At 31.5% G+C, this 72,089-nt stretch overlaps 3 protein-coding genes across 4 annotated transcripts; 2 read left to right on the forward strand and 1 right to left on the reverse strand.

The window, feature by feature from the left end:
- Positions 1 to 22,239: 22,239 nt before the first annotated feature.
- LOC107909730 (very-long-chain 3-oxoacyl-CoA reductase 1) lies at positions 22,240 to 27,710 on the forward strand. The gene is made up of 3 exons (XM_016837360.2): positions 22,240 to 22,942; positions 26,956 to 27,025; positions 27,173 to 27,710. The coding sequence occupies exons 1-3, from the start codon at positions 22,311 to 22,313 to the stop codon at positions 27,266 to 27,268; spliced, it is 798 nt and encodes a 265-aa protein (XP_016692849.1). The 5' UTR covers positions 22,240 to 22,310; the 3' UTR covers positions 27,269 to 27,710.
- Positions 27,711 to 36,380: 8,670 nt separating this feature from the next.
- Positions 36,381 to 42,589, forward strand: LOC107909731 (uncharacterized). 2 transcript variants are annotated; one of them, XM_041088890.1, is made up of 6 exons: positions 36,381 to 36,699; positions 37,258 to 37,325; positions 37,424 to 39,554; positions 39,704 to 41,299; positions 41,609 to 41,663; positions 42,168 to 42,589. In XM_041088890.1, exons 1-6 carry the CDS (start codon positions 36,570 to 36,572, stop codon positions 42,301 to 42,303), a joined length of 4,116 nt encoding a protein of 1,371 aa, XP_040944824.1. In that variant the 5' UTR covers positions 36,381 to 36,569; the 3' UTR covers positions 42,304 to 42,589. The 2 variants fall into 2 exon arrangements, with proteins under 2 accessions (XP_040944824.1, XP_040944825.1); XM_041088891.1 differs by having other exon boundaries at positions 39,707 to 41,299.
- Positions 42,590 to 48,194: 5,605 nt separating this feature from the next.
- On the reverse strand, positions 48,195 to 49,598 carry LOC107909732 (uncharacterized). Its single transcript, XM_016837362.2, has one exon. It carries the CDS (start codon positions 49,300 to 49,302, stop codon positions 48,526 to 48,528), a length of 777 nt encoding a protein of 258 aa, XP_016692851.1. The 5' UTR covers positions 49,303 to 49,598; the 3' UTR covers positions 48,195 to 48,525.
- Between the last annotated feature and the right edge of the window lie 22,491 nt (positions 49,599 to 72,089).

Consider the following 72,089-nt stretch of genomic DNA (forward strand, 5'->3'; position numbering starts at 1 on the left):
TGCTATCTTCAGTCTGCTCCATTGTCAGTACAGGAAGGCAAGGCTGGTTTCTTCGATCTGCTTCGCCGTCAGTACAGGAAGGCATGATCTGCTATCTTCATTGATCTGTTCTCTAATTAATATGACCTGTATGTTCTATTTTATGAACCTAATTGTGCCTAATGATTAGGATGACATGATCAGAATGAATCAAATGCTCCTAACTAGATGTGTATGAATGACATTTGAATGAATGAAAAATGTCATGAAAATGATTCCTTAATGCTTAGGTTATTATCACACAAAAGCTTATTAAGGTTTTATCAATGACGTGCTACAACACCTTCTTGCTCGGCTGGCATATCCAAAGAAACACTTAATCTGATTGTCCCCTACTGTGAACGTCAAAGTTCAATCCACTAGGACATAAAATTTATACCATCAATCTCCCACTGTAACCCAAGGGTAGAAAGATATGGCTTTTCTTAATCTTCTCCTATCGCAATTCAAGGATACAGAATGTGAAGCTCTTTGGTCCTTTCCCCATTCCCAAGGTGTCATACCAAATGCTCGTGCACAATTGCAAAATTTTTTTCTCCGACAAAACCTTTTCTTATCACTTGGTGATCATTGCTTGTTTGTTCATTAAAGCTTTGTCACCAACACGACATCTTGTCATTTTGTTCAATCAATGTTTTGACGACAAAATCCAAAAGGATGGTCTTAATTTAAACTTTTCCTTCTTAGATATTTCAACCTTTAAACCTGGTGTGTTCTAAACAATAATCATGTTTCAGGTTCCTATATTATTTAGAAACTTCTAGAGTAATATGCAAAACTTCCATTGTGAAAGTATTATTAGTCCATTAATCATTATTCAAATGCAACATGCTTGAAAAAGATCATAACAATGGATGGACATAGAATTAATTTGGGAGCATAGCTCGAAATGAATAAATTATTAAGAATAAAAGAGGAATTGATTAGAACATGTATCTTGAAAAAGAATGAAGTATTCCAAGAACAACAAATTCAATATATAAATAGTATGAATGTCAGGTGCCCCAGATATCGCAGCTTGAACTTCTCTGTACAAACTTTCTGAAGACCTTTCTGAGTTTGACATGTGTTTAGGAGATCTACAGGACTTTGTCGATGCCCCAAGATGTTGCCTACCATTTCCTGTTGATTCAGGTATAGTAAGATCACCACATGCCCCAATTTGATCAAAATTTGAGCTGTTCTGATTACCTCATACCCCATTTTGTTCTAAAATTTAAGTCGCCCTTTTCGGGTTTTCAACTCAAGTCCCTTTTGGTTTCAAGGCACCCTTTGCGGGTTTTCACCTTGGCCTCTCTTTTTTTTCTTCTTTTTCTTTCTTCTTTTTCTTCTTTTTCTTTTTTTTGTATTTTTTTTATTGAATCTGAACTCATAGGATTAGGCATGTTCTTGTTATCCCTTCCGATCAATATTGACGCTTTTCCAGATCAAGCCTTCCCCACAAGGTTCTTCCCAATTTAGTATGAAGTTCTTTTTGTATGGAAAGGATCTTCTTCAATACCAAGTCTTTCTCATGGAATTCTCTAGGACGAACCTTTTTTGTGAGCTCACATCATTTGCTTTTGGCACATTTGACCATGATAGATAACTTTGAACATTCTTCTTCAATCGGGATTGGATCTAAAACTCAAAGAGAAAGAATCTCGTCTTCAATAAGAAAAACCGTGATAGGCCCAAGAGAACGGCCTTGCCCCGGTAGAGTGTTTTTTTTTGCATCTACTACACTATTCACTTTTCGGTGACATGGTGTTAATCTTGAACAGACTGCAAACTTTTGACTGTTGTTTAAATTTGATGCATTGTCAGATATGATCCTTTTTGACATTCCATACTGACATGTGATTTTTCAAGGATTTGCTGGCTATCAACTTCGTGACACTGACATATAAAGCGGCTTCTTCATACGAAGATCAATCGACGTCTGCCAGAATCTTTTGCTGAGATCGACCCAACGACCTTCATGCCTCACATCATGGATTCCATTGATTCTTTGTAGGGTAGGATCTGTTTTCCATCTTGTTCTACCATCCTTAATAAGTCCGGAAGTAAGCTACAATCTATGTCATCTTCGAAGTCATAATATCCCTCTAAACATATGCCTCGCTCGAAAGGAGATTCTGAGTCTGTAACAGTGTCACTCATGTTGTTGATATTCAGGGATCTGTTGTAGGTACAAGAGAATATACAAAAAATGTATGAATTTATGAATAATCATCTGTACAGTATGATTATGAATGAAAGATTGATTTGGAAGAAAATCCAGAAGAATGAAAGAATAATTATTCATAAAGAATGAAATAATATTGGCTTAAAAATGATCGCAAAGATGCATTTCATTAAAATAATGACGTTCAGACATGAGCCTATTTCACAAAAGAGTTATTATTGCCTCTAGGCTAAAAGCAACAAGTGTATTCTGAATATTACTCTAAGTAAGCTCTAAATACTACAGGATTTTCTTTTACAGTCTAATTATTCAGAACACTCCCAAGTTTATAAGGGCGAACATCTAACAAGATCCCTTCTTCAGTAGTTTTTTCACAAATAACATTGATGTGAACATTTCCCAACTTCTTCATGCATTGTATTCACTCCATTATCAGTCATGATTAGGTAGCGGATTCCCTGCTACGTTTGGTCCCGATGGGTCACCAAATTTTACGATCCCCATCTTAATAAATATTTCAACCAACTTCTTGAACGTATTACAATTTTCAATCGAGTGCCCCGTAATTCCCGCATGATACTCGCATTAGGCATTCGTGTTGTACCATTTAGGATATGGAGGTTGCATGGGTTTTAGACAGGAGGGAGATACCACATGTGCGTCATATAAGTTCTAGTACAGCTTTCTATACGTCGTTGGGATGGGTGTGAATTAGGGTCTTTCATCATTTGGCCTTGGATTGGTTTCCTACCTTGAAGAACCTTGATGGTTGGTGGTTACTACTCTTGCTTGTCCCACCGTGATTGGTTTAGAATAGCCCTTGTTAAACACATTTGCATTGTTTATCTCGTGCTCTTTCTTCCTTAGAGCCGACCTCTGGGCCCTTTCTCCCGCTTCTATCTTGCTGCATCTTATGGCGTTCTCTATCATTTCTCCGGACATCACTATGTTTGAGAAGCTTATGGTAGCATTTCCTGAAATGTGGTTGAGAAATGGAGCTTTCAAAGTATTGATAAAAAGCATGGTCATCTCTTTCTCTAAAAGTGGTGGTTGAACTTGCGTTGCCACTTCCCTCCATCTGTGGGCATACTGTTTAAAGCTCTCATTAGGTTTCTTTTCCATGTTTTGCAATACAATTCGATCGGGTGCTATATCCATCACATGTCCGTACTGTTTCATAAAGGCCTGCGCCAAATCCTTCCATGAGTGGATATCGGCCTGACTCAGTTGGTTGTACCATCGGCATTTTAAATTTGGGAGGGAGGACCAAATCAGGTACCAAGCTCAAATCTTTAGCGTCCATTCCTCGATGGTAATCAGTATTTTCCATGGCTTTAAACTTCTCCTCTAGCCATTTACATTGGTCTTCTAATTGTTTTGGCAGATCCACTTTTGCTTTCTCTATTTCTGCTACGTCATCGAGATCAGGAACTATGGGATTGGTAAGATTCTCTCCGGGGTTAGAACCTATTCCGATTTTAAAGTCCATTGGCATCTGAAACTGCCGGGGTCTGATTGTAACATAAAATTTGTGTGGGTACATCTCAGCTTGAGTATGCACATACGGAGGGGTAAAGCCTAGAGGGTAAAGGGGTTCATCATTATTTCCCTCTTCAACATTAACTACAGGGTCCTTTCCCTTGTCGTTTCCTCCTCTCAACATTTGCGTTAACGTGCCATCATGTCATTCTGAGACTCCCGCTTCTTTTCTGTCATATCTTGCTGAATTCTTTCCAACCGCTCTTTTATCTGATCTTGCATCTCTTTTTGGAGCTATTCAAGCTTTTCTAATCTTTGATCCATGTTCTTTGATTTCGCTCGAGTTCCGTAGGGGTGTCGGTTTTCCAGGTTAACCGAAATAATTTTACCTAATTAGAGTCACTTTGTGAAAATCTAATGCATATGATGCAATGTAATGCAAATGCATGAAATGAATGCAAAAAGATACGTTGATTCTTGGTTCAATTCTATTAGAACAACTTTACTAGAAAACAAATCTCTTTACATAAAGCGGATATATATATGGCTTTGCCCTTATATTTCAATACAACGATCCTTTTCTTCATTCATACGTTAAGATGAATCTCACGAACTCTTCAAAAGGACGTCTCTTCTATCTCCATTTTGCTTGATCCGGGCCACGACTCGTTGCTCACTTATCCTCGTGATGCTCATGGCTTCTCTTTAAGAAAGTTCAGCGGCTCTCAAATAATCTTTGTCATCTTGAATCCTAGGGCAACGGAGCAATGGTCGTGTAGTTCTCCATTAAACTATCATCCTTCACTTATCACATTTTCTTGGACCATATTCGAACAACCGTATTATTATCCACTTTATCAAGAAACTCATTTCCTTATGACAAGCTCTCTATTTAACAACCGAACGTGAATCAACACCTCTTTTTTATGATGAAAATGCAATGTAATCATAACCAAAACAAAATAAAACAGATTAGTACAAAACAAAAGCAAGCAAGAATAAATAGAACACCTATTCGGGTGACCACTAGGGGTTTGAAGTGGTCCTACCTAGGGTGGGCTCCTAAGGTCTTCTACATGTGGTTTGGTTCTAAAGTAAGGGTACCTGAACCAGCAGATTCCTCAATCCTCACCCATTATACGCTCATATGGACTGAGTTCAGTTCAGGGGAATACATTTCCCTATGGCCATGCGGAGATGAAAATCTCACGAATACATAGGTACGGATGTATCCTGGAAGCGATTCACTATCCCATGCGGAGGTGAAAACCTCACGAAGGCGTAGTTTTTCACTCCCACTTAAAAGGGTGTGACCAACGGTCATGCAATGTAATACGCAGAAATATATTCGAACTTAAACTAACATAGCGATTATAAATCACAATGATGAAGATCATAATAAAGATGAATAAAAATGCAAAGAAAGGATTGTATATTTAAACTAAGTTTTTGATTTTTGACAAAAAGACAAAAAGTAATCAACTCGTGGCTTGACTCTCGTGTTTCTCCCCAGTGGAGTCGTCAAGCTGTTGACACCATTTTTTTGATGAAAACGGGGTCGACTTGGATTTTGAAAATGAAAACGAAAACGGGAGTCGCCACCGATCCTTTTTTATGGGGTGTGATCGGATCACCTCGTAAAAATGGTTGTTTTTAATAAACAATTTAATTTTATTAAAACAACGAGTTTGGTCCACGAAATTCAGAAAACAAGTTCGGGAGTCGATTACGTACGAGGAAGGATTAGCACCCTCGTAACGCCTAAAAATTGGTACCTAGTTCATTAGTTAATGTCTTAATGTCAAAAATTGAAAACTTTGAAGAATTTTAAAAATACGATCCTTGTATTAAAATGTTGAAAATTTTGGGAAAGGGGGCATATTTCACGTTAATCGAGGAAGAGAATCATATCTAGTAAGTTAGGACACAATGTCTCGAATTCCCGATGCGCGAATGAATGCCGGAAATTTAAAAGGTATTTAGCTATCTCGGATTTAAAAAAGGGATCACGACCAGTAAGTTAGGACACGATCTTTTCTTAATTCTCGAGATTATTTAGGCTAAAACTTTGAAAAAGATTCGTGTATTTAGATTCATCGTGAAAATCGAAACCTAGTAAGTTAGGGTACGATCTTCTCAGATTTAAACACACGAAATGTCGTTTATTTAAACGAATTTTGATATATTGAGTAAAATAAAACATGATGTCGTAATGAAAAGAATGCGAAAATAAATTATATCGTTGATATACATAGCAAACCTAATAAACACGATAGTATAAAGATAATACAAGCAACAATGGCGTTAGTAAGATAAAAAAAAATCCATAATGTACAAGACAAATATGCAAACAAACAATATTAGAACATTTTAAAAGAATAAAATAAAAAATCTAATAATAAAAAAATAATAATAATAACAGTAAAACGTAAATAAATAAAATGAGTTAAGAAAAAAAATAAAATGATAAAGATGTTAAAAAGGAAATCTAAATCTGTATATATATGAGTTTTAAAATTTATATGCTTATATATACATTGTAAAAAAAATGTGTGCGCATATATATATAATAAAAAATTGAAATTAACAAAAACTAAACAATAATAATAGCAAAAATAGTATTAATGATAATAATAATAATAATAATAATAATAATAATAATAATAACAATAATACTAATAATAATAATAAGGTAATAATTAATTAAACAATAAAATTGCTAAAAAGGGACTATATCGAAATAAAAACAAAAAATACAAGGCGAATTCAAAATAAAAGAACGAAAATGACTAAAGTGCAACACGCGCCGAAAGAGAGGGGACCAAAATCGTAAATAAACCAAGCATTCAAAAAGCTGCGCTGCTATGGACTAAAATGAAACAGAAATAAAATTTGTGGCCAAATTAGAATAAAAGAAAATAATGAAAAATGGACAAATTGCAACGCGCTGCAAAGTTAGAGGGACTACGCGCGCAAATATCCAATTTAAAGAAAACACGTGGATCCTTCCCCTAGGTTGCGGGTCGGGCCAATGTCGGGTTCCAGGCAAAATGACGTCGTCTTGGCTATCACCACTAAAGCCCAAAACGGCGCCGTATGGATACCCATATAAATAGCCAAATTAAAACAAAAAAAACACCAGCCCCCCATTTCTAAAAAAAAAAACTGAGGATCCCTCAAACCCTCTCAAAACATTCGGCCTTTCGTCTCCGGCGAGCTTCCGCCGTAGCGCCCCCACGTGCGGCGGCCGATATAGCAAAATCGGGCCTTTTCCGTCCCTTTTTGTAGCCGAATGTCTCTAGGACATGGATCCAGGGGTAAATTTCAAGGAAAAGGAGTCCAATGCCCGAAAAACGAGGGAAAACCATAGGTCTTCTCCTCCTCCGGCACGGCGCAGGTAACCCCCTTTTTCTTATTTTTAATTTTTTATATTTAAAAACGAAAATAAGATTAAAAGAAACAAAAAAAAGATCTAAAAAGGGCAGTAGTCACGTTTGAGATTTTCAAAAAAAACTTTTATTTCTTGATATTCATAGAACAAGAGCCAAACCTTTTACATGTCTTTTGTTTCGGCATTTATAGCCAATTACAACAATTTTTTACTATTTCTACTGCTATTGTACTTGTTATTGCGTGTTTGCAGGTGGAGCAGGTGAGGACGGATGTGACCGTGGCGGTGCAAGTGGGCGGCATCGGCAGAGGCTAGGCGCGGCGGTAGAAGGCCCTAGGTGAGGCGCCTAGGGTTTGAAAATTTTTTGTTTTCTTTCTGTTTTGGGTTTGGGATTTTGGGCTAGGGTTAGGTTAGTGGGCCATTCGGGTTTGGGTAGGTTTAGTTTGGGATTTACTTGTTTGAGGTTTTGGGCCCGGGCTAAAATTGGGCTTTGTACAAATTTTACTCGATTGTGGTTTAAAACTGGATTTGAACGTAATGGTGATAAGTGAAAATGAGAAATGACTTAAAATGCAATTGAACCAAAAATAAGGAAATGGGAAAAAATGGCAGTAAACTTGAATAGCTACTAATGCATGAAAGAGAAAAAAATTGTTTTTAATTCTATTTCAGTGTGTTTTTCCCAAACCACCATTATAAGGTATTTACAAACTTTTCATATGCCAAATTTAGCATGATTACTCATAAGATTATGCCTAACAACTAACTAAAATCAGATTTTTTTTCTATTCATGGAGTTTAAAAAATTCACAATCTGATTTTTAATCAGCCACTAATTAATCAACCTTTCAATTTGGCTCCTTTTATTTCTTCCCGTTCTAATTTAGCCCAATTCGCTTGGCTAAATGGGGTTTAGTTGAGCATGAAATTAGTCATACTCAATAGGGGTTTAAAAGTGGATTTGAACGTAATGAAGGTGAAAAGGAGAAAGGACTTGAAAAGCAATTGAACCAAAAATAAGGAAGTGGGAAAAAATGGCAGTAAACTTGAAAAGCTTCTTATGCGTGAAAGAGAAAAGAATTGTTTTTAATTCTATTACAATGTGTTTTTTCTAAGCCACCATTAATAGATGGTTATATTCTTTTTATATGCCAAATTTAGCATGATTCCTTATGAGATTATGCCTAACAACCAACTAAAATAAGATTTTTTTTCTATTCATATAGTTTGACAAAATCATAATCTGATTTTTTTATCAGCCACTAATTCAGCCACTTTTCAATTTGTCCCCTTTTATTGCTTCAAATTTCAATTTAGCCCAATTTTCTTGACTAAATGGGTTTTAGTTGAGCATGAAATTAATCATACTCTATTGAGGTTTAAAATTGGATTTGGTTGTAATGGTGATAAGTGAAAAGGTGAATAAACTTAAAAAGCAATTGAACCAAAAATAAGGAAATGGAAAAAAATTGGTAGTAAACTTGAATAGCTACTGATGCGTGAAAGAGAAAATAATTGTTTTTAATTATATTCCAGCGTGTTTTTTCCAAGTCACTATTACAAGGTATTTATACACTTTTCATCTGTCAAATTTAGCATTATTTCTCCTAAGATTATGCTTAACAACCAACTAAAATTAGATTTTTTTTTCTATTCATGGAGTTTGAGAAATTCACAATATAATTTTTAATCAGCCACTTATTCTGTAACTTTTCAATTTGGCCCTTTTTATTGCTTCCCGTTCCAATTTAGCCAAATTTGCTTGGCTAAATGGGGTTTAGTTGAGCATGAAATTAATCATACACGATTGGGGTTTAAAAGTGGATTTGAACGTAATGGTGATAAGTGAAAAGGGTAAAGGACTTAAAAAGTAATTTAACCAAAAATAAGGAAATGGAAAAAATGAAAGTAGACTTGAATAGCTACTGATGTGTGAAAGAGATAAGAATTGTTTTTAATTCTATTCCAGTGTGTTTTTTCGAAGCCAGCATTACAAAGTATTTATACACTTTTCATATGTCAAATTTAGCATGATTCCTCCTAAGATTATGCCTAACAACCAATTAAAATTAGATTTTTTTCTATTTATAGAGTTTAAAAAACTCACAATCAGATTTTTAATCAGCCACTAATTTTGTAACTTTTCAATTTGGCCCATTTTATTGCTTCCCATTCCAATTTAGCCAAATTTGCTTGGCTAAATGTGGTTTAGTTGAGAATGAAATTAATCATACTCGATTGGGGTTTAAAAGTGGATTTGGAAGTAAAGGTAATAAGTGAAAAGGAGAAAAGACTTAAAAAGAAATTGAACCAAAAGTAAGGAAATGGTAAAAAAATGACAATAAGCTTGAATAGCTATTGATGCGTGAAAGAGAAAAGAATTGTTTTTAATTCTATTCCAGTGTGTGTTTTTGAAGCCTCCATTACAAGGTATTAATAGACTTTTCATATGCCATATTGAGCATGATTCCTCCTAAGATTATGCCTAATAATCAACTAAAATCAGATTTTTTTTCTATTCATAGAGTTTGACAAATTCACAATCTGATTTTTAATCAACCACTAATTATGAAAATTTTAATTTGGTCCCTTCTATTGCTTTCTGTTCCAATTTAGCCCAAATTTGCTTGGCTAAATGCGATTTAGTTGAACATGAAATTAATCATACTCGATTGGGATTTAAAAGTAAATTTGAATGTAATGGTGATAGGTGAAAAGGAGAGAGGACTTCAAAGAAATTGAACCAAAAATAAGGAAATGGAAAAAAAATGGCAGTAAACTTGAATAGCTATAGATGCGTGAAAGAGAAAAGAATTGTTTTTAATTCTATTTTAGTGTGTTTTTTCTAGGCCACCATTACAAGTTATTCATACACTTTTCATATGCCAAATTTAGCATGATTCCTCCTAAGATTATGCCTAACAACCAACTAAAATCATATTTGTTTGTTATTTATAGAGTTTGACAAATTCATAATCTGATTTTTAATCAGCCCCTATTTCTACAACTTTTCAATTTGACCCCTTTTATTTCTTCCTGTTCCAATTTAGCCTAATTTGTTTGGCTAAATGTGGTTTAGTTGAGCATGAAATTAATCATACTTTATTTGGGTTTAAAAGTGGATTTAAACATAATGGCGATAGGTGAAAAGGAGAAAGGACTTAAAAGGCAATCGAACCAAAAATAAGGAACTGGCAAAAATTTGGCAGTAAACTTGAATATCTACTGATGTGTGAAAGAGAAAAAAAATGCTTTTAATTCTATTTCTATGTATTTTTTCCAAGTCAACATTACAAGGTATTTATACCATTTTCATATACCAAATTTAGCATGATTCCTCCTAAGATTATTCCTAACAACCAACTAAAATCACATTTGTTTTCTATTCATAGAGTTTGACAAATTCAAAATCTAATTTTCAGTCAGCCCCTAATTCTGTAACTTTTCAATTTGGCCCCTTTTATTGCGTCTCATTCTAATTAGCCTAATTTGCTTGGCTAAATGGGGTTTAGTTGAGCATGAAATTAATCATACTCAAATGGGGTTTAAAAGTGGATTTGAACATAATGATGATAAGTGAAAAGGAGAAAGGACTTGAAAGACAATTGAACCAAAAATAAGGAACTAGAAAAAAGTCGACAGTAAACTTGAATAACTACTGATGCGTGATAGAGAAAAGAATTGCTTTTAATTCTATTTTAATGTGTTTTTTCCAAGCCACCATTGCAAGGTATTTATACACTTTTCATATATAAAATTTAGCATGATTCTTCATAAGATGATGCCTAATGATTAACTAAAATCAGATTTTTTTTCTATTCATAGAGTTTGATAAGTTCACAATTTGATTTTTAATCAGCCACTAATACTGCAACTTTTCAATTTGACCCATTTTATTGCTTCTTGTTCCAGTTTTGCCCAATTTGCTTGTTTATTTAAACTTTGGTATTCCAATTGCGTCTTGACAAAATTAAAATAAAAAATTAGAAGCTTAGTAACATTCTATTCAAATTTTGACCATAAATAAATACATTAAACACACAAAATTAGCTTGTTATCAGATGTTGAAGATGTTTACTCCCTTCTTTTGAAAACTTGAGTCGTGACATTATTTTACGGAATGATCTTATGACTCACATGTTGAGTGTCGATCCAGATGCAACGCGTGTACCCGAGTTCCTTAAGTACACCAAGATATTCTTTGCTTAAAGATTGGTGTCAAATTCTCAGTTGGAAGAATTGTTTGTTGGGCAACGGTTCGAGAACAAGGCGGACTGTGTTTGTGTCATCAATTAGTACAACATGAAGGTGTCGATTGATTACAAGGTTGCAAAACCTACACCGACATTATATGTTGGGGAATTTTGGAAGGTTAATGAAAGGTGCGGCTGGCGGGTTCGTGCTGTATTTATATAAAGGACTCAGTAGTGGCAAATAGGAAAATTAGAAGGGCGTCATACATGCACCGTCACACGTATAACACAAGACCACTGAAAATTAGATGTCAAAAGTATCTACAACTACACGAGCCATTGGTGAAAAATCTACCAACCATTCATGTATAAGTCCTAATTGCAAACATGCAAACCCGATTCCAATACAGAGTGTTGTATAGGAAAGCATGGTGGGCGAAACAAATGGCCATAGAGCAGTTGTACGACGAATGAGATGAGTCATACAATGACCTTCAGTGGTGGATTTCAGTGATGCTAGAGTACATGCCAGGTACTATCATGGACTTGTAGATGTTGCCTTACAAAGGCTTGAATGGGGAACTTAAATCGGGGAGAAGAGTTTTTCCTCGTTTGTTCTGGATATTCAATTCATGTGTTAGGGTTTTCTCCCACTACAAACCATTGGTGCAAGTTGATGGAACGTGGCTTTACAAAAAATACATGTAGATACTACTGATTGCAGTTACACAAGGCAATATATTATCGACAGCCTTTGCCATTGTGGAGTCGAAGAACTTCGAATCGTAGGAATTTTTCCTTAGGAACTTGTGAAGTCATGTTGTCAGGAAAGACAACATTTGCATTGTCTCTAACATATCCAATGGTTTTCTTGTTGTGATTTGGTGTTCTGAAGTTCCCTAGAGGTTCATCTACTGCATTCGCCATATCATTGTCAACTTCAACAATGAGTACAAGAACAAAGACTGGTACAAACAAATCGTGAACATGGGTAAAAATATCATATTTAAATTTGTATTTGTACACATTTTGAGTCTATTTACTAAAAGGAACGGTAACGTGTTTTATCGGAATACATACACAGGGTACTAGTTGGAACCACACTGATTCAGGCATAGGCTGGCGGGGTTGGAGACTGATATGATGGGGGCCGGTCCTTCTCTCAGACAGTGGATAGGTAGCATGGAGCCGTGGCAATGGGCTCAATGTTTTGATAATGGGTACCAATATGGTCATATAACGACTAACCTCGTTAAGGCGGTTAACTCTGTCTTGAAGCGTACGCATCACTTGCCAATTTCATCAGTTTTCTCAGCTACGTTTATAGGCTGGCAACATTGTTTCCAAAAATGGGGTTGAGACAAGAAAAACTAATGGAGGTCGGACACGTGTATGTCAAAGATGTCATGAATGCCATAGAAGTCAATGCTTAGAGGGCGAGGTCGATGAATGCATAACTATATTCCCGGAACTTGGAAACTTTCTAGGTGACAGAATGCATCAGACGTCGCACGAGGATCCCGCCAAGGTCCTACGAAGTTGATCTCCGAAACAGGCGGTGCGAGTGTAGAAGATTCCAAACACTTCGGTACCCGTGTGCACATATGGTTGCAGCGTGCGCAGCATTCAATGTGAATGTCGAACAATATATCGACGATGTGTACACGCTTCAATGCACATCCACTAGTCCCCAAATCGTACCAAGTGTAAGTAAGGCATGGTCTGCTCGTCTACACGATACTTGGGCAAATGTATTTACGATCTCAATACCTGGTATTCATCCTGTATGGTAAATTTTTTATAAAATAATAATAAATCAAATATCTAAAAAATTAAAAATTATGGTAAAATAAAAAATTAATATCTCAGTATAACTTAATATATATTTTAATTGAAATATGCATTTTTAACTTATACAAATTTTAAGTATTTTTTTTCGTTTTTTAAAATTTACAATTTCTAAATATTTTTTTGTTTTTCAAATTTTAAATATTAATGCAATTTTGATTATATAATAAATTTTAATGAAAAATATATTAAAATTTGAATATTAAAATTCCGTACCAAAATTTTAACAAATAAATATAATATATTTAAATTATAGATAAATATTTTTCTAAAAAACAGGTTGAATTGAAAAAAAATGAATTTTCAATATAAAAGCTAAGAAACTAATTTTAACATATATATATATATAATACAGTATTATATTTAAATTATTAGGCATAACAAATTACATAATATAAAACACTTAATCAAAATTCTTAAATGCTGAATCCAAGCCTAATGAAGTAGGTAGTAAGATAATGAATCCAAAATTCAATCCAAAATTGTAAGAATAATGATAATATCATCAATTAATATCAATCATCAATTTAATACGAAATAGATAGTAAGATAATGATAATAAATTGGGTAATGAAGTGTTAAAACATATCACACTTTATAAATAAATATCATATATAACATACGAATAAATAATTTATGATTTAACAATTTTACTGTTTCGTTGACCCTCGGTGCAGTGTGATCCATGTTTATTGGAGAAGACATTTTGATATCTGCTTGATAAATTAAACAATTTAATATTACATTACAATATCTACTTTTAATATAATACATGTACATCAACATATTTAATTTACATACCTTATTATTAACTTTGAATTTCAAATAACACCAACTAAAACAAATATAACAAACTTAGATTAGAACTAATAAAAAAAATTTTAACTTCCCTCTTCTCTTCTCTTATTTTTGAAATTTTAGTTCTAAAATATAGTGGCAAACCAAAGCCCCATCCCCTTCTATATAAAAGAAGGAGCTGTGAGAGGGAGGTAACCTCAACTTAGGTAAGTGGTTCTTTTTCAAAACATTAAAAGCCAAGTCGACCTCTAGACCTGTCACGCCACTGACGTGGTTGACGTGATGTGACCAGTCAATCAACTTTCTCTATACTTATTTTTTGATCATCTTTTTTTATTTTGTAAAAAATTTTCCTATATTTTTTATTTTTGTGTAAATACCATTTTTTATTCTTTTTTCAGCCAACTCCCTTTCCCACTTTCTTCTTTTTTCTTTCTCATTTTTTTTCGAAACTTTCTTTTTTTCTTTATTCTTTTTAGTTCCGCCCCTTATATTTTTATTTTTTCAGTAACGCTCCTTATCAAACGGTTAATTCACATTGTAGAAATAATTTAAATGAAAATTATTTTATATTGTCAACATTTCAAATAACTATTAATTTACATAATTCAAAAATTATATTTTACAAAATATAATTTTACGTTGGCAACATTCAAAAGTAATTTCACATAACTTACTTTAGTACGTGATTTACATTTTCCAACATTTAAAAAAAATTCTGAAATTTGAAACATAAAAGTTATGAAGGAACATAAACGACTAATTTTAACGACAACACGAGCAACTTTCTCAATACTAATAAAACATAATTAAACGATGATTTTGATGTTGTTCAAGACTGACAACATTGTGTCTTACAAATTGAAAAATACCATGTTTAACTGGAACACGAGCAAGTTGACTGAGCAAGTTTTTCAGTGCTAATATTTTCCAGCTCGAACGCTGCTAATATTGATAATCTCACTCGTGTTGTTCAATTTGGGATTCCAATGGACCTTTAAACATCCCGATGACCCAGAGAATCCCAAATAATCCACTTATTGGCTACATAACCAATTTGAACCCGTTATCGTCCTACCACAACTAACAGAAAGACTTACATAACCAATTTGAACTCGTTACTGAATAAATCACTGGCAACTGAGTCCTCTATTTTTACTTGAAATTGTCACCACATATGAAATTAAGGAATGAAATCTACACTTCCGAAAAGGACCATTAAATTTTTCGGTGTCGAAGCTCCACCAGATTATCGTTAAAATAATACATATCTTCAAATCATAAAATTTTCTAAATAAACAAAAACATAAAAATCAGTCGTGATCTCCCTCCCCTTCATCTTCTCCCTCCCCTTCATCTTCTAGCTTAATAATTTTTTTTTAAAAAAAATCTTCACCTTAGGTTGAACTACCATTAGGGTATATATAGCCATTTGATCACGCAAAAGAGAATGACTCCACCAAAATAAAAAAAATAATTTTTATTAAAAATAATTTTAAAAAATTAAAAATAAAAGACAGCATAGTGGTTACTCCATTCTCTATAGCTTCACCAAATAAAATAATAATTATAGTTTGAAAATGAAAATAAAAAATCACTTTAAAAAAAATTCTAACATAATAAAGGTGGTGGCACCAATCTATTTGGCTCCACCACTGTTATTTATTTTTTGTCCCCTGAAATATTCAGAAATATTGGTACTGAAGTGGTATTTATATAGGTCACGCCAAATAGATTGGCTCTAGCCCTGCCTATGGCCTGGCCCGACCCGAAGGTTCGTTCGAAAAGTAGGAGGGTTTAGGTAAAAATATAGGCCTAAAAAATAGACTTGGGCAAAAAAATAAGGCCCGTTTAGAAAATGGGTCGGGCCTTGAGTAAGGCTTTTTTGGCCCAAGCCTGGCTCGGCTCGAATATGAAAAAAAACTTTTACTTTTTTTATTATTTTCTTTTTTTGTCACTATTTTGTTACTATTTTACAATTATGTTGCTACTATTTTGTTGTTATCATTTGGATATTGTATAACTCTTGTTTTATTGTTAATTTTGTTACTATTTTTCACATTTGCTTGTTAAGTTACATTTATCTTGGTGTTATTTAAGTATACATATTTTTTTAATTTATTTTCAATTTGTTGAGAAATATTTATTTTAATATTTTTAGTATTTTTTATGTATTATAATTTTTAAAAATTTTATATAAAAAGTTAATATAAAAAAATTAATACGGGCAAGCCGGGTAGAACTTGGGTAAAATTTTAGGCCAATTTTTTCAGGCAGAGTCTGGGCCTAGCAAACAAGCCTAAATTTTTTGTTAGGCCTAGCCCGGCCCATGGACACCTCTAATTGGCTTCACCCAAAACATTGATTTTTTATTTCTAGCAGCCAATGATTGACTGACTTGGCAAGTGAGTGACACCAATCTCTTTGGCTCCACTAGCTTTTACTATTCATTCCAGGTCATTTTCGTACATAATAAAAAAAAAGTGAGTCATTGTTATAATTAATAAAAAAAATTCAAGTTATTTTTATAAAAAAGTCAAAAATTTAAAATATAACAAACAAGCCCATTAACTTTCTTAACTGATATGGGCCTTGTAACCAAGCATTGAGCTTGAAATTCACCGCTCCATTAAACAAGCCCAAACAAATTAATATTTAAAATTATTTTTTCTTTTAATTATATGAACATGTTATTATATTTATAAAATTATATTTTGTTTTGAATAGAAATCATTTAGTAATGTTTAATATTATTTAAAAATTTATAATAGTTATTATTAAATCTAATTTTTGCATTTATATTGTTGTTTTAAATATATGTGTACATATTGAGATATGGCAGTTTACAGAAATTGAATATGGATCGGGTCAGGTCGAGTTGACTCGACTTAGGGTTGAATACAATATAAAATAACATTTCCTTTAACTACGATAATAATATAAAAACTACAATAGTTTCAAATATTATTGAACATTTTGAAGCTTTTGGTAAATTTAATTTTAGTGTTTTATTGTATGTCAATATTAAGTACTCTTTAATTAGTAATATGATATCATTAATCACTTGAAATATAGTGAATTTTATTGTACGAATATTTTTATTATATTTTTATAAGAAATTAAGATAAAATAATAGATTGTTTTTACTAATATACTCACTAGAATTAAAATAATCTAATAGTTTCATCATAAAATTTAAATATAAATCTTTAGATACTACTTAGCTCACGCACAATTTTATTTATTTTATGATTCATATTTTGCAACATGATTTATATATTATACAATGGTACAACATGAATTATGTTTATTGGCCTCAATAATTTTATGACAAACATATATCTTGTTTTAAACATAGGTGTCGTTTTACTTAATTTTTTTATGATAAAATTTGTTTTTATTAAACAACAAACGGGTTCTCCTTTGTCGTAAGAGTTTGTCTCTTCTACCTCACTGGAATGATCAAGGTCTCCGATCCCTGAAGGCTTCGAGAGGACCACAAAGAAAGCCTATAATAAATCCCTTGATGGTCCTGAACTAGAGGATGTGGTGGAAGATGGCTTCCCAAATGTTTCATGGCAAGATAAACTTGTAGGGAATGTGGAGGAAAGGGGGTTAGAGGACGAAATAGTTGTGGAGTCAAAACTTGATATTGGGGAGGATGACTACACCATTAGTACTGAAGACAACTATCCTAAGATTACTTTTTCCAAGCGGATTCATGAATGGATTGATAGGAGCATGGCTAAGACAGTTGTAGTGTGTCTTTTTGGAAAAAAAAAATTGGCTGCAAAGCATTGGTAGGTCGTCTACAGTCTTTATAGGATTTAACTGGGAGATTCTAGGTGGTTAACCTTGATAACAATTTTTTCCTGGTTAAACTTGGTAATCAAAAAGACTATGATAATGCTCTGATGGGACGGCCATGGATGATTTATGGACATTTTCTTGTGGTACAACCATGGAGTCGAGATTTCATAACAAGTGAGAGTTATCCTTTGAAGATGGTGGTCTGGGTAAGGTTTCTTCGACTCCCATATCGACACTATACTAAAGTTTTGTTGAGAGTCATCTCCAAAGTGTTGGGAAAGATTATAAAAGTTGATTATAACACAATAAAAACGAAGAGGTGTCACTTTGCTCACCTGGAGGTGGTGGTTAATCTGAAAAAACCTTTAATATCTTGTGTTGGTATTGATGGTCAAGTTCAATATATAGAGTACGAGGGCTTGCCTGTCATCTGTTACGAGTGTGAATGCTATGGGCACACTAAAGGGAGCTGTCTGAAACAATAAGGGAATGGGAAATAGGTCGACTCGACAGATCTAACGATAATGTTGACTATTGATACTGTGACGCTACAACTACAGGTGCTGCGAAGGATTCGATTTCTCTATACAAACCTTGGATGCTGGTTCCGACCCATAGAAGAAAAACCAAATATTTTGGGAAATTCTACTATAAAAGGAAAACAAGATCAACCGTTAGTTGAGGGAGTGAACAAATCACGCTTTCAAATCTTAAAATGTAACACCCTTAACCCGATCCGTTATGTCAGATCATGATCTTGGGTATTACCAAACGAATACATACAAAAACTTAATCTACTTAAACAGGTTACAATTAATTACACCTTCTTAGTTACAAATTTCAAACTAAATTACCTAAGTATATCCAATAATAAAATACAACTACCACACATGGTAATTAAATTACAACGATATCTAAATTGAAATCCTAATCTATTGTAGATACTCCAAAGTATGAATTTTTATGTAACAATTCAGACTTCGAACTCGCCGCCAGACTCGTTTTGTATGCATAATAATCCGGTACGCCACTTCTTGGCGTAGTCTTCGGTGTAATACCCTCCACCCGACCTAATTGACCAAATTCGAGAATTGGGTGTTACGCCTAAGGACAAACGTACTTATACTCTTTCTATACTTTCCTATGTAATTCTTCAACTAATAAAATTTCTAAGTCTTTTACTTTGAATTAACTCGTTTATTTCTTATTACAACTCTTTGTACAATGTATTCATGTTTACATAATAAAATTCATTTGGAAGTTGAGAGTCCTTCCAAAAATTCGTGTTTTTACATGGCGGATTGGGCATGAATTGCTCCCCACAAATGTTAAGATCTCGACCACAAAACATAATGCTGTTTGGGAATGCCCGAGGTGTAGGAGTGGTGATGAAATGGTGATTCACGCCTTAAGAAATTACCCTAAAGCTCGGGGTGTCCTTGTTGCGGGTGGTTTCGATAATAGATTGTTGACTAAGGAGTATGAGTTTTGCATTTGCGTCGACTAGCTTGAAGACTCTATATGGCTATTGGACAGAAAAGCATTTGAGGATTTCACTACTACCTTATGGAATATTTGGAACGACAGAAATAATGCCATTTTTGGGGGTAAGGAGGAGGATGTTCTCGTGATATGGGAAAGAGCCCACAAGTTTAACGACGACTTCCAGATTCATAATTTCTCCATTCGGTTGATTTTACCTCGGGTCCCTAGAGATTGAAAATGGGAAAAACCCTCGGAAGGTGTTGCTAAAGTGAACGTTGATGCCTTTGTGAAAGAGAATAGAACGGGCTTGGGTATTATCCTTAGAGACTCAGACGACTTTGTTCTTTGTGGTAGACCGATCTTCATTGACAAGGCCGCTAACTCCGAGTGGGCGGAATTGGATGCTCTCCTTGAAGGCATTCGGCTTGCTTAGTCACTTAATTTCGACAAGGTTATCTTTGAAATGGATTGTGCTTGTATCGTTAACTACCTTTGTAAGTACAAAGATGGTATCACTATTTTTGGATACCGCATCAAGGAGGTTCATGAGATGCTTTGATTCCTTCTCTAAGGCCGAAGCTAAATGGGTGAATAGGGGCGATAATAAAGTGGCTGACTTTTTCTGTAAATGGTCTTTGTCTAATTGTTGTAACTTGACATTTGAGATGGATTATCCTAGTGATATCCACAACCTTGTAATTTTTGATGTAATTTAATTGAGGTAGTAGTCTTCGGGTCCATTCATTGTCAAAAAAAAAAAAAGAGCACGAGTTTGGAAAAACTTTTGAACCGACAATAATACCTTTATTTTCTATCATATTATTAAATTCACATATTTAAAAATAATTATAATATTTAATTTAGAATTATTAGTTAAAAAAGTTTAAATAAAACCAAAGTTGTGATAATTATACATTTAAAAATAATTAGAATTTAAATTACTATTATTAGTTAAACATTGTGATAATTTAAAAATAAAACTATTACTAGAATAGAAATCTAATGATAAACTATAAGAAAATTTTGAAATAATATATAATTATAAATATATTTTACAACTATTAGTTTTAAAATTTTGATGTAAAGAAAAGTTGTTCTAAATTTTTATTGTAAACTAAAATTATTAATTAATATTAGAGTTAGTTATGTTGCTTAGCTATTAATTTGAATATTGTGACTTTCTATTAATTACATAAAGTAAAATTATATTATATGTTGAATATGTTAAAAATATTTTAATTATTAATTATAATATGTGAAATAATAAATTGATATATTTAATTTTAATCAAAAATTTAAATAAAAAATAATATTTTAAAAAGTAGTTGAATAATAAACTCGTAAATGCATGTGAAGTTAAATATAAATATAAAAAAGCTGACTGAAGTGATACCTCCTGTCTTTTATGATTTGGCTGTGGAAGAGAAGGAAATAAAACAACGGTTTTTTGGCAATGTTCTGTAGTTTGATTTTAGAAAAGAAAAACAAAGAGAATATTTTAAAAGTAGTATGTCAAAAATATTTATAAAGTGATTTTTTAATTGAGTTAGTAACATTGCTCTATAGATAATTATAATGTTTGTATTTTTTTGTTATATATTTTTAAAGATTATTATTTGATATATTGTTAATAGAAAATTATATTAACCTTACTTTTGTAGGAGGGGCGAGGGTAAAAATTTTGTTAGGGGTTCGAGGTCAAATTAAAAACTGTAGGGACCAAAGCTAAAAGCATTTTGTTTTGATAGAAGTTTTTCTAGAAAAAATGGGGATAATGATAAGTACAAAAGATCTATCTTCTCTAGCTATGCTTTACTTATAGTGAGACTTAAATAAAAAAAACTCTTAGGATTCCACACGTTATTATAGAAGGTGAGATTCAAACATGAGACTTCAACATTACATTGCCTCAACCTGTTTTAACCAAAGCTTTATTGGCAAGTACATTGTTTGATAATGGTAAATCACTATTTTTGAAAATTTACTCATTTCATTATTTTAAACTTATTAGTATAGATTTTTTTGAATATTTTATTTTTAATTAAAATATAATTTTAAAAATTAAAAATTAAATTAATTTTTTCAACATTAAGAGATAAGTAAGTATATGCTTAGTTATCTTGTTCAACTTTTTCTTTTCTTAATAAGATGAAAATTTTCAATAATTTATCAAACACACAAAATTTACTATTATATTAACAAATTTCTCATCTTCACTCATTTGCAATTTTCATACCAAACATAGCTTTAATATAAAGTCCTTTGTTGACCTTTTTTTTATATAATTAAGGGAGAAAATTCAAAACTATACATGGACTTTACTCCATTATGTAATGTTATATATAAATTTTGATTTTGTGCAATTTCATATATTAAATGTTGATTTGAATGAATTCTCACAAACCACTAACATCAGTATCAATATAACATCATTTTATGTTAGCATATTAATACACAAACAATTATATTTATCTAATATAAAAATAAATGATCTATATGTTTCTTTAAATGTGTACATTTTAATTAATTTTATGTAATCATTTGAACCACGATAAAATTTTCAAATATATAATTACGTAAAATCAAAGTTCATATAGCAAATTGTATATTGAACTGAAATTTACATATAATTTTTATATTTATCTGTACGAATAATGTATTATATCAAAAATGTTATTTCCCAAAATAAATTTTTTTTTCTGGTGCGAGATTAGTGCAATGTTATATGCCCTCAAAATCTATGCCTTTGCTGTCAAGAAAAAGGTAATATTAAAATACAATCTAGGGATCTCAAAAATATAAGTTTTTACACATCACTCCACTAATAATTGAATGGACACTATTTTTGCTTTTTATTTATTTCATTTTTTAGCAAGGATAGGAAATTTTACCAAAAATGTTAGGACATGCCCTGCGCACATCATACTCCAATTGGTTGGAGGGCGGTGAAACCGAGATTAGTGTTTAGATGTTGTTTACTTATGTATCCACTTATTTAAATACCAGGACCACATTAGCTTCATATATAAAAAGGAGAGAAAACCACGACTACATGAGTGTTTAAATTAAACTGATAATCACTGGATCCGCCAAGCTTCAAATGGCAACCCAGTTGCCTGATTTCATGCTGATATTCGTCATCAGTTGCCTAGGTTTCATCTCCCTTTGTAAACCAATCCTCGGTTTCATCAAGTGGGTGTGGGTCATGTTCCTCAGGCCACCAAAGAATCTCAAGCACCACTACGGTTCATGGGCCATAGTCACCGGCTGCACCGATGGGATCGGGACAGCCCTGGCGTTCCAACTGGCATCCAAGGGTCTTAACTTGGTCTTGGTGGGGCGAAACCCTTTGAAACTTGCAGCAACCGCCGATGCCATACGTGAAAAATTCGGCGCACAAGTTGAGACCAGAAACGTCGTCATTGACTTGGCGAAAACCAGCGGAGAAGAGATATCAAAGACGGTGGAGGATGCTATTGAAGGGCTAGACATTGGCGTACTGGTGAACAACGCCGGCTTGGCCTACGAGGGAGCGAGGTTCTTACACGAGGTGGATTCGGAGGTGGCGGAGAGCATTATAAAGGTGAATATAGTGGCGGCGACTTGGATTACTAAAGCAGTGGTTCCGATTATGGCGAAGAAGAAGAAGGGGGCCATTTTTAACGTTGGGTCTGGTTCTTATGGCGGCTTCTGTTCTTACCCTTTATACACCATTTATGCTGCTACGAAAGCGTAAGTTTCTCCTCCCTTGTAAAGGTCTACATGTTTCGTGCTGCTTAGGATTGTGGCTCAGTTACAAAATATTTTTCAACCCTACGTTTGTTTTTGAATCGGATAGCCAGCAAAACCTATTTTATTATTAAAATATTAAAAATATATTCTGCTATTTTATAATTAAATTTTAATTTAATTATATCTTTTTTATTCTTTAAATTGATTTCGAGCCATCCAAATACAAAACTTTTGTTCAAGCTTGGTTCAAATTGAGTTAGGTTTATCAAGCCAAACGAGTTACCCGTCTTTAGATAAATCTACTCTCTTATATTATATATTAAGGATTAATTAGTATAACACTTCATTAGTAAAAATTATTTCTGTAATTCAAACTTACTTATTCTTAAACAAGGGAACAACTAATTAACAACCTACAATTTAATTTTTTTAATCTTTTATTTATTAGTAAAAAGCCAAAGAATAAAAATGTATTAAATTATATAATTCAATTAATTAAAATATCTAAATTAACGGTAGCTAGAGTTTAATTAAAATTTTAACTTTTATTGAATTATATAAGAAAAAAATTATTCATTCAAAAAATTTCGCAAAATAAGTGTATTTAAAATTTTAATTAATATTAATCTCAAATTTAATCTATTTCTACCTTAATAAATATATATTTTTAAAGTTAAGACTTTCAGTCAATCGGCTAACATTTTTCGATTGAAATGGTATCAAAGAAGTTACCCATGTGGTGGAATATTCACTTAACTCGGCCTTTAAAAAATATTCGATTTTTTATTTTGATATTTATTTATTTTTCTCAATTTGATATTTAAAACATGTATTTATTATAATTTTTTAATATATATTTTTTAACAAATGTTAAAAAAATTATAACCAATCACAAAGTACTGCGTGGTGTCTTTATATAAAAAAAACAATATTTTGTTTTATTAAATGCATATATACATTAAAAATATAAAAAAATAAAAATATATAACATCTAGAAAAAAACATATAAATTATAAAAAATTCAAAAATATGATAATTAAAAATAAATTAGTTGAAATTAATAATATTATTACAAGAAATGTAAAAAAATTGTAAAAATTATAAAAATTGTTAAAGAAATTTTAGAAAAAGTTTAAAAATATTTTTTTATAAAATTATAAAATATATAATTCTAAAATGTATTTAAATTTGAAGGGTTTTTTTTGCAATTACTTGAAACTTAAATGCGTATTTTAATTTTTATAACATTTTTCAATTTCAATTTATATATTATTTTAAATTTTTAAAATTTATAATTATATATTTTAAAATTTTATTAATATTATATAAGACTTTTTTTATATTTTTAATTAGTATAATATATATAAATGACATGTGACATGTTCTAATAACAATATTATCATCAATGATCAATTAATGTCGATCAAATTCAAAAATATTTTTTAATATTTAAATATTTAATATTATAATTTTTTATTTTTAAAATTTTAAAATTTTATTTTAAATAAATCTAATTGCCACATAATATTTTTTTTAATTCGCCGAAACATGCGTTATAGCGCTTTTTAGTCTTTAAAATATATAAGTAAATATCAGTAACAATTTACAAATGAAAAAAGTTAAATATGAAATATGATTATAAAAAGAAAAAAAAAACCAAAGTGTGTGAGGGTACGATGGAATTAAAGGAAGCAATAGATTTGAGCTTTTTTTTATTAGTCAAATAAATCTGCTTTCATCCTCGAGTCAATTGTATTTACAATTAAAATATAAATATAAAAAAACCAATAAAATGAAGGTAAACTACGTAGATATTTATTCAATAAGTTAATAAAATTTTATAAATTAAAAAATAATTATAAAAGAAGAAGAAGAAATATAAATGATATAAAAAATTCAATATGGATATTATTATATTTGTAAAATATTATAAATAATTTTAATAAAATAAAATTAAAAATATATATTATAATTAAATAAAATAATTTTTGAAGTTTAAGTTTTTATTTATAGTTGGATCAAGTTATTAAATCAAATAAAACTAAAAGAAATTTTGAAAAACCACCTATTTAAGTGGAATTTGAAAAAGGGAATTTGAGTTATTGAAATTCTATTTTAAAATTATTGACAAATTTTGAAATTCTTTAATATATTTACCCAACAAATAAATTAATTTTTTTAATTTTAAAAACTTTAATACAAATTAAATCTTTCTTCCAAGTTCCTCACCCAAACACACCAAAAATTTTTACCCATATGATGATACTTATGAAGTACTTCTTTTTGTTTAATATATATATATACTATTTATTAAATGTTTACTGAGTTGGTGATTTGAATTGGTGTAACCCTCAACTAAATCATCAAATCGATTAGGAAAATTAAAAAAAAACACCCTTTTGTAATTAAAATAAGTTTTATTGTTTGAGGGTAATTTAGTCTTTTTTCTTTAAAAAATATTAAAAATATGCATATAATGAGATTTGAATCTGCACCAATTGCATTAGTAAAACCTTTAATCTATCACTCAACTAAAACAATATTTTGATATTATATATTTCAATTTTTATTATGTACACTTTTTTACCTCGACACCGACCCAAGATTAATGACAATACAATGATAAACAATAATAATCTAATTTTTTTCATTTTAACATCATAAATATTTCATGTGTTATTATTAATTAGTTCCAAACTATAAGTTTAATTATTTATTGTATGTTATTTTTAAACACATATTTTTGTTCTAAATTGTAGTTCCACACACACATTTGATAGGATTTCTAATTTATTTTAAGTGTTTTATAGAGTTGGTGTCAAGGATTAATCTGACACCAATTTAGTTATGAAATTACTAAAATACTTTCTCATATATAAATTAAGTTATATTTTTATGAGTGTATTTTTGTCCTATTTTATATAACAAATCAATAAAAACTAATTATAATAAGATTTGAACCCAAAATACCTTGCATGATAATCAATTAACTTTACACGATTGTAACCAAAGCATCAATTGATTTTTTATGTGAATTTGAATTAACTTTACACATTGGGGTGTGCTATAAATCTAGTTTAAGTTAAAAGGCATAATGACTTATTTGATCCTTTAACTTTACAAAAAATTCATTTTAGCCCTCTTTTTATTTTTTATTTTGCCTCTTTTAGCCTTTACACTTGCGTTGTTTGTCAAATCATCTCAAAATGGATGAAAAAGTTAACGTTTGTTAACTTTACTGATCTGACATACACATAGATGCAACGTCAACAATTAATTGATTTTTTAAAAATTTAAAAAATTCAAAAAATGTATAAATTTTTTTAAAAATTAAAAAATATTAAAAAGGTATAAAAATTATAAAAATATATATTTTATTATTTTAATTTAAAAAAATTAATTAATTGCTAACAAGCATACACGTAGGCTGCCACATCAGCAAAGTTAACAAATGTTAATTTTTTTCATCCATTTTGGGATGATTTGATCAACCATGTAAGTTTAAAGGCTAAAAGAAACAAAATAATAAAATAATAAATAGAATTGGAAGTCCAAAAAATCGTTGTGCCAAATTAAAATCATTTGATGAAGTGATTCAATATGAAATTATTTTAGCATGCTCCAACATATGTAAGCATATATAGAAAATGTTTAGGATTAAATGACATCATATAATTCACTTTTGAAGATATAAACATCATCCATATCATATATAGTTATCTAATTATAATTTTAAAAAATTGTAATATATTGTACTTACCAATTATTTATGAATTGTAGATTTTCATGCAAGGTTTTCCATAGGGAACATGACAAACTTACAAAAAGGGTATCTTGTAGTAATAACATGCAAGAAGAATAGAATTTTTTTTATCTACTACCAAGCCAAATTAGGTCACCTATTATATATCCTGTGAATTTGTAAAAGGGATAAGAAAAAAAACAATGAAAATTGTTGGATTTATCATGTAAGGAGAGAGGAATTAAAGAGGAAATTTGCAATTTGTTCACAGATACCTTACAATGTTTTCAAGAAGCATCAACTTGGAATACAAGAAAACTGGAATTGATATTCAGTGTCAGGTAACCCTATCTATCTATTCATCTTCAAAAAGAATTGCAAAATTTAACGAGGTTCTCAAGTTGTACAGTTTATATTTGTTCCCTAATTCTAGTTCAATTTTCTTGTAAGATGGTTTATGTTCATATTGGGTTTTTGAGCAATTTCAGATTCCATTGTTCGTGGCCACCAAAATGACGAAATTTAAGAGATCTTCATTGTTCATCCCATCAGCCGAGATGTTTAGCAAAGCAAGCTTACGATAGATTGGTCATGATGAGCATTTGTGTGTACCTTATTGGCCTCATTCTTTGCAGTGTTTCGTATTGAATGCATTGCCAGATAGCTTGAAGGATCCATATATTTCCCATTACTTTCTAGGGATGCGTAAGAGAATGCTGTTGAAAGATTCTAAAAAATTCATAACAAAGGTGAACAACAATCCCACAAATGCCATGTAGGTGAATTATGTATAGTAGTCAAAAACTAAGAATCAGGTTCTGTTTTTACGCTAAAATAATGGCAGCAGCATCTAGTCAACTACTAGATGAATTCAAATTCAGGCTGTTGTTTGTTTATTATCTTGCAGTGAATCTCTGTTTTGGACATTTCCTTCTCTTTGTTTTCATTTCAATACTACTTTCTCCCTAATATAGTTATTTGTCGACTCTGACACTCATTTAATAATATTGGCGACTGTTAGAGTAACTAATATGTCAGTTAATCTATTAGTTGTTAGCTAGATGACAGTTAATTTGTTCTCTGTAGATAGCATGCTTTGCTATGATGTATAAAAGCATTAGCAGCTATTGTACAGAAAGATAATTTTTCAATATATTCTTCTTGATTCATAAAGCCTCTATTATCTTTCTATTTCTTGCTATAGTTTAACATGGTATTAGATGCCCATTTCCTCCTAGAGTTATTTCTTTGAATACCTGTAGTTTTCATGGCTCTTCCTCCTAGTCCGTCTACTGTTCAATCTACTACACCAGTGATGGCTATCAATCTTAATGATGGAGTCTTTGACAATTGTTTCTTTTCCACCAATCAGTGTTCTTCTTGATGATAATAATTACTTGCTATGGTGTCAACAAGTTCTTTTGGCGATCAAGACGTATAAGCTTCAAAACTTTCTTGACTCTCGTATTGTTCCTCCTCCTCAACTGATTCCGGATGAAAATAGGGTGCCTCAAGAGAATCTTGAGTTTGCTCAATTTGAACAACAAGATAGCGCTCTTGCATCATGGCTCTTATCGTCGGTGAGTCAAACGGTTCTTCCGCATCTCATTGGTCTGGATACTAGTGCTCAGATTTGGAATGCTCTTGTTAATTTGTATGGTAGTAAGACTATCTTTCGATTGATGTTTTACAGAAGGGCTTTGCACTTTCAGCGCAAGAGTGATCTTTCTATGAAAGACTTCTTAATGAAATTCAAGGGTTACTGTGATAATCTTGCTAGTTGTGGAGAAGTTATTAGCAAGCATGAACATGTTACTGCAATTCTTAATGGGTTGCCGCCTGAGTATGAATCTGTTATTATGATTATCACTGTAAGGCAGATACCCTACAATGTTCAGGGTGTCACTACCATGCTTCTTGATGCTGAAGCATGATAACAAGTTACAATAGTTAAGACTCCTAGTTAAGCTAATATAGTCTCTCATCAACACGTTGACCTTACTGTTAACAGTGCGCCTACACCAGCCTATCGTCCTTTCTTAGTTGCTTAAGGTTGTGGGCGTGGTTGCTCATCTAGATCGCGTGTTCAATGTCAATTGTGTAGGAAAATAGGCTACCTTGTTGATCGATGTTACTATCGATTTGATGCCTTCTACAAGAGTGCAGGCTACAGATCCCCCTTCCCCACAAGCGAATGTTTGCATGTTTGGTACTGGATCTCCCATTGCACCATGGGTGCCATCACCTATGCCCTTGACATCTCATTCTGTTCCAAGTTCACAACCAGGTTGCTTTTTCCACCTGCCTCAGTTCTTACTAGGACTAATCCGTTTACTATTAGTTCTCCGCAGCATGTCAGTGCACCCACTTCAGCAGCCCTACACCCTTAGGCTTATCTTACAACCCTTGAAATAGTTGGTGACAATGCTTGTTATCCTGACTCTGGAGCAACACATTATCTCACCAATTCAGCTGCTTCATTAGGTGAAAGTACTTTCTACAATAGTCTAGGTAAATTGTATGTTGGTAATAGTACTGTACTTCCTGTTATGTCTACTGGTCAATTGTCTTTGCTTACTCGTTCACGACCGTTATACATGAGAACTCTGTTATTTGTACCTGGTATAACCAAAAACCTCTTATCTATGTCCAAGTTTACAAAAGATAATCAGGTGATATTTGAGTTTCTTCCTACACAGTGTCAGGTTCGTGATCTGAAAACCAAGGAGACACTTCTTCGAGGATCGGTGCATAATGGGTTGTACAAAATCCACTTAAATGGCTTTCCTAATACTATCTTACCTTCTGGTTCAGCTTAGTGTTTTATTACTAATACAATATTTCCTTTAAGTATATAACAGTCTAGTCAGGGCATCCCTGTAATGTCACATCTAAAAAAGGCTCTACATCATTGTAACATACCATTTGGTACAAATAAAGAATCTCTTAATTGTGTTGCTTGCCACTTAGGAAAAGAGCATAAGTTGCCATTTTACAAGTCTTTATTTGAGTATACTACACCCCTTCAACTGGTGGTTGCTGATTTTTGGGGACCAACTCTAGTCTCTTCCAATGGTTTTCGTTATTATGTTGTTTTCACAGATGCATATACAAGATAAAATTGGGTTTATTTCTTACAGAGAAAGTCAGAGATGTTCACTGTCTTCCTACAGTTTCATAAGCAAGCTGAAAAGGCTCTTGGCTGTAAACTTAAAGCTTTACAAATAGATAGGGGAGGAGAATTTCAAGCTTTGAAGTTGTACTTATCTCAACAAAGAATCATGTATTTTTTTACACGTCTATATGCTTTTGAGCAAAATGGATTAGTTGAACGCAAAGACAGACAGATAGTTGAAGCTAGTCTTTTCATGCTGGCTCATGCTTATATGCCCTTAACCTATTGGAATGATGCCTTCAGCAGTGCAATATACTTGATAAACATGTTGCCTTCTTTTCCCTTAGGCAACATCTCACCGTATGAAAAGCTTTTTCATGTTCAACCAAGTTATTTATTTTTTTGAGTTTTTGGCAGCTTGTGCTTTCCCAATTTTAGACTCTACAACACCCACAAGCTACAGTTTTAATCAAACCCACGCACATTTTTAGGGTACTCCCTATTACACAAAGGGTATCATTGTCGGGATAATGATGGTAGAGCCTATATTTCTCGTCATGTCATATTTTATGAAATTGTGTTTCTATTTCAAACCAACAACTCAAAACCTGTTCCCTCTATGTCTTCTCTACTGTCTAGTTCTAAGCTGCTCGTGTTTTCCCTAGGCCATATGTTATATGCTAATCCAACATCTGTTGTTTCAACCATTCCTCGTGTCAACTCCTTGCATGATGTCCCTTTATCCAGCTCATCTAGTTCAGTACATTCTCTCTGTGATAATTCTATAAAACGTCTAGTACTGATATGCCAGACCAGCCACGTCCTCAACCTCCTATTCCATTTAACTCTCACGCCATGGTTACAAGCAGCAAAGTTGACATTTTTAAATCCAAGGCCTACCTAAGCAAGGCAACATGTTTCTATAATGATACTCCTGCTAACATCCATGAGGCAATGAGTAATGAGTGTTGGAAAGTGGCGGTGCATAGTAAGTTATAGGCTCGTCTTCACAATAATACATGGGGTCTTTGTTCACTTCTTGTTAGCCGAAGGGCCATCGGTTGCAGTTGGTTGTTTAAGGTGAAAAAGAAGGCTGATGGACTGTGGAAAGGTATAAAGCACGACTGGTGGCTAAAGGTTTTTCTAAGCATGCTGGATTTGATTTTCGAGACACCTTCAGTCCAGTAGTTAGAGCAACAACCATTCAGACTGTGCTTGCTATTGCAGTCATGAAAGGGTGATCATTAAGGCAAATTGATGTCAATAATGCATTCCTCAATGGGAATTTGACTGAGGAGATATACATGGATCAACCACCCGGATTTGAAGTGTTAAGTAACAATGGACAGAAGCTTGTTTGCAAATTGAACAAAGCTTTGTATAGCCTACGCCAAGCTCCTTGTGCATGGTTCTACACTCTCAAACAGTATTTAGTTGATCAACTTGGATTCCATGCTTCGAAAGCTGATCCTTCATTGTTCATTTTCGGGAAATTTCTTGTTGCTTATGGCTTATGTAGATGACATAGTTATAACAGGTAGTTAAAATGATGATATAGACAGCGTAATGCATTAGCTTCACAATAAGTTTGCTCTTAAAGACATGGGAAGACTTAATTTTTTCTTAGGTGTTGAAGTTCAACACACACTTCAGAGTCTGTTAGTTACTTAAAAAAAGTACATCTCTAAGATACTTTAAAAACTAGGAATGATAGAAGCAGCAGCCACACCTACACCTATGGTGAGCACTCCCAAATTGGTTGCTTCAGATGGTAGTCCACCATTTATTGATGTTCATTTGTATCGAAGTGTAGTTGGAATGCTTCAGTATATGTGCATTACACACCCTGATTTGTCATTTTGTGTTAACAAACTCAGTCAATACATGAATTCTCCAAGTGACACTCATTGGAAGGTAGTTAAATGAGTGTTGAGATATCTTATTGGAACCATGGATCATGGCCTCTACTTCTCAAAAGGTCAGTTTGAATTAGTCTGTTACTCTGATACTGACTGGGCTTCATCTGTTAAAGATCAACGTTCCACCACAAGATATGTTGTTTATCTAGGACCTAACCCTGTTACATGGTGTTCCAAGAAGCAAGCACTAGTGTCCAGGTCTTCGTCCAAAGCAGAATATCGCAGCTTGGCCAATTGCGTATCTGAGTTGTTATGGGTTAAACAGTTGCTAAATGAAATTGGTATGCTAATCTGTCAGTCACCAGTGGTTTGGTGTGACAACACTTCTATAGTTTCAATGGTTGCAAACCCCACACATCATGCACGAGTAAAACATGTAAAGATCGATCATCATTTTTCTCGCGAAAAAGTACTTGATGGTACACTGCAGGTTAATTTTGTTCCATCAACAAAACAAGCTGCTGATGTTCTCACAAAGCCCATCACACCCAAACAATTTACCTCATTTTGACATGCTCTTCGAGTTCATTCGAGTGATGGTGACCTTAATGTTCAAGTTTCAAGAAACCGGGGGGATGTTAGAGTAACTGATAAGTCAGTTAATCTTTTAGCTATTAGTTAGTTGACAGTTAGTTTATTCTCTATAGATAGCATGCTTTGCTATAATGTATAAAAGCATTAGCAGCCACTGTACAAAAAGATAATTTTTCAATATATTCTTCTTGATTCATAAAACCTCTTTTATCTTTCTATTTCTTGCTATAGTTTAACAGCGACCACCCATCGTTGTCAAGGTTGGGTTGTAGAGTTTGTCAATCGAAATTCTTCTCTCCCTAATTTTGTTTGAGTTGCATGCCAACTTTGATCTAAGTTCAAAAAGACAAAAATATGGTGGCAAATGATAAAAAAAAAACTTTTTTTCCGTACATATCAAAGGGAAATCAATACTATGAAAATATGATAAAATTTACATTAAATTGAAGGAAAAAAGAGAAGAAGTTGGCACCTAGAGTGACCAACTTCAAAGTTGTCACCTTAAAGAGCTGTATTCCATGAAAGTCAATTTCTTGAAGTGCTGATGACTACAACAAAACTGCCATAAACAGATGGGCAAAAAATTCGTCAATATAAGTATAAAAATCTGTCGCTATAAGTTCAAATGACCTACACTGATGGTCAACAGAGATACACAACGAAATGACCTATACCTTTTGTATTATAATGATTGTTTGTCCGTCAGTAAAACATCTTTTGAATGTCATTCCACCATAATTTCAGTGATGGATTAAAATAGATTTCCATAGATAAAGAAAGTTTTTTTTTAATTTTTTATTGCTGTCAATATAGGGTTAAATTCCTCAGTAAAGTCACTCTTTATAATTATTTACTCATTGCTCTATGCTGGCGGTAGTTATGAATGGTTACCATAAGTAAAAAGAATTTATGATTTTTATATTCTTTAAATAATTATTTAGAGAATTTTCATAATTAAATTTTATTATAATATTAATAATTTAAAAAACATTAAATAATAAAAATAATTAAAAACACTAGTAAATGAAGAAAAAAATTATCTTATAATTTATAAATTTGTACATTATCTCACATCAAATTTGTTATGCAACATAAAAGGTTCAAGTATAACAATTTTGACTGTTGCTAACATAAATACGAAAGGCCAATCACAAATACATGCCTACCAAACTTGATGACATCTCAATCAAAACCAATCCCAATTTCGTTTAGCAGTAAAAACCAATCCCAATCTCCAACATATTTTGATATCTTCTTAATGCCTTCAACCTGAAAACTTCAGATAATCAGAAAGTGTGATTGTTGAAAGATTTCTTCTTCTTTATATATATATATATACACTAAGAATGAAAGCAAGCTCACTTGCACAGATAAAACCTTGCTTTCGATGAAATCGAACATCTAAGCGTCACTGTTTTGCTTCGCTATCTGTCGTGAGAGGTAAGACCAATAGGTTAGTTGCAGACTCAAACATCTCAACTACAGCTATGGTATATGGCTATAAGTATATTGTGCAAGCTCAAAATATTGTTAGTATATTTTTATATAAAACTTAAATATTTTATTGAAATAATATCTTAACTAAAATTTATTATTTTTATTTCCTTTAGGAATAGAATTAATTTACTAAAATTTGAGAAAAAAGTTATTATTAAAGAACTAATTTAGAAAAAATAGTGTACTTCATATTTTACTGTGTTGTGTTATAGATGAAAAGTTGTTATAGAAGGTAAGAATATAACATAAAAAAAATTGGTTCTACAACAAACTTGACTGTTATGGAGAGAATTGACTGTATACATTTTAAATTGAGAGTAATTTAGGCTTAATAATTATTTAGAATTTAGAGATTTTATTAAATAAAATTAGAAAAGGTAAACTATAGTCACAAATCTTTGGTGAATTTTCTCTTTTTTTTTTTGCCATTAAACTATGAAAAGTTATGTTTTGGTCATTAATATTATCGAGTTATAATGTTTTGGTCTCTCATCCTGCCATTAAATCCATGAGGAAAAAGTGATTGTGGCACTTTAACTCAAGGGTTAATATCTAACTTGACCCTTGAACTATAGCAAAACATTCAACTTGGTCCTTTTACAATTTTTTTACTCATAATTCTAAAACAATTATTGGGAAATCCTAAAAATATAAAAAGTTCTTTAAAAATTAAGAAAAATATTTATTTTTAAAACTATAAAAATATTTTTTAAAATTAGAATTATGTAAAAAATCATAAAATCCTTTAAAAATTTCATTATTTATTTCTTAGAAATTATATAAAAAAATTAAAATTGTAATCATGTAAAAAAATTGACGGAAACAACAACAAATTATTAAGTAGTGGAGTAAGTTTTTGTTTCCATAATCCAAACCCAATAATGTTACAAAAAACCAAACAAAAGTTGTTAGATAAACAACAAATTGGATGAGTGTGTAATGTATATGTGAGGTAAATTATTGTAAAAACATCAAACTTCAGCATAGTCATCGTGATATGCGCATGAAAGAGATAGACCCCATCATGAATCACATTTCTAAGCTTTAGCAAATATTTCATCTCCTCCGCGCTGCCTCACACCGCCACCTGCAGCCTCCCATTTGTCTTCCGCACATGGAAAAACAAATTACATGCTATTGCTGCTGCTACCTGAATTAAACATTACATCAGCCATATCTGCTACTGTCAGATACTCGACAACATCCCTTCCATATCAACTAACCGTAGCGGAGCCACCTCCTGCCGATGAACCAGCACCGCCACTATCTCTTCCACCTAAATCTGAACCAAGACTAAATTCCATTGAAAGCCAGCTTCCAAAAGGAACTCTTGATGATAATGATGAAGAAGTTCGTTTTCTAGTTATATATTTTATTAATTTTAATTTTTTTACATAATTATATTTTAAAAATATTTTTAAAAAAATGAATTTTTAGAATTTTTAAATATTTTTTTGATATTTTTAATTTTTAAATAAAATTTGGAATTTATGATATTTTAAAGGATATTTTGATTATTTTTAAGATTTTTTACTTTATTATAAGTTTTAAAAAACATATTTTTAATTTCAAAAAATAAATAATGAAATTTCAGAATTTTTTAAAGATATTTTTGATAAATTTTTAGAATCATCATTAAAAAAAAAGTTGTAAAAGGACTAAATTAAATGTTTTAGCTATAGTTTAAGGGTTAAATTAGATATTAACCTTTAGATTAATATGCCATGTAACTTTTTCGTTAAGGATGTAACCCTCACTAACGAACGAGTGACCAAAACTTTATAACTTGATAATAATAGTAACCAAAACGTAAATTTTTATAATTCAGTGGCAAAAAGAAAAAAAAATTGAATAAAGTGACTACTTATGTAGTTAACCCATAAAATTATTATAGGAAAGAATTATTTAAATTAATTTTTTATGTAACATACTGTAATAAAGTAAAATATAAATTATTAAAGTAAATGAATAAGATTTTTAAACTAATTTTCATAAAATTAAAAATATTAAATAGAAAACACATGTTATTTATATAAAGTTATACAGATGTCGAAAGTGTAGACTATCCATATCGGATTTTTGTCAGCTTCGGTTATATAAGAAATAAAAAAAAAGGTAAAAGTAATTTCTCACGATTTTAGGAAGATTTAAATTTTTACGCAATTAATAATTTTTTTTAAAAACAATCAAATAATTCTTCAAAAAAGGTCAAGAGAATATTACTTTTTCAGTGAGAAACTTTGACTTTTGTTATTTATATAAGATTATATTTACCCAAGTATTTAGAAAAATGGGGAAGGTGAATTTTTATAATTAAAAACAAAATATGAAAATTAGTATTTTTATTATCTTTAATATAATTGGTATTGAAATATATTTAAGGTAAATGATTAAAAATATAATCAATTTAAAATTAAAAATACATTATATTTATTAAATAACACGACAAGGTATTCAAGTGTAAAAAAAATAAAAAAAAAATTCTCACTATGATATATCCAATAATCATAAAAAAATGGAGATTAGGTGAAGCCTAACCCAGTTCCTATTTATATGGGTTAAGTTTACTAATCTGGAACTCAAATATAAAAACAGGCCCATTCTCACTACTTCAGTTTTAAAGGACAAGACAGGCTTCAACATGTTCTAGTTAGTTTGTTTCGCATGCCGCCATTTAGGCCAAAGTCTGTTCGTCTTCCACACTAACAAAACCCCCCTCATTCCGCAAAACTCTACTTCCTTTTCCTTTTCCTTTTCTACTTAAAACTCGAAACCCTTTTTTCCCCGGTTCTAGGTCGCCGTCTTCCTTTGAAAAAGGAAATGGAAAAGCCGGATTCCACCTCCGGTTGCGGTTGTTCCGATGTCTACCACAGTATTTTCATTGATACCAACCTTGATACTCACCTCGCCATGATCGTCTCCGACTCCGAAACCGTTTCCGATCTTAAAAGTATGACTTTCTCCCTTTCCCCTCTCATCTTTGATTTCTTGGTGTTTTGGTTTACCATTTGTCTTTTTAAGTAAATTTTCATTCTTTGCTTTTGGAGGATACAAATTTATCTTCTTTAAAGTACTAAAGCAACGTTATGGGTTAGACTTTGTTTATTTTTCAATACCAGTTCAGAGTGTTCATCCATTTGAGACCTCAAGGATCAGAACTTGAATAGGAAATCTAAAATTTCCCCTGTAATTAACCTAAAATTGGGTGAATTGAAGTGCTGAAGTTGTTGTAGCCATTGAGAATTCCTCTAGAATGCTTGAACAGGAAGAAATGGTGCATTGTTTTGATATGTAGAATGTAGATATAGTTATGTTATGGAAGTTATGTATTATTTCTCCTTGTGCTTTATCATTCTCAAAAATAGTCACTGGTTCTAGTCGTCTAACATATTTTGATCTTAATTTAGTTTATCAACTTTTAGTAACTGGCGTATCAACTTCATCTTTAAGATCAAGTGATGTAAAGTTCTGTTTTAGTTAGTAATATCTATGTGCTGCTGATTTGCAGAAAAGATACTGTATGAACACCCGTTGTGCTTTCCCAACATTGGGGAGATAAAGATTAATGCGTTAAAGGTTGTTGCTGTATCTTGTACTGTTATGATGCTACTTGTTAAGGATGTCTTATTGTTGATTTAAAGTTTACATTGACATGGCTTTGTTAACATGAATAGGTAAAGCGCAAAGGATTTCTTTATCACCTTTCTGATTCCATGTTTGTGAAAAGTGCTTTTGGTGGAGTGAGCAGGAGTTGGTTTCTTTTGGTTGATGCCTCGAGTGCTAAAGAGCATAGGGAAAATCATAATTCCATTGAACCTGATGCTGGCAACATTGTATCCTGCTTCGGTACCGGAATTAATAATTATTCGGTTGATGTTGTTGATCTTCTACCTGTTGATACAGCCAAAAGATTGTCCAATGTCAATGATGCACCTTTGCCACAAGACAGAGATGACTGTCATGCAAAACAGAATTCTGCATCTCAACAGTTTGGTTTTAGTAATTCCACCAAAGAAAACTCAGAAAATTTGTGTAAGGAAGCTGAACATACAGCTGATAGTAATAATCAGGTTTCGTTCCCTGCTACCAACACGGGGTCAAGGCCGAAGTTACAGTCGAAAGATGTTGGAGATGACAAAATATTTGAAGATCTAGAAGCTTCTGTGGCTACATCTGTTTTAAAGGAAAAGCAGAAAACTAAAAAGAGAAACAAATATGCCATCCACCATGATTCTAAAGTAAATGGTGCTTTAGTTGTTGAATCTGGGAAAGATGCTTTGGATTCGGGCTGTGTACTTGAGGAAAATTTGATTCATAATGGACCAAGTTTGGCTTTGAATGACGCAAATCTGGGAAACCAAATTCATGTGGATGAAACCTCTCGGAGTTTGTCTTCTGACAGAAATAAGAGGTCAACTGCTAGGAAAAGGATGGCTGTTGAGGGAATAAACGTTCCAGGAGAACATTCTGAATTGGAAACTGATAAACATAAAGATGTTGCTCACAAGGACCAGGAACATGAGTCAAAAGAAGATTCCTTTCAATCTCGGCCTGCATCGAAGAAAAAGCGCAAAGCCGAGAAGAAAGATGTTAATGACAATTCTTTAATAGAAAATGGAGAACAAGTTACTGATCTCAATACTGCAACCTCTGACTGCACTTTAGGTCAGAAACTGGAAAATACGAGGGCTGTCGTAGACCCCTTGAATACTGAATCTGTAAAACAAAACCATTTGTCGACGGCCAATGCAAGCGGTGGGAAGAAGAACAGGAAAAGGCAAAAATCAAATCCTAGTCAAGTTGGTAGTGATGTCTCTTCTGCAAAAGATGTTCATGCGGAAACTTTTCAGGCTGTAGAAGCCAATAAAGACAAAGATTTGGGCAGTAAAGGTGATCCAGTTTCTTTTCTTGGAAAATGTTCTGCAGGTGGAGAAATATCTGAACCTGGTCTGATCTCTTCAATGAAAATGCAGGAAGTTAGTGAAACAAATCAAGTGCCCCAGAGAAACAAATATGCCATTCACCATGATTCTAAAGAAAATGGTGCTTTAGTTGTTGAATCTGGGAAAGATGCGTTGGATTCAGGCTGTGTACTTGAGGAAAATTTGATTCATAATGGACCAAGTTTGGCTTTGAATGATGCAAATCTGGGAAGCCAAATTCATGTGGATGAAACCTCTCGGAGTTTGTCTTCTGACAGAAATAAAAGGTCAACTGCTAGGAAAAAGATGGCTGATGGGGGAATAAACGTTCCAGGAGAACATTCTGAATTGGAAACTAATAAACATAAAGATGTTGCTCACAAGAACCGGGAACATGAGTCAAAAGAAGATTCCTTTCAATCTTGGCCTGTATCAAAGAAAAAGCGCAAAGCCGAGAAGAAAGATGTTAATGACAATTCTTTAATAGAAAATGGAGAACAAGCTACTGATCTCAATACTGCAACCTCTGACTGTACTTTAGGTCAGAAATTGGAAAATACGAGGGCTTTCGTAGACCCCTTGAATGCTAAATCGGTAAAACAAAACCATTTGTCGACCGCCAATGCAAGCGGTGAGAAGAACAGGAAAAGGCAAAAATCAAATCCTAGTCAAGTAGGTAGTGAAGTCTCTGCTGCAAAAGATGTTCATGTGGAAACTTTTCAGGCTGTAGAAGCCATTGAAGACAAAGATTTGGGCAGTAAAGGTGATCCAGTTTCTTTTCTTGGAAAACGTTCTGCAGGTGGAGAAATATCTGAACCTGGTCTGATCTCATCAATGAAAATGCAGGAAGTTAGTGAAACAAATCAAGTGCCCCACTCGGGGGGTAAGTTCCCACTTATATGCAATTTATTTACAGCCCCCCCCCCCGGGGTCCCCCCTGTCCCCAAAAAAAAATCTTTTCCATTTCAACCATAGGATTAATAGAAATAATACACAAGAAATAACCTTTTCTAGTATTAATACCGACTTTAGCAGGTTACAATGATATGGATGATACCAATGATGGCAACTTGAAAAGCAAAAATGAAGCAGCCCAACCGGATGTTGCATCAGCGATAAAGGCTAGAGATTCATATGATCAGATTTCCAGCCTTGTGGATGGCCATCCTGCACCTGTTTCACAAGAAGGAATTGATTTCCGGAAAGAATTTGGGGTATCAAGGCATGGAAATCAAAGTGGTACCCTGGAAGAGAAAATCGTGGAACCTAAGAAGTCTTCCAAGAAAGTAAGGAAGTACAAGAAGAGTAAGGATCCTGTTGGAGGGACAGAAGCAGTAGATGTAGTACATAATAGAGGTCCTGCAAGTGATTTATCTCCTGTCGAGCGTCCTACCTTTGTGAATGGTGACCATTTGAGTGATAATGCTGAGCAAGGCAGCAAAACTGATGGAAAAGAGGAATCAAAAATGAAAAAATTAGACTGTTCGCCTTCAGTTACTGATGTGAAAGCTGACGATGTGATTCAGGATGTGCTGGAGTCCTTGAAGCAATGCGAAAATGGTCCAGCAAGTGCAGAAAAAACGGACAACAGACCAAGGAAAAGAACTAAGAAGAAAAGTTCTACTGTAGTGGCCCCTCCAGAATTGGAAGGAGAGGATGATGTTGATCACCGGGATCCAACAGTCCTAGTTCATAACGTGAGTGAGGTGAGTGCCTCATCTAAATCCACAAGGAAGACTGTGATGCTAGATTCAAACTCTGCTGTGCAATTGAATGGATCAGATTTGGGATCTAATCGAGATACAATTAAACCACAATATGACGGAAGGCTTATTGAAGATGTTGTCAGTGTAGATCACTCTAAAAGCACTCGTGTAGATAATCATGAAATTGACGACCCCTGTGGAAATGGAAGGGTCAAAAGCCAACAGAAACATGAAATTGTTAATTCTGGTAAGATTATCATTGATAAGGCCACGCGCAAAACAGGAGTGGAAACTGTGGTGAAAGGAAAAAAGAACTCTAAACCTGGACTATCTTCAAAGATGTTAAATGGGAATCAAGGCAAGGACGCAAAAGCTCAAGCAGCCAAATCTAGCTCCATCCAATCTCAAAGATCTTCGTCGAAGGTTGAACCAAGTAGCTCCAATGTTAAATCTAATAAGCCACTTTTGACCATTTCTGAAAGTGCGGCAAAAGAACCTCTGCAACCTAATAAATCTGACAAAATTGATTCCACACCTAAAAGTACTCAGGGGCCCATTAACGTCAATTCTTCAAGGTCATCAAGAGATTTAAAGAAAAATAACCCTCACGCTGTATCAAGCTCCGCCTTGGAAACACCCAAAAGTACTCCTAATCTAAAGAACGGAGGTAATGGGCATCGACTTCCTCTGGATATTGCCAAAGCTATTGAAAGTAATAGCAGGAAAGTTGGAAACAACTTGGCAAATAAGAAGAATTTACTGGGTACCACAGGTACAATATTTGGGCATGATGATAAGGAGAGCTCTGATGACGAAGATGGAATAGGCAATTCGGATTCCAGCACGAAAACTCCATCTGATAGTTCATCATCATCCGACTCTTCAGGCAACAGTCATGTGAACGGCAGTTCATCACCAAATGGTAATTCATATTCTTTCTCACAGATTTATTAGTTCTTAAAACCCACTCTCTATGCATTGGCACGTTGAATCATTATTTGCTCATGTTAATGTGTTTCTTCTTCAAAGTGCCTAACTGATATTGTTTGTTTGCATATGATAGGGTTATTTTACCTTTTCTCACATGTGGTTTTTGATAGATAAACAAATTTGAAGATTTAACTTAATTAGCATTTTCTTGTTGTTTTATTGCAGCATTTTATTTATGGTTAATTGTGATCTGGATTGCATAGGTGATAGTTTCTTCTGTTTATGTTGAATTTTGATGTAGGATCTTATAACTCAAAATGCGAAAAAGCTGGTGGAAGAGACAAACCAAAACCAGGGTAAGCTGGATCAACATCGATAAATTCATTCATTTCTTTATTTTATGATATACTTGTTTCATTTTTTATATGTATGGTTTAGAAACACTTTCTTAGGTTTAGGTAATATTGAATACCCGTTCTATGTTAATAAATTTACCATTATAATTTTTCTCATGTACTCAAGCCTTTCACATGGTTAAAGCTAGTCTCTCTTATACAACCTTAGCTACCAAAAATTAAGCTCATTGATGTGAAGCTTGTTCCCGTTGCATTGTGCATTGATTTTGGATTTGGGTGGGACTGAGCTAAGGGCAAAGATCTTTCGGTAATGCATATTGAAATGCCAAAATTCTGGAAAGAATTCTTCAAATTTCTTTTGGCGGCTTTTCATTTCTTTGTTCATTTGATAACACTGAAAAGTATGAACAAAATCTATTTATGTCAAACATTTCCATTGTGCAGTAGCACGTGTTCTGAATATCATATTATTGTTTCTTTCTTTTCTTTCTTTTTTTTGAGCAGATCTTCTAACCCAAAGAGCATGTCCTTGCATGCAATCCTTCGCAATTCAAGCAGTTACAAGAAGGCTAAACTAACAGCCTCTCAAGCCATTGATAGCCAGTCTGAAGAATTTGTTCCAGACAGTCAGGCACCATAGTCAACGGCATGTTTCTGTTTTCCCTATGTTTTTTTGTCTTTCATCCGTTATGGGTTGTCATTTTTGTTCTCCTTATCCTTGAAAAAGGATCCCATCTGCTCTCAGATATCATTGTCAGTAGAGTGGTGTTGCAATCCCATATTTTGTAGTTTTTGCATTCTAGTACTCTTTGATTGTTGGTACTTAAAACAATATACTTCTTCTCATTTTTTTTGGTCAGAATGATATACTCAAATTGTACTTATAATTTTGGGTAATTGATGGTGACGATGAAGCTGAAAATGAACACCCCCGTTTCCTAAATGTCTGGGAATAAATTTTCCATGTCAATGTTGCTCAAGTTTTGTCGTGGCATAATTGGCTACTTTTATTAGCATGTTTAGATCTTGTCTTTTGAGGCTGAAGAAATTAAGTAGAACTACATTGAACTAAAATCTATGAGGACAAATTTCGGTTTTGACGTTTTTTATTTACTGTTCAGACTTCAGATAATGGAAAAAAAATTAAAACTGTAGAAGACTGATAAAAACGAAAAACAATAGATTTTATTTCTTTTATTGCATTGGAAAAGGAAATACAGTTGACTGGGACATGATATCTTTGTTTTTAATAAACTTTTAGGATTTCAGATTTAGAAGCAAACCTTAGAAATAAGAAACCAAGACACACATCGTTTATTATTGATTGATTTTTTTTATTAACAAAAATGATGTTTTGGGTGATTTTTGACCAAAAATAGTTGAAGTATGTTGATACCAAAGATCAATAAGAAAAGGAACGAGGAGAAAAATGAGAGATTTAAGATGATAGAAGAATAAAAGTGATGATCTTGATCCCTTTTTTTTCCTTATATTTTTGGGTTTATATGGTGGGTCATTCTTTGTCTTATAGTATCAGTGGCAAGTCATATTGACAAGTCAAAGTTCAAGGATTATGCGTCAATAGCCAAACGGGTATTATTGACGTGGATAGGTTGGCATTATGATATATCCTGTGTAATTTTGCCTGTCTTAGGTTGTTTTGTTATTGATACCAAAGACCAACAAAGAAAGGAATGAGGATGAGGGTTGGAATTGGTTCACCCATATATTTTAAGTCACCAATCTCATCTCATTGGAGGTTATCTAAACAATACTAAATTCCAGTTTGATAGAATATTTTTGAAATTCCAACTCACCAAGATGTGATGAAATCCAAAGGGAGCCTTAGTGAAGAAGTTAAAGAAGCCAAAGCAAATTGAAAGAAATATTAAAAATAAACCATTTTACGTTAAGGTTGGAAGGAAAAAAACGTTTCTTCTATACTTCCTACAAAAAGTTATCTTTGTCTTTCTCTTTTCCTCATAATTTCTCTCTCTCCACCTTCGCTTCATTATGGTATTTTTCTTTCTTTTCTAGGTTTTTTTTTTCACCTTGTTGATTTTTTTCTTACTATGTAAAAAATGTTTTCATAAATACTAGAGATAAATGAGTTTTCTTCAATGCTTTTCCCTCCAATTTCACATGGTAGGTTTTCAACTTAATAAATGGGTGTTTAATTTAGGGATTTACAAAAAATGTTAAAAAAGAAGATAATTAGTATGGTAGATAGTGACTTGACCATACACTCCTATATGCACCTAGGAATAGATTGAAGTATTGAAAATTGCCCAAAAAGTAAAAGGATTGATCCTTTGCTTGAGGGTATCGATCCCTTGTGAGCAAAATGCACAAAAAACAAGGCATTTCTAAGCAGATTGATCCCTATTGAAATGGGGAATTGATCCCTGGTATAAAAATATACATTAAATAATCTTAAAAGTCTATACAAACAATTCTAAAACCTCAAAAACATATTTTTACAAATGTATAAACATGTAGTAAGTATAAACGACAAAAGAACATAATACAAACATGTTTGAATCTCAAAATCACTAGGTGACTTTTTTGTTTAAGCAAAAAGCAATTGTGAATACCATACTAAGTGTCCTAAAATATGAAAATATGGTATTCATACTTAGCAATTGAGATATAAGGTACATGTTACATATATCAAACATGTTTTCATACAAATGCGTTTATATCCCATATGAACCTAGATTTACCTATTACACTAAAAATTACATTATCTACGTGGATCAAACAAAGCTTAACTTTAAATATTTAGAACTCCTTTTTGTTTGAAAATTGGCAACTAAGTGAAAAACTCTATTTTAACTAGCTTGAACCCTTCCTACAACCTTCAAATAATGAATTAAATTTGTTCAAGTAATTAAATGACCTAATTAATAAGCAAAACTAAAAGTCAAATATTGAAAACTTATATTTCCTTGAATTTGGACTCAAAATAGACAATTATGCTAAAAATATAATTTTAAAGCTTTTAAAACCATTTAGAGAAGTTTTATAACACATTTTAAGTATGTCTAAATGGTTCCAATAGTCCTTGAGCTTAATTAGTGATTTTCTCGATTTAATTTCCTAACCATTCTTTAATATATTTTTATATTAACTCAGTAAATCTTTCAATTATAAACATACACACTCGGTTAATGAAGATGGGGTTTTGAAACTGTATTTTTTTGACACCAGCAAAAGTCGAATCGTTATATTGGTTATCTCTAATGGACCATTTGAGATAATCTTCCAAGCACCATAATCAAATGTTTGGACAAAAAAATTCATTTTGCTTTTTCGATTGGAGTGGTTTTCTTCATTTAGGAGTGAATGATACATGATAGAATGGCTTTCTTGCATGATTGTTGACATTGGCTCAAATGTCATTTGGTATTTTTGGACTTGAAACTTTGCTCTTAGTGGTTAAACCTTCGATAGAGATCAAGCTCTGATAACAAAAGTTAGCCCAAAAATTTAGTGAAGGGTGATTTAGGATTTAACTTTTCTAAAGAAATAAAGTGAAGAGAGAAAAGTTTGGACAATCGATATATAATGGTTCGACGCCAATTGCCTACTCCACTACCTTGATATACCTCAACCAAGGATTTTTCCAATTCACTATATAAAATTGATACCTTTTAAGACTAAAGTATAACCTTACAATTCCTATTTTTTCTCAAAGGCTAATATAGATCCTCCCTTTTAGTTTTTATTTCTAAACTAAAACCATTTACTTTTTTTGGCTCAACTAGAAACTCTTTACAATCCCCTTAAGGTTTTTTTACCCAAAATCTTTAAGTATACTCTTTAATTACAAAGAGAAAAATTGTAAACAATGAAGATCTCTCAAAGGCGTGTATTTACAGGTGTTAGCTTACTCAATGGATGTAAATAAGAATGATAAAATATATTATAATAAGCACTTAAGAAACTATGAGAAAATGATGATTTGAATGAATTTTCTTGATTTCAATACTTGGATGTGTCTCTTTTGTGTCTTGAAGTGTTCTTGAGATATATTTATACCAAGAAAATCATTTAGGGATGAAAAATAACTATTGGGAACATTTAATTTGTGACATTTTTCAACACTGCATGTTTGGGGATCGATCCCTCAATTCAAATACAATAAACCATTAGATTAGAGGGATCAAACCCTTTATACCAAAATGCCTAAAATGAGTCAAAATTAGTTTAAAACATATTCAGAGGCATTTGGTTAACTCAAGAACATACTATATGAATAAAATCAATTTAAATAAGTAAATTTGTTTTGGACTTGAAAATATTTTCTAAGATATTTCTTTTGTTTTCACCAAATGACTTAGGAGGTATAACATATAAAATTTTTTAAAAAAGTCATTTTAGCCATCCATTTAATTTTTTTATCCTTTTTAGTCCTTAAACTTGCGTTTTTGTCAAATCACCCCAAAATAGATGAAAAAAATTATCTTTTTTTTTTTAACTTTGCTAACATGGCATATATTTTTCATCCATTTTGGTGTGATTTGACAAAAAATGCACGTTCAAGGGCTAAAAGAGACGAAAAATTAAATGAATGGCTAAAATGATATATATTTTTTGTAAAGTTAGAGGGCCAAAAAAATTATTATCTTTAAAATTTATCTTAAATGTTGTTATATCAAAAGCTTGAGACATCAAAGCTAAAAATTAAAAAAAAAACTTTTATTTAATATTGACTAGTAATCTATACTATTGTTTAAACATCTGAATAGGTTGGTGTCATGAATCAACTAACATCATCTCAGTTACGCTAACAAATATGATGTGTTTCTTTTTTGTCTTTTTATATTTTTATATAAGGGTAATTGTTTGATACACTAAATGATGTACAAGCGAGTTTAAAAACTATATATAAATATATAACTATTGATGTTTGTCGAGGCCACCAAATACAAATTTCCTACGCTCTAACTAAACTAAATAGTAGTATAGAGAAGCAGAGTCGATCTTACAGGGACTTAGATTCCTAATATCATTTTTTGCATGACAACTTCCAAATTTGTGGCAGTTATCGTGCCCACGACTTGTAACGTGCTGAGTTGAAAATAAAACGAATGGGTTTTAGTTGATTAGGGTTAAAAATATAAATAGAACAAAATAATAATTGAATTATAAAACCAAAATTAAATAACCGAAATTAAATTAGATAATCAAATACTCAAATTCTTAGCCTTAGACTTGAAATATTCTAGACTCGAGTGATCCTTAAAAGTGAACTTTTCCTTCCAAGCAATAAGTTTGTTATATTGATCAAGGATGTCTTAACCGCCAACTCTTCCTTGTGTAGTTGATTTCGGTACGCCTTGCAAATCAACCCTTACTGACTATCTAACCACGCAACAAGCGTCCGTAATTTAAGATCTCAGCAGCCTTGCGATCTAGAAGAGTCCAACTCAAATTAATGGCATCAACTATGTAGGTCGTTTAAATCTAATCACTATCTCCCTTGACGGAATCCAACTAGCCTTTTCCCACCTGGGCATGCCAATTTGTTCGGGAGAACCCGAACACGGCAAACGACCGTCTCGTTTTCCCAACTGTACGCCAAACTAATCCAACCCAACGTGCACTTTTTGAGTTCAAATTGAATTAACTTTAAGGGACGATTGTAACTATCCCATATTCTGGAGAGATAATGAATATCGTGCTGTAAGATTTTAGCGCGAGTTCATTTCTTACTATTCTCGATTGGAATAATAACCGACTTAAAGATAAATGGAGATAGTTGAGCATGAAATTAATTATACTTGATTGGATTATGAGAGTGAATTTCAAAGAAAGATAATAGGTGAAAAAGAGAGAGGACTAAAAGGGAAATTGCACCAAAGTATAGAAAGGGGAAAGAAATGACAGAATGTTTGATGCAAGAATATGTTAATTGCCTTTTTTTTAATTTTTTAATTAAAGCAGGTTCTAACGCCACAATTACAAGTCTTTATATGTACCTTTCAAAAAACCAATTTCACATGATTTACTCCTAGAATCATACTTAACAACCAACCATATTAGATTTTCTAAATATAGAATTTGTTAAAGTCAAAAGTCTGATATTTTTTATTAGCCCAAAAATGATTCTGCAATTTTCAATTTAGCCCCCAACTTAATTTTTGTTTCAATTTAGCTCGATTTTGCTTGTTTTTGAACTTTGGAACTCCAATTGTGTCCCTAATAAAATTTTAGCAAGAAATGACAAACTTAGTAGTATTTTATTAAAAACTTGATAAAAATTAAGTACATTAAACATATAAAATTAGCTTGCTATCAAGAATCAAACAAATATTTAAATATTTTTAGCTTATTTGAAAAATGAAATGTATGGATAGAGATAGGATTAGACTATATATATTTGAGAATTAAGTTGCATGGGTGTAGTATTGCTTAGCTTCATAAGTTGGAGTATGATTCGCATTTTAACCAACCAATTACATAATTTAGTAATATAATCGCATTCCACCAAAACTTTCAAATTCAATCTAATCAAAATATTAGAAATAATAAAAAAGATAAAATTATATAAAACAAATGAATTTTATAATGATGAAGAGTATAAAATTTTCCTTATATATTGCTTGGCGTTGAGTTTACTTAAGAAGAGATGGAAATGAGTTGGTGATATCATTGTCAAAGGACTCCACTCTTCTAATTAACCTAAACTCACAACTTGCTTTGCCTTAACAATGTCAATGCCGTTGTTCTTTGATTATCATACTCACCCTCAATGGCCCATTCCCCGTTTCATTTTACAACTCAATACTCCCAGAATTTGCTTTCTGTTTTCAGTAATTAACAAGGATTGAATGACAATGGATGATCAGAAATGAAATCAAGAACGTTGGGTTGTCTTCTTCTTACGAAATATGACCTCCGTGTCCAATCCGAAGCCGTCAACTTTTCGGACCCGAACCAGCTGCGATCTCTGGAACAAATGAATCAACGGTTTCACGCTGTACAAATCGTTGGCCGAGTATTTGTCAGCACGCGTTGACAACGCCAAGTGCAACACGCAGACACCATCTGGCTTCAGCGTCCGCTCGATCTCGCCAACGAACTTCCGCGGGTAGAGCGCGTGGTCGAACACGTTGGAGAACTCGAAATCGAACGTCTCGTTGTCGAATGTCTGGTTATGGAAGTCTCCTTTCAAGACGAGCGGCGGGGACGGCACGAGATCGATGCCGACAGAGTCGGAGACGCCGACGCGTTTGAGAGCCTCGACCTCTTGGCCGACCCGGGCGCCGATGCAGAGGGACTTGGAAGAGTTAGAGAGGAGGTTTTGGAGTTGTAGTTCCCGGAAGAAATTGGAGAAGACGTGGATTTTGCGGTCCCAGTCACGAGTCATCCATATTTTCCGTAGTTTTGGGTTGAGGGTTTTGTTGAGTTGGCGTTGGATGTAGGCGTCGTAGGAGGTGTAGCCAGGTCGGATTTTGAGGTCTACCTCGGAGGCAGAGGAAGAGTGGGTGGTAGCAGCGGTGGTTGTGAGGAATGTTGTTAGGGAGTGGCGACGCTGATTAGAAAAGCAGAAGAAAAGGATGAGGAATGAAAGGGAGGCGAAGGTGAGAAAGTAGTATTTTAGCAATGGAGGTTTCGTTTTAGCCGTCTTCATGCCTGCATGAAACACCACCCCCAACAAAGGTGTACTTTGCTTTGGGCAATGCGCGTTGAGAGAGGGGGGATGTTGGAGAAATTGGATTAAATGGAGGAGCAAAAGCGGAATAAAATAAATATTACTTTCCGGCTCAACAGTGACAAAATGACAAGCGGAATCGTAGTAGTGCTCTCAAAGTGGCTGTTTTTTTCATTAACTCAATGCCAATTATTAAAATTTATCTATTTATCCATCTATACTTTATATAAAATCTTAGCTTAAAAAATTATGTAATTGAGTTCAGTTTTTCAAGAAATTTTAATATATTGCCACATACACTTGGAAATATGTTGATTGATTTTAATTATTTTATATGAAATTAATTCATTTTTTAATTATTTTATTCAGATTTAAAAATATATTAAAATCCTTTTGTTTTTTTTTTCTCAAACCAGCATTCACATCTCATCTATCAAAATTATTACCCATCATTCACCATTTACGTCACCAAATACTATACGCATTATCATTCAAACCTCTCGCTTCGCAATCATTATCATCATTTCCTTATTATTGAAACCAAAAACCCCAAGCCTTCAAAATAAACAAAATTTTTATATAATTTTCTAAAACCTTATGATAGTTTTTAATATTTTTAATAACATTCTTTTAACTTGTGACATTTTTATAATATTTTATAATTCTTTATTTTTCACAATATATTACTAAAAAATTATAACATTTAATAAATTTAATAATTTCTATAACATTTTTAATATTTTTCATAATTATTAATAGTATTTTATAATATTTCTGTTTTCTTTCTTCTTTTTTAAATTTTTGTAAAAATATTTTTTTTAATAATTTCATACTATTTTCTATATTTAAATTTATTTATAACATATTAATAATTTTTAGGCTTAAATTATTTAAAATCAATGAAGCTCTCCACCTCCAAGTCAACACTTTGTTCACATCGAACAGCATGCTAGTCATCACGTCATCACATTTTTCACGTCAACTGTCACAACAATACTTAAGGCACATTAAGAATTTATTGTTGTTTACATGGACTCTTTGCTTGAGTGTAGTAATACAAATTCAATTTAAAAATAATTTTTCCTATGAATCTGTACTTAATACAATATGAGTATTTGTATATTTAATTTGTCATATAATATAATTTTTTTAATAAAATATCTTTAAAAACTATTATTTATTTAAATTGTGTACAACTTTCACATTATTCGTTTTCTACTATCATTCTTTTAAAAAACTAAATTTTCTTTCACCGGTATAATAGATGGGTTAATATTTGTTTAATGACTTTTTTAGTGGGGTGAAAAGAATGATTTTATTACATTTATTATATATTTTTATTTTGAATTAATAATATATTTTTTTCATTATGGTCAAATTTATTAACTTGAAACGCCCATGGTTGTTTGCAAATTAATATGGTTTTCCATTGCATGATTTATATATATTCATTAGTTGAGGTTGAAGGTAACCAAAAAAATAGAAATAATAATTATATATATTTATAAATCACTAACCCAATAATAATTAAATTTATTATATAAAACTTAAAAAAATTTTACTCAACTAAATAACTCAACCCAAAATATAAAATTTTAAAAATTATATTTAATACAATAAAATATTTATTTGTTTTTTAATATAATAAAATTTTTTTAATATAAATACTTTTTAATGTGTTAAATTTTTTTTATGTTAATCATTTTAGTACATTTGGTGTATTATATTAAAAAATATTTTAAATAAAAAATTAATCTAAAAATATCAAATATGGACGAGACGGGCCGAGTCCAAATTCATCTTTCTTAAATTAAGTCAAACTTGAATAAAAGAATAAATTCATTTTTCGAATTAAACTCAAACTTAAAAAATTAATCTAAGTAACTTGTATAGCAAAATTTATGGTACATTCTATATCTGAAATTTGGAAGAAGCAACAAAATTTATTATCTATTTTCAAAGTGGACTATTATTTGGTATACTAAAAAAAATAAAATTTTCATAAATAGCATCAGAATCATTTACACATATTTTAAAACAATTTCCTTACGTCAACAACCAAAACAATAAAAATAAAAATAAATAAAAGAGAGAGTGGTGGCACTATTAGGGAGTTGGTCGGATTGGACTTGGTCGCTGTACATTTTATACACAAAATATTTGGAGATCAACACGTGTAAAAATGTAATAATTTCGTGCAAATCATGAAACTCAATCCCTATTTGTATTCCAGACATACTTTATATATGTAAATATTCACATTGAATCTCCAACACCCTTGTCATTGCCACCTAAAATTAAAAACACTTGCATTTTAATATAAAAATAATAACAAAGGTCGAGATATGGTGTCACAGTTACTCATCTCATTCCTTTATTATGTGATTGGAGATTTAATTTTCGCTCATGAGAATGAAGCATATTTCATAACCACTTAGTCATTTACTTTTTCAAAGAGTACTCGTAAAAAAAAAGAGAAAAAGAAATGAGATAATATTTTATTTCCTATCGGTGTATAAGTTTTATTCACCATCAATGAACAGTAACATGATACATCACTAATAAACTAAACAAAAAATGAAAGGCTTGTAAATAAATACTGCTAATTTTATTTAAACATAATTAAATATTAAATGTAACTATTATAAATAAATATTAAGGTCTCTTGAATTTTAAATTTAAAAGTTTAAGGTGTCAAAGTTTAAAATTCAAAATTTTAACATTTATTTATAATCAATTATTATTTTATTACGTTTATATTCTTCCATTAAATATAGTAAACTTAAATATGATTAATAAAGCTAATTAAAACTTATTTTAATTATTTAAAATTTGTGAGTTCGAACGTGTTTGAACATATAATATTTTTCACTTAAGAAATTAAGGTTATAGATAATTTAGATATTATATTAAAATATGACCAATAAAACATATTTATTTCTATTCTATATTTTAACAAACAAAAAAAATATCTGCTGTTACCTATTATAAAATTAAATTTGTTATTATTTTGTGCAATCACTTACAGCACGTTTGGTTCGCTGTATTGGAATAGAGGCGTAATAACAAATCAATTGTTTGGTTGAATGTAATGGAATAGAGGCGTAATAGTATTCTTGTGTTTGGTTGAATGGAATGGAGGTGTAATAGTATAAGGAAAAAAACTAAAATGACTAAAATACCCTTAACAAAAATTTATTTAGATAAATGATTATTGTTATTGTTATTAAATTTTAATAAGATTATTAATATCAGTAATAAATAATTTAATCATATTTTAACATAATTATTATTAAATATATTTTAATTAAAATATATATTTTAATAAAATTCTTAACAATCAATATTCTTATATGAATTTACTCAAATCATAATATATGATACTATAAAATATAATTTAAGATAATTATTATTAAATATATTTTAATTAAAATATATGATTTAATAAAATTCTTAATAATCAATATTCTTATATGAATTTACTAAAATCATAATATATGATAGTATAAAGTATAATTTGAAATAATTATTATTAAATATATTTTAATTAAAATATATGATTTAATAAAATTTAAAATAATTATTAGTAATAATTTTTCTTATATGAATTTGTATAATTTAATATAATAATTATTAAATATAATTTAATAATAATATATAATTTCATAAAATTCTTGATAATAAATTTTCTTATATGAATTTATATAATTTAAAATAATTAATATTAAATATAATTTAATAATAATATATAATTTCATAAAATTCTTAATAATAAATATTCTTATATGAATTTACTAAAATCATAATATAACTTGAGAATTATATTCTGCATAAACATAATTAACTTATATTAAAGGTCTGTTTGATTGCCAGTAAAATGTTTTCCGTAAAATGATTTCTGAAAAATGTTTTACTTTTCTGTAAAATAATTTACTGGAAAATATTTTTTGGTGTTTGATTGAATCCGTGTAAAATATTTTCTGCTGTTTGGCAGATTCCCTAAAAATATTTTCTGAAAAAGTTGTTTTTACATATATTAATAAATTTTTATATTTTAAATTATTTTTACAAATATTGCAATGATTTATTTATAATAATACTCAATTATTAAGCTACACTATTAACCGTTATAAATTGAAAAAAAACTAATATCAAATAAATTATTTGTAATTGTGTTAAAAAAAGTATTGAATAATTAAAAAAATAAGTTACTGGAAAATCGATAAACAGAAGCAGTTTTCTACCGAAAATGAAGGAATGAATGAAGGAGACGATAGAGAGGAGAGCACGAAAAATGTCTTATGGAAATTGAAAGGGTAAGACATTTTCCTTAAAATGTAACCCATCTTCCCTTGTTTTGGAGTTCATTTTCCAAATGGAAAATGTTTTCCGCCAATCAAACGCTGAAAAAGTTGGAAATGATTTTCCGGAAAATCAATTCCGTCAATCAAATAGACCCTAAGAAAAGGTTAGATGAAAATAAAATTCTACATCATAATCCATATGTTATATAGTTTTACAACATCAAAAAGTTTGAACATTGATTTTTAATGGTCAGAAAGAAATATTCTGACCCATTCCAATCGCGCAGCAGAAGGTAAACTAAAGAAAACGAGCATTTTAGTTGGATGATCTGGAATTTTACTCAAAGCTCGATACCGCTCATCGTCGGTTAAACCTTCAATTTCCCATAAGGTTGAATATAAATTTGTAGCTTTCTCTTGGATGATCTGGAATTCTTCTGACTTCGGCTGAACTACCACATCGGAGGCAATACTCCTACTGATTTGATCGCCAATGGCCCGCATGTTGTCGGCCAATAAAGTGGCAGCCTCATTAAATGAAGAAGACATATATCACAAGCATCAGATTTCTTCTTTTTCTTGTTTGAAGATGAGGAACCCCCTTGGTCTCTATCTCCTCGCGGCTCCGTAGCAGAAACATCCATGTCATCCAAAGAGACGTCAGCTTCGCAGTCATAGAATGAGTTTCTCTCTTCATTCATATCTGTAGTAGGTACATCCTCAGCATTTATTTCTTCAAGAACATCAGCAGCTGTTTGAGCATCTTTCCCAGTCGCTCGATCTCTTGCATATAGTAAGGGAAAGTACGATGTCTGAATTGAGCGGCTTCTTCGTGACTCTAAAAAAAATGAGGAAATCATATTAGTTATAAGTTTGGTAAAAATAAGATAATAAAGACTTGAAATACATTTTACCTTTAAATAAGAGTCCCAAACCGCATCTTCAGCAACAACGAGCTGCCTATGCTCGTCCCAACCAAACCCGCTATTGTTTTGGCCATTAAGCATGTCATAGACGATTGACCACTCCCTTTTTAGTAACCTAATCCTCGATTCAATATTAGGTTTCGCCTTCAACATTGTATTTGGTAAAGCCTTTTCTAGCATTTTTTCCAACTCGTTTAAATAACCGGCTTTGAACTCGGTATCAGCATTAAATGTTCCAACATTGTGCAAGTCCACCATGCAGGAAACCAATGCTGCATCTTCTTCTGGAACCCATTTTCTTTTGGTTCCTCGAGAAGCTTAAGAAGAAGCATTTGATTGTGGAACACCTGACATAATTATCTTAAGAAAAAAAAAACAAATTATATTAATTACTATTTTTAATATCATGAATCAAAAGGTGAACACTATAAAATTATAATTAAGTTCAATATCATGAATCAAAAGCTCAATATATAAAATAAAACAAATAAAATAAAGAATGAGGATTTGGTTTAATAATGAAATTGAAGTTTTAAAACTTTTATAACATTTTAAATTTAAATTTCATTTCGTATAAATATATATAACCGTTTTTTGTAAATTTAATCTCATTTACATCTACAAATAATTATTAAAATGTAGTATTGTATTTGCAATTATGATTGTGAAAGAAACAATAATTACACTTTTTTCGATAGTTAAAATTCGTTAATTATAGTTAATTATAATTAATTATTAAAATGTAGTATTGTGTTTGCAATTATAGTTAAAATTCGTTAATGTGATATTTTGAAATTAAAAAAAAAATCACTTCATGATTACATTAAAATAATATTATAATGAATTCGAATTAAACAAAAAAAATTAATATTATTATCAAGTGTAAAAATTAAAGTTAGCATTTTAATCGGTTAAAGTATCTAGGCTAATATTGGTGTACCAAATTATATTAAAAATTAAAATATAAAGATTTAATCTTAAATTTGAACATTATATAAGCATCGAAATTGAAATTTGATTGTTTTTACATAATTTAAAAATAGAGAGCTTATTAATATATAAAAATCCTTGTAAAATAATTCAATAATTATTTGAGTCTTTAATAGAAAACAACATAATTAACCCTTAATTGAATATAAATAATAACTCAAGTAACTCGGTTACAACATTTGATTTCAAAATCTAAATCATAACAGAACTATATCCTACTATACTTGCAATTAACAATCCCCAAAACAAGCAGGAACCAGAACAAATCAAGAACAATATCAAAACAAATGCAACAATTTCTAGTTTCATCTTCTACTCACTAACAACAAGAAGCAATTTATTCAAACTTGTGCTTTAAAATTGTAGTGCACACTCAGCTTCATAAAGGAAAAAAAAAAGAAAAGGGAAAATCTTGAAAATAATACCTTTTCCTTTCTGATAAGCTTGCAACCTTCAACAGGATCAAAACCAGGAGGCAAATTTCCACTTGGGATTGGCTCTATCTGCAGAATAGAAAAGAGGAAGATGATGTAAATATTGACAAGAAATTTCAGCTGCATTTGAAAAAGAGGAGACATCGAAGGAGATCTAAACAGGTTTTTTGGTCAATTACATTTTTTTTTCTTCTTTTGCTACCCTAGATTAGTTCATGTGTCTATATGAGGACACCTTGTCATTGACTTAAAGTAACAAAACTCTCATGTGCTAAGGCTGAAGATTGATGAAATTTAAGATCTCTTTGATATGGTATTTAATTAGTTTAACAGTAAATGAAATAAACTTGATAGGATTTGCTTTTTGTGCAAACCTCTTTAATATTAAACGTGCCTATCCATAGCTTGATTCATTTTGCAGCCAAAGCCAAGCTATCATTCAATTAGAGAGCTCTATGGGAGAAAAAAAACAAAAAACTTAAAGAATGCAATATTTCAACACAAATCCTCATGAGCATATACCCAAAGGTTACTCTAAGAATCTGCTCTGCTCTGTCCTCATAAGTCAGACTTCAAAACATATGTCAAATTATAATTGAATTGTTTAACATAATGCATCCCATTCCATGATTTCTTCACCTATGTCTAGAGGAATGCCAAAGGAAAAATAACCAAGTGGATGCCATAATGATTATTTTCATGTTTAGAAGAACAATTTTCATCACTAGCAGGTCCAATCCTTTTCTATTCAGGGATGAAGAAGAGAGAGCAATGGCAATAATAAGACTTGCTATTCGGTAATCACATCAATAAAAACTATATTTGCTTCATTTTTTTAAGAATTATGTTCATCATTGTTGAAACTTAAATATAATGGTTGGACCATTTCCTATATGCTTAAGCTTTTAGGACTATCATCACCTTATTTAACATGGTATTAGACCCAAGGCGTGATCTATTCTTCCTGCCTAACCCCATGTGAGGTCAATCACCTCTTGTGAGGTTGTCCACGTATAGGCCATTGTTGAGAAACACATAAAGGGGAGTGTTATTTGGTATTATATCACATCTAATAAATCTCATGTTTCTTGTGACCTTATATCCAAGTTGAGCCCCTCACCTATTGGCAATTGGTTTTAGGTTGGATGCTTAACAATCACACAAGAAACTTTCCTTTTTCTTTTATTTCTTCAATTCAAGAGCAGGAGAGGACCATGGTCATATTAATACTTGCCTTTGGAAATCATATTTTTAAATGACAACAGAAGCAGCAACAAAACTACTCAAATAATAGAGCACTTTACCTTACGTTAAGGCCCTAAATTTAAATTATACTTAAAAGATAAAAGATATTAGCATAAACCATGCACATGGTTACAAATGGAAATAATTTAGCATAAAAGAAGAAAGCTTCTTTGCATATTCATCTATGCTAGTTGATCAAATGGAAATAATTTAGCATGTCAGAGGACCTAACATTCTTTAGGGCCTAAGATGAAATTTAAATGATATATGACTATGCATGCCAGGACTTTTAACATTCTTTCTCCTTTTATGTTACTAAAACCTTGTCCCTCAGAGAATTTTTCTCTTTTGATCAGGTGACGGAAAGCAAATTAGATCAGTCCCAGCTTTAGAAGACAATTCTAACTCAATTTCAAACAATGGAATACACTAATTTCTTGTCCCGCTGTTGTTTTCCTCTTTCTTATTATTTAACTAATGAAAACAACATGCAATAGAGTTTTATTCAGGCAAAAAAATTCTTCTCTTCAACTGAAATTATATCATTCAATTTTCAAATAATCCAAAGTAGGGTCTGATTTTTTCTGGTAGAAATTATGTCTATGCAAGAAAATATTTTTATGACCAAAACATTAAAACCATCGGATACTCTGTGTTAAACAAGCAACTTCTTTTGTGCTTTGCAGTGTTATTTACAATACAAAACTATCGTACATGCTTATACTTGATATGATAAAGGCAAACCCAGTTCAGTCTATCACAAATCAAACACCTAAAAACCAACCAAAATAAGAAATTCACAACAGTATCATACTGTACCAAAATCAGCAGCAGCACAATGAAAGCAGCCACAATCCAAGGCAAAGACAGATAAAGAAATGAAAAGTTCAAGATTCATACCTCAAAATTAGTCTCCAATGAAGTAGTGGATTTCAAAAACCACAACAAATGACAGGGAAAAAATGAAAAAAGAGACCGAGAGAGAGAATCTGGGAGGAGAAATCAACGAGGATAGAAAAAGGAGAGGGTGGAGGTCGATTTGAGAGGGAGGGTAAAACAGAGACTGAGTTGGGAAGACGGATGTAATAGGGCTAATCGTCGATTTGGGAAGGGAATAGAAAAACAGAGAATTTGGGGAATAGGTCAGTAATGTAATAGGCGCGTAATACCGATTACAGCGAACCAAACGCCGGAATAGGTCGGTAATGTAATAAACGCGTAATCGGGGCGTAATGGAATACCTATTACGCTGAACCAAACACGCTGTTAGTGCATAACTCATAATAAAATCAACATATATGAATTCAGGCATGCTTTCAGATTTCAACAAACATATTTCATACAATGAAAGAGAATTAGAGCATAACAAATGCAGATATACAATCCTACCCTGATCCACTACACACCATATAGGGTATTAAATATCCATCCAACCCTACACACCGCTTAGTGATTGTATGTCACTTTTCAGAATGTTTGCAGTTTAGCTGCCAGATCATTAGGCGATAATTAGCTTGAACATATATGTATATGTGGCCGAGCCACCAGATACAACAGATTTATTAAATAGCCTATACTTCTTCCATAACCATATATCCCATCCCAGATGCACATGTAGAACTAATATATGTCATAAATGTATATGATATACATGCTTTTATAACAGACTCATATCATGTATAACAAATAACAGATCAGATCATATTTACATAATTCGAATCATACCTAACACAGTACAGATAAAACCTAGCATATAACTCATTAATCATGCGTAAATAACTTATATTTAGCGCTAACAGAACATCAGAAATCATGGTTGATAACCTACTTTGTATCATACGGACCCTACGGGAGGCCCACATTTGACTTGTACAACGAATACGACCCTAGGGAAATATTTCAGCATTTGGGTCCACACGGCCTACTTGGCTAGCCCATGTGGCCCACACGGCCTGGCACACGGTCCAATTGGCCTAAACCGTGTGTGGCTCACACAGTTTGGCACACAGCCTATTACACAGTCATGTGGCATCGACAATCCCAAATTTTGACTTTCGCCTTTTGTTGTTTTCTCGGGTTTTCGTTACACACCTGATCTCATTTTGATACGAAACCATCCACAAAATTCCAAAACCTAAACACGACATATAATACGTTTAATCAATAACGATTTTCCTGAAATTAAGCCTTTTTCTCAACCACAAACTTTAATCAATAAACCCAAGCTCACTAATTAACTTCAATCTTGGTATCAATTACTTACCTAAAACGAACCAACAGCCTCCACAGAAAACTAACTCGCTAGAGGATTGTTAGTCTCAAAATCCTCACTTAAATCCAAAAGAGTTCTCAATTAAACAACCCCATCACATAAAACAACAACAAAAACAAATACTTAATCCATCATCAAAACTTTCCATAACTTAATATAGAGCACTTACGCGTATTGTTCGAAAGATTGACGACAGGACGGAACTTAAAAAATAGAAGTGAAGGGAAATTATGGTAAAATTCACCATCGATTGGAATAATAAAACACAGAGAAAAGAAGAGGAAAATGCCAGAAAATTTTGGGAAAAAACAAAAGAAAGAAAATTAGATGATAGGATTAGTATAACATCATAAAACTAGGATATTTTTGGGGATTTTTTTATTACAAATTATTATTATTATTTGGATAGGATTCTAACTCAACCAACTATCTAACCATTTATCAGAATTCAAATCTAGCCCAAACACTACCACTTGGGCGACGCATAGTAAATTTAGCAAAAATATTACCACTTTGCTCACCAAGGATTTGAACACATGACCATAGTATAAGCTAATATCTTACCACTGAACCAATAGGTTCATTCTTGTTAAATTTACGCAAGAATTAAATTTAAGTCAGATGTTCAGAGATAAAGATAGGGACAAAAATAACAAAACTTTCAAAGGGAGGGATTTAAACACAAGTCCTCAGACATACATTTAGAGCACTTAACCACTAAACCAAATTAAATCACTTGACAAATTTTTTTCACAATATTAACTAAAAATTTAGAACGTGATCACTCTTGGTTTCACTAACCTAATTTATTCGAACCCAGTTTTTAGGATGTGACAGTATCGGTACAAAGAAAGCTATTAGACCAGTTGACCTAAGAGCCGAGCGGTTGAATCAATTTATTTTATTTTTTTAGAACTTTTTATTTTTGATGTTTTGTTTAATTGAACTGGACGGACCAGTCGAATTAGCAAATCGATTGCTTGATTGGTTCAACCATTGATTTGGTTCTAAAAGTGTTGGTTAGAATATTTCATTCTGACATACGCAAATAGTTGGATAATTAAATTTTATTTGATAGTATCTAACTATATCAAAAATACTTTATATCATACACTTAGCAAACAATTTTCAACTTTTCAAGGTCCAAACTACTATAGTACTATACTTAAAAAAATGGAGATGAAAATTTTAAAAATAAAAATAATAGTTTATAAAAGGGGGAGGCTCTCAAAATTATTGTTTTATTTGTGGAATATTGAGAAAATTTTATTTAATATGAAAATGACCATAATGAATTGATGACTATTCTCATTATCTAACCGTTGGTGTGATGTCATGTGTTCATTATGATTTAGGAGTTTAAATGACTTTTTTTTTATAATTTTTAATATTTTTTTCTAATTTATTAGAATTTATTATATTATTTATAATTTTTATGATTTTTATAAGTTTTAATGAAATTTTAAATATTTTAAATATATATTTATCAATTTTATAAAAAAATATTATTATTAGAATTTATTTGATTTTTAATAATTTTTAATGATATTTGTAAGTTTTTATGATTTTTTTATAATTTTAAAAGTTTATATCAATTTTAATATTTAATAATTCTTTATTATTTTTAATAAATTTTTATGATTTTTTATAAGTTTTTAAGAATTTTTATATTTTTTTATAAAATTTTAAATATTTTAAATATATTTTTTACTTTTATAATTAATTTTATAATTTATTAAAATTTATTATATTTATTATACTGTTTATATGTTTTAAATTATTTTTTTAATTTGCATAAGTTTATATCAAATTTTAATTTTTTTAAAAATATTTTTAAGTTTTAATAAATTTTCTTATTATTTAATCAATTTTATGAGAAAATATTAGATCAAACCAAAAGTAGCCACGTGTCACAATTTGATTGGTTCGTCAATTTATTTTAGCGTTTAATATGGTCAACCAATGATTTTGTTAACTGAGGGGCTTAATTTATTATTTTAGTTAACAAAAGAGATTCAATTAAGTGTGAATTTAATAAAAATGCTTAATTGCTTTTTTTGTATTTTCTTAATCGCTTTTTTTACATATAAACTTATGAACTTATAATAAAATGATCAAAAAGCTACTTTATTACTAAGGAAAATTTGAAAGTCAAAACACTTAATTCATTCCTCATCTTGTGAAAAGACTAAATTCCTCCTTAGGGAAATCAAAACCCCCTTTTTGGGGGCCTCTTTTTTTACTATATCCCTTCTTCTTTGATCTTCAAAAAAGTTTTTCAATTTCGTAATCACCATTTTACCTTTAGTCTTTTATAAAAATTACTATTAATAACCATTTTTAATTAACACTTTAGCAAATAACAAAAACTCATGAACTTAAGATTCCAAAATAAGCTAACAATAAAAACAAAGGCAATTGTTAAAAAAATTCGCTAGCTAGATCTCACCTAGACGACAACGGTTGGAGAGGGTGACCAACAACAACAAAGGTTGACACTTGAGACGAGAGAAGAGCTAAAGAGAAGTAGAGAGGCAATTGGTAGTAGCACAACACAACAAATAAAATAAGAACTAGGAACAATACTAAGTCAGGTTAGGAATATTAGAGAATTTTAGAAAATAAATAAAATAAGAGTTTTGATTATTATTATAAAAAGTAGTTAGAGCCAATAGAAAATTAGAAATATTTTCAAGATGAGAAAATTAATTCAACGTAATAACTTAATTGCAGGAGAATGGAAAGTGATGGGGCAAAAGTAGGAAAATCAAAAGTTTGAGATAATTACATTGAATTGTAGGAAAAAGGAGGAAGGGCTAGAAATGGGATATTACCAAAATAAAACATGAATCATACATGGTATTGTAGAGAAAGTTGAAGGGTAGAATGGTAATTACCTAATTTGGATAATTATGGAAGATGTATGATTAAGGACTAAATTGTGTAAATTTGCGATTGATGGGTAATTTGGTAATTATCATATTTAATAATTAAATTAGATGGATATTTTGGTGAAATTGTGTAGAAAAGATGAAGAAACGTCTTTCATCTTCCACATTTCCACACCACCTTCAACAAACCACCATCTCAACCTTTGCTTTTATTACAATTAGGTCATTCCACCATTTATAAGCCTTTTCAAGCTCAATTCTTCAAATTTCTTTGATGATTTGTTAGTAAAATCAATAGAGAAACCTATTAGTCACCTTAGTTTCATGAAAAGAGAATCAATAGTTGTCTTGGAGGAGAGAGAAAATAAGAAATTGGTTTTGATATCAAGTGATTAAGGCAAGAATAATAAGTTCTTACATGAACTTCATGTAAATGTTATTGAAATATCATAGACATGTTACTTAATTGTGGTTTTAACATATAAATGTTATATGTTTTGATATGAAAATGAAGAAAAGGAGAATAAGGGTGAAGATCAAATTGGAGACAAAGAAAAAGAAGTGGTCAAAGAGTGAAAAGAAAGAAAAACATATAATCCAAGCTTTGGTTGTAAGCATTTCAAGAATTTTACCTTGTTGTGACTTATATTTATACGCAAATTATATTGGATAGTTAGTTTAATTGTGTTTGTGTTAGTATTATGAGTAGGAATTTGTATTGATTATAAATAAAAATGGATTAGGTTTCATCTATGTTGTGAAATTGAAATGGTATGTTGTAGTGGTAGAAAATGACTAAATTGTAAAGTAAATAAAATATTACATGAAGTATTGAATGATGAAAAGAGATCATAAAAGAAGAGTGTTGAAGCATTGATAATATGAATGTTGAATGATTAGTGAAACTACAAGTTATGTTGAATTTAAGGATATATGGATCAAATTATAAAAAGGTGAAAAGTTTGTCTTATTTCTCTCTAATTGAATAAATGTTATGGATTGATTGTGTTAAATCCCATTTAGACGAGATGAGAACTATTAGGATATATATGACATGCCATTAAGGAAAAATTAACACGCTCTCTGTTCTAATATGCACTGCAGTGCAATTTTGTTATGGCTAAGCACATTGGTGTTGTTCTATTCTGACAATGCACTTTGGTGCACCTTTGTATCTGTTCTGTATATCCTAATTGTTTTGTTCAGTCTACAATAGACTACAAATTGCAATATGATAAAAAAATGTTAATGTGATAAGGTAAGTGACGGTAAATTTCATGAAATGAATATTTGTTCATTAGGGCCAAGAAGCGAAATGATGTATATTTACATGTCTGTATATATATATTAAGGAATTGTAGTTTTTATTTAAAGGTTTAACTTCTTGTAGTACTTACTAAGTTGTCACCAACTTAATGTGTTTCTTTCTAACGAGTAGGTAGGAGTTAGAATCAACGAGCTAGGACAAAGGTCGTGATTGACTCATCTCATCACATCTCCAAGCTTGGAAGAGAGTATGTTTAAAAATTCTGGTTTAGTTTTGGTGTCAAACCCCAAATTCAGTGAATCCAATTGATACATGCACAGATGGGGTGAAACTTATTAAATTCCATTCACCAAAGTTGCCAATTTTCAAGTTTGGGAAATTAGAAGACTTGCGAGGACTTTTTGGATGAGATCCTGACATTTCTAGGTTGAGATGTCTTCATGGAGTTTGAAGATCTATCTCTTAGCTTTGAAAGCACTTTGAATCACTCGATTTTGAGTTTGGGAATTATGACCATTTAGTGAAGACTGTGTGAGTAAAATTTCTAAACCGAATTATGACTGAAATTACGAGTTTCAGGATTTTAATTCGAGTTTAAATCATATTTGGTTTGGGTTTTGGCCTTAATTTTTATTATATATGAGCCCAATATTATATTTATTAGCTCTAATTATTTTATTATTCCGAATTTTTAATAATTATTAAGCAGTTTAAGTTATTTAAGAGTTAGCAAGAAAGTTTAGTTTAAAACTACTTTTTGTTTAGATTAATTAGAGTTCTAGTATACTTAAGAGTTTTATTTAGATTTGTTTAGCTAGCCTATATATAGGTCTTTGCGTTGTACTCAAATCATTCAATTCATTATTATTCAACTTCTATCTTGAGTTAATAAATTCTCTTTGGGTTTTTATTTTTAAGAATTTCTCTTGAGTTTCTTTTAGAAGAGTTTTAACAATCTTTTTAGATTGTGAAGATCATCTTCAAACTTTTTCTTACCAAGTTTTCTTTCTAGGAGGAAAAATTAAAGTCGTTTGAAGTGGGTTGTGGATTCTTCGTGTTTCCAAGGCTTCTTAGGACTTTTACATACCACGTTCTATCTTTCCATCTATTTTCTTTAATTTGTTCCTTATTTTTCTAATCGTAGATTTTTTATTCTATTTTAATTATCTTGGTTATTTATTTTAATTGTTTTATCTAACTTGGATTTGATTGCATTTCAGGTTGTGTAAAAAATCAAAGTTTCTTTCCGAATGTCTAGAGCCTTAAGTCAAATCAGCAACTTTGACAAACTTTATGATCCGCTTCCGCATTCATCAATCTCATTTCGTATCACCAATTTGAGAGAATAATATGTACACATTAACTTTTTCGCGCACTATGGTAGCATAATTTGCCACTCTGATGGCCTGAGGGAGAGTCAGAGTATTAGCGTACTCTAGCAAAGAACCCGATCGTTGGCGGTATTTAAGGGTTTTATTTCAGGGTATCTTCAAGTGAAGAAAGACTTCGCTTGAGAATGAGTATGCCTCAGAGTATTGGATAGGTACAAGAGCCTACCATGTGTATGAGAATGTTACAAGAGACTTAATTATCTTTAAGGTCACGCCATACGCGAGTCATTTTCGAAATATAGTACACTTGGATTATTTGAGCACTATTCATGTTGGTTTTCGTGAGGGGCTTAGTTTTGGAAAATCTTGGTTTGAAAACGATTTTCTTGCACAGCGAAAAATTGAAAATTTTAAAAACTGACTCGGTTTATGATATTTATAGCAATAAACAATAACTAAATCCGTACATGTGTTTTCGGCTTAACAGACATTTGTTGCTCCCGACTTTCAATCAATCGATCTTCTTTATTATTATCGTACCACAAACTACTTTGAGTGTGTGCTCGAACCAACTAAATCGAAACACAAAACTAGAAAAAGTTTTCTTTACTTTTGGGGTGTAAATGAAAATTCTCTCTTCTTAATAGAAACCAGTAAAACTTTTATTCTAGAAAAATATATGTAATAGTTGAGAATAAATTCTCTCTATTTTTCGTTAGAATAGCGATCTTTGCAAGTTGTGTTAATAGCTCTACCAGTGCTATCTATTTCAGCAAAATAACATCCTACTTAGCTAGGACAAAGGGCTTTGTCTATCTGGAATTAAAGGTGGTGTAAGTTGCCGTCATGCCTAGAAATTTTCATGTTCTATGTAGAAGTCATTTGGGATTCTATTGTGTAAATTAAAATGCTAAATTGTAACGACCTGATAGTCGGGGGTGTCGAAAAGTGTATTTCTAAAACTCCATTCCTATGAACTGGACTCATAAATATTTTTAATAAATATTTACGGAGTTAATTTAGTAGCGAATTAAATTTTAGGTAAGTAATTTTCTTGGAAATTAGAAGTTGTTAAGGTGTAGGGATCAAATCGCATAGGTGTTAAAAGTTGAATTATAGGTTTAAATAAATTAAAGGGGCTAGAATAGTAAATATATATTTACTTAGTGATAGTGGATGACATTGGTGATATATGTTATTTATATATATTGTTAACTTAATATATATATGTATGTTATAATAAATAAATGGTATAACATTTATGTATATTGTATTATATAATAATAAAATGAAAACAAAATTTAAAAGAAAGAAAGTGGAAAGATATGAAACAAATGCATGTAAATGAAAAGAGAAAAAAAGAAAGAAAGAAACAAAGAGAGGTCGATAGCACCAAGGGCTTCAAACTTTCAAATTTCAATTGGTTAGTTAATTTAGTCCCTTTTTTGTAATTTTTATATTTTTGCAATCTCAGTACTTAGAACTACTCGATCCATGTTGTAATTTTTAATATTGTTCAAGATTTTAGATGTTACCATTGTTGAATAGTTTAAGTATTAGGGATTAAATAGATAGATTTTTAAGTTAAAAGTGGAAAAGGACTAATTTGTGGAATTAATTGTTAATTTTGAGCAATATGGACTAAATTAAGAAAAATTTGAAATTAAGGGGTAGAATTGAAAATAAGGAGCTAAATTTAGCTTGGAGTGAAATTTGTATAAAAATTCAAGGTTAAATATACAGATTAAAATTTGTCTCAGTTTAGGGACTAATTTGGAGATTAAGCAAAATATGGTGGAAAAATTAAAATTCTTGTGAATTTAGTTGTGTATTATTAATTGATTGTAATTATTTTACTCCGTAGCTAATGTAGTACCGGAATCCTCGAGTAAAAAGGGGAAGGATAAAATCAACGTCGAATAGCTCGAAATTCACGGTTTGTGTTTCTATAATTTGAACTTTTGTAAATTGTTGCATTTTGCACTATTATGCATGGTAAGACATGAGGTGAGTAGTTTTGTTAAAATTGGGATGAAACAAATTGAATTGAATATATATTTTGAGAATTATGATTGTTAATGAATTGAATAAAATGCCTATGTGTTACAAATGTATATATATGGAAATGAGACATTGGTTATATTGAAATATGAAATGAAACCTTATTAACTATTCGGGTTAAGTCGAAAATAGATGGCATGCCATAGGATAGGAAGAGTTCCGGGATTTCTTCGACCTTGAGTTGATGAGGCCTTGGGTGCCAATCTTCTTTGGTTTAACCGATGAGACACTGGGTGTCAACTTATATAGCACCGGGCGCAGTTATTACTTCAAATTTATTCGATGAGGCACTAGGTGCCAAACTGATGTGTTGGTTGGATCCATGTATTTGTCTGAGCCTGAGTTGTGTTAAAAAGGAAAATTAAATGATAAAAATTGAGACATTTGATATTGAATGGAAAAGTATGTGAAAGGTGAAATGAAATGAGAAGTGAAATATGAAATGATAGTTCTATTGTGAATATTGATAAATTATGAGCAATGCACTCATAAAGTGAAGATGGGAATGAAAAGTGCCATTATTTAAGTTAATTTAACAAATGCCTTCTTAAAGGCTATTGCCATGTTTTGAAAATTGCAAGATTTTGAATGTGAACATTGGTGAATAAAGTTAACATAATAAATTTGATACACTTCATGACATTTCTCTATTGTATATTACATCGTCCATATTTATATCAAGATTTTAAATTGTTCAGATTATAGAAATACCACTGAGTTATACTCAGTGTGTGGTTTTGTTTTCCATACGCAGGTTAGGTACTTTTCAGCTTATCATTGAGTCAGCATCCAACAACGATCCCAAGCTCAAGTGTGGTGATGTTATATTTTGTAATGATATATACCTAGGGGTCCTTTGTTGATATGTTTATGAGGTGATGATATTTTGGTTTCTTAGTGAAATGATGTATAATTGTGTATATATATGGTTATAGTTGAGGAAATGTTGGTATGATAGCTTAGCCTAATGCTTGGTATGTGCTTAGCTTGAAATTTGGTAACTTTAGGAGTTGAAAGTTAGTTCAATTATGGTAAATGTGGTATGAATAGAAGTTTAAGTGGTTGATGACTTGATGATATTTTTGAATATATATAATGTGGTACCATTGAAGATACATTGGTTAGGCTCTTAAGATGGTTGTTTTGGCATGTTTTGAGCATGTTTGATTGTGTTTTGAATAGGTTAAATGGTTGGTATTTGAGTTTCTTAATACCCAAGCAAGTAGGAAATGGTAGGCTTGAGTTTTAAGGTACAATTAGGTGCACACGGCCTAAGGCACGTCCTGTCACACGACCCTGTGTCACATGTGGGCAACCCGCACGGGCGTGTGCCCTGAGTGTGTTAAAAAATAGTATAGGTGTGTTTCACACGGGCTGACACATGGCCTGCGACACGGCTGTGTGACCCTAGTTAGTGAGTTACACGGGCAGAGACACGGGTTGGGACACGATTGTGTGTCTTAATTTAGTGAGTTACACGGGCAAGGGCACATGCCAGGACATGGCCGTGTGTCCCCTGTTTCAAGGTATTTTTGAAATTGCCCTAAAACTTTTATAATTGCTCCAAATTAGTCCCTATTTGTTCATAGGCTATTTTTAGGGATATATAAACTTGAATTAAGTCCTATAAGAGTATATTTGCTCTAATTTTGAATGAAATAACGAACCTAAACTAGGTGAAGTAGGCCATTCTACTAATATCATCGAAGGTAGTAGTAGTCAGAGTATGGTTCAATACTCTGATGCTAATAATTGGAATAGTCTTGATATGTATCCAACTTCTAGTTTTGAAGAGGGGATAAATAGTGATAAGAATGTAGACAATTGAAGACCAAGTTTAGCATTGCGTAGCATGACTCATTATTCGATTGTATAAGACATTATTATGGAAATATTAAATTAACATGTATTGCTCCCTGTATGATGTGATGTAAATAGTTAGCTTGTAATTTTTATTTATGTTGTGATTGAATGTGATAATTGGTTGTAATGCCTGTAACCCTAATCTGACGACGGAGAGGGGTTAAAGGTGTTACATACATTCTTTTAAGTAAGTCTATTGTTTGAGTTGATTCGACGTTAAACTAGTGTTCTGATAATCACTAGAGTCTATAAGGGAATCCACCAAGAGTAGTATCCGCTGAGTATCATTCTAAAAAGTGTATCCAACTACTATTTGTAAAGAAATTGTGTAAGGTGATTCGAGATATGGTGTGAAGTATGTCATCCACCAATCGAGTGAAACAAGTATAAAGTGATTAAGTGTAGAGTTGGCGTGTAGTTATTCTCCAACTAGAATTAAAGAAGTATCCGCCAAAGTCTGAAAGGAAGTCCAGAATCTTAAAGTCAAGGATTTCAACATCAATACTGAAAGATAGTACTGGTTTAGACTCATTAAGTTCCATTGAACTTATGGGTGTTTATTTGCAATACAGGTTGTTAGGTTTGAACTAGTTTTCCAGAAGAGACCAAGTCAAGAACACGCCAAAGTAGTTGATTGTAGAGCGATATTATGCATACAGAGGGACACTTTTGAGAATATGTTTTTAAATGGCAACTAGTATTGTACACCACGTTTGGGTTTGTTTCAATAAATTTTTAAGTGGTATTGACTTACACTATCATTGAGTATCAATTGTAATTAAATAAACAATTATCTTTAGAATCTGTCTTAGAATAATAACAAATAGGTGAAAAGTGTTCAGTAAAGTCTTCTCCCATTTTAAAATTATTGTTCAATGTTTTAATTCTGGTGGCATCCTATATTCGGAACCTGTAAATTGGGTCGAGTATAAGGTGTACAATTGGCATGTACATAGGTTATGTTAGGAGAAAATGAAATGTTTAATTGACTAAATTGTAGAACTTGAATATTGTTAGTTTATAAACTTAGTCTTAATTAAATGAGTTTGAGATAAGTTAAATGGTTATTGAAATTGAAAATTGAGTTCATTTGGCTGAATTGTGAATTGGATTGGTTGTGTTTTTAGGTTTATGGTGCAGGGGCTTAAGTGTTGTAGATTTAGTACTTAATCAAAATTTCCCATAATTTTCAACATGAAACCTAAAAATGGTATCGATACCGTGTAGGGGTATCAGTACTAAAGTCAAGGTACCAATACCTTATGGATAGTACCGATACTTGACCCTATTTTATAGTGGTTGAATCAATTTTTTTACTCGAAAATTTATTTGGTTTTTGACAAACTCGTTTATAGAATAAATATAACACCACAAATATAAGAATTGAGAACGACGGTGTCAGCAAGTGCACGAGTCAAATTATAATATAGTTGTACAACGAAATAGCGAAAGTATCCCGAGAATCATACCCAAAGGAGGATGGAACAAGTAATAAAAATACTTTTTACAGTAGTAAGTCTAATTAGTAATAGTTAATTCCTATATTATGATGGATCACAAAATAGATTAAGATGATTAAAAATAAATAACTAACAAAAATAAATAAACTAATAAAGATAAACAAATAAACTAAACTGATAAACCAATTAGGAAGATCAACTCACTTCAGGGTTTGCAACTAACTTCAGATTGGGGGTCAAAAGTGGATTAGTCATCGATTAAGCAATTATTACCTTCTGGCTCTAATTAACTTAATCAATTGGTTGATACTCAGTTCGACTTTATCTTTTATCTCGTCTACCCTATGATAACTTATTAGGATTGTCAAGCCTAACAAGTTAAGAGCACATAATTTATACCAACTACTCCATCTCGAGAAATCTCACATCCTCTGTTATCCACTTCTTAATCTCTCCTAAGGAATTTAGCCACTCATGTCATTCATAATCTCAACTTCGATTGAATAAACCATGTAAGAAACACAATTGATTCGAAGAAAAAAAAGAGATTTGAATAACTATGGAATGAGCATCGCATGGGGAAAGGAGTAGCAAATTTCTCAATTGGAATAGCGAAACAAAACAAGTGCAAAGAAAAATATAAACTAAATAGTTTAATTAAATAAACAAGTCCTTAAATCAAAACCGATTCAAGAAGAAAAATAAACTAAAACTAATTCTAAACTATAAGGGGTTTTGAAAGCGTCTAGGACGACTTTATTACATTCAACCCCTAATGTCTTATTTATAGAGGTGTTGGAAACCCAAATTAGGTCTTCAGAACATCCTAGATCTTCGTATAAGTTTGATTGCACGGACAAAAGTAAGCCCGAATTACTTGGGTAGGACGTCGATGTGTGTAACGCCCCTAACCCATAAATTTCGCCGAATTTGGGTTACGAGGTATTAACGAACCAAAACTTAAATTCAAATAATCATAGTTATATGCATGTTCAACCTACTAAAACAACCTAATCTTAAATAAAAAAAATGTAATATCAATTTATTACGAGTTATTTCATATCATGTATCGAACATATATGTAATCATATAATTAATAATTAAAAGTTTATCCAGAATATTTCAAACACCACTATCGGTCATATCACATTTCGCCTATTCGACTAATAAATCTATTATAAACAACAAAGACCAATTATGTACATAAAATTCCCATTTAAAATTTACTCATTTTACAAGTAATCATTATATTTTAATATATGTACCTATACCAACCTTATAATTGCCAACATTTATAACCATTGGGCCGAACATTCCATAAGCATATATATGATTTCATAGTATATCTGCATATTAATATTCAATTACACAAAACTGTTAATCAAGCTGTATATAACTTCTTGTTCATCAAACAAATAAAGTTACTATTCATATGGTCAATTTTTTTTAAACTTTAGTCAAATATAATTTTATTTTATTTTACTAATGTCACATTTAACAATATTCAACATTTTCATACCAAACATACCAACACCAAATCCTATATATATATACATATATATATTAGTATTATTTATTCCCCCAATTGATCAAAGATCATTTGTAAGGCAAATTCTATAAACAAGATTCATTATGCAAATAACCAATTTCAACTATCCTATAATCACAGTAACTCAATATACAACTTTCACATAGTAAATGATAATCCAAATTTCAATCTCA

The sequence above is a fragment of the Gossypium hirsutum genome, chromosome D02, assembly GCF_007990345.1.
Source record: "Gossypium hirsutum isolate 1008001.06 chromosome D02, Gossypium_hirsutum_v2.1, whole genome shotgun sequence".
Classification (NCBI taxonomy): domain Eukaryota; kingdom Viridiplantae; phylum Streptophyta; class Magnoliopsida; order Malvales; family Malvaceae; genus Gossypium; species Gossypium hirsutum.

What these genes read in the sequence shown, in the direction of transcription:
- LOC107909730 (XM_016837360.2), top strand. Translation starts at nt 22,311, where the DNA reads ATGGCAACCCAGTTGCCTGATTTCATGCTGATATTCGTCATCAGTTGC. An exon ending in ATTTATGCTGCTACGAAAGC is followed by an intron (nt 22,943 to 26,955) that starts GTAAGTTTCTCC and finishes ATTTGTTCACAG; the next exon opens with ATACCTTACAATGTTTTCAA. An exon ending in GAATTGATATTCAGTGTCAG is followed by an intron (nt 27,026 to 27,172) that starts GTAACCCTATCT and finishes GAGCAATTTCAG; the next exon opens with ATTCCATTGTTCGTGGCCAC.
- LOC107909731 (XM_041088890.1), top strand. Translation starts at nt 36,570, where the DNA reads ATGGAAAAGCCGGATTCCACCTCCGGTTGCGGTTGTTCCGATGTCTAC. An exon ending in AACCGTTTCCGATCTTAAAA is followed by an intron (nt 36,700 to 37,257) that starts GTATGACTTTCT and finishes GCTGATTTGCAG; the next exon opens with AAAAGATACTGTATGAACAC. An exon ending in TCAAGTGCCCCACTCGGGGG is followed by an intron (nt 39,555 to 39,703) that starts GTAAGTTCCCAC and finishes TACCGACTTTAG; the next exon opens with CAGGTTACAATGATATGGAT.
- LOC107909732 (XM_016837362.2), bottom strand. Translation starts at nt 49,302, where the DNA reads ATGAAGACGGCTAAAACGAAACCTCCATTGCTAAAATACTACTTTCTC.